The sequence below is a fragment of the Anomaloglossus baeobatrachus genome, chromosome 10 (assembly GCF_048569485.1).
Source record: "Anomaloglossus baeobatrachus isolate aAnoBae1 chromosome 10, aAnoBae1.hap1, whole genome shotgun sequence".
NCBI classification, from domain to species: Eukaryota; Metazoa; Chordata; class Amphibia; order Anura; family Aromobatidae; genus Anomaloglossus; species Anomaloglossus baeobatrachus.
In genome coordinates, this window is record NC_134362.1 from 6,806,510 (window position 1) to 6,878,598 (window position 72,089).

At 52.1% G+C, this 72,089-nt stretch overlaps 1 protein-coding gene across 1 annotated transcript; it reads right to left on the minus strand.

Moving 5' to 3' along the window:
- Positions 1-18,013: 18,013 nt before the first annotated feature.
- RIC3 (RIC3 acetylcholine receptor chaperone) lies at positions 18,014-31,866 on the minus strand. The gene is made up of 6 exons (XM_075326765.1): positions 31,695-31,866; positions 25,183-25,391; positions 23,918-23,996; positions 23,672-23,765; positions 23,131-23,276; positions 18,014-19,118 (listed from the first exon to the last, which is right to left on the minus strand). The coding sequence occupies exons 1-6, from the start codon at positions 31,810-31,812 to the stop codon at positions 18,655-18,657; spliced, it is 1,110 nt and encodes a 369-aa protein (XP_075182880.1). The 5' UTR covers positions 31,813-31,866; the 3' UTR covers positions 18,014-18,654.
- Positions 31,867-72,089: the final 40,223 nt, after the last annotated feature.

Genomic DNA, 72,089 nt, shown 5'->3' on the forward strand with positions numbered 1-72,089 from the left:
CACCCCAGTGGTGTATATCCCCAGTGCTATATGTCCCATGCACCCCAGTGCTGTATACCCCCAGTGCTATCTGTCCCATGCACCCCAGTGCTGTATACCCCCAGTACTATCTGTCCCATGCACCCCAGTGCTGTATACCCCCAGTGCTATCTGTCCCATGCACCCCAGTGGTGTATATCCCCAGTGCTATATGTCCCATGCACCCCAGTGCTGTATACCCCCAGTACTATCTGTCCCATGCACCCCAGTGGTGTATACCCCCAGTGCTATATGTCCCATGCACCCCAGAGCTGTATACCCCCAGTGCTATCTGTCCCATGCACCCCAGTGCTGTATACCCCCAGTACTATCTGTCCCATGCACCCCAGTGCTGTATACCCCCAGTGCTATCTGTCCCATGCACCCCAGTGGTGTATATCCCCAGTGCTATATGTCCCATGCACCCCAGTGGTGTATACCCCCAGTACTATCTGTCCCATGCACCCCAGTGGTGTATACCCCCAGTACTATCTGTCCCATGCACCCCAGTGCTGTATACCCCCAGTGCTATCTGTCCCATGCACCCCAGTGGTGTATACCCCCAGTGCTATCTGTCCCATGCAGCCCAGTGCTGTATACCCCCAGTGCTATCTGTCCCATGCACCCCAGTGCTGTATACCCCCAGTGCTATCTGTCCCATGCACCCCAGTGCTGTATACCCCCAGTACTATCTGTCCCATGCACCCCAGTGGTGTATACCCCCAGTGCTATCTGTCCCATGCACCCCAGTGGTGTATACCCCCAGTGCTATCTGTCCCATGCACCCCAGTGGTGTATACCCCCAGTGCTATCTGTCCCATGCACCCCAGTGCTGTATACCCCCAGTGCTATCTGTCCCATGCACCCCAGTGCTGTATACCCCCAGTGCTATCTGTCCCATGCACCCCAGTGCTGTATACCCCCAGTACTATCTGTCCCATGCACCCCAGTGGTGTATACCCCCAGTGCTATCTGTCCCATGCACCCCAGTGGTGTATACCCCCAGTGCTATCTGTCCCATGCACCCCAGTGGTGTATACCCCCAGTGCTATCTGTCCCATGCACCCCAGTGCTGTATACCCCCAGTACTATCTGTCCCATGCACCCCAGTGGTGTATACCCCCAGTGCTATCTGTCCCATGCACCCCAGTGGTGTATACCCCCAGTGCTATCTGTCCCATGCACCCCAGTGGTGTATACCCCCAGTGCTATCTGTCCCATGCACCCCAGTGCTGTATACCCCCAGTGCTATCTGTCCCATGCACCCCAGTGCTGTATACCCCCAGTGCTGTATGTCCCATGCACCCCAGTGGTGTATACCCCCAGTGCTATCTGTCCCATGCACCCCAGTGGTGTATACCCCCAGTGCTATCTGTCCCATGCACCCCAGTGCTGTATACCCCCAGTGCTATCTGTCCCATGCACCCCAGTGCTGTATACCCCCAGTACTATCTGTCCCATGCACCCCAGTGGTGTATACCCCCAGTGCTATCTGTCCCATGCACCCCAGTGGTGTATACCCCCAGTGCTATCTGTCCCATGCACCCCAGTGGTGTATACCCCCAGTGCTATCTGTCCCATGCACCCCAGTGGTGTATACCCCCAGTGCTATCTGTCCCATGCACCCCAGTGGTGTATACCCCCAGTGCTATCTGTCCCATGCACCCCAGTGGTGTATACCCCCAGTACTATCTGTCCCATGCACCCCAGTGGTGTATACCCCCAGTGCTATCTGTCCCATGCACCCCAGTGGTGTATACCCCCAGTGCTATCTGTCCCATGCACCCCAGTGGTGTATACCCCCAGTGCTATCTGTCCCATGCACCCCAGTGGTGTATACCCCCAGTGCTATCTGTCCCATGCACCCCAGTGGTGTATACCCCCAGTACTATCTGTCCCATGCACCCCAGTGGTGTATACCCCCAGTGCTATCTGTCCCATGCACCCCAGTGGTGTATACCCCCAGTGCTATCTGTCCCATGCACCCCAGTGGTGTATACCCCCAGTGCTATCTGTCCCATGCACCCCAGTGCTGTATACCCCCAGTGCTATCTGTCCCATGCAGCCCAGTGCTGTATACCCCCAGTGCTATCTGTCCCATGCACCCCAGTGCTGTATACCCCCAGTGCTGTATGTCCCATGCACCCCAGTGGTGTATACCCCCAGTGCTATCTGTCCCATGCACCCCAGTGGTGTATACCCCCAGTGCTATCTGTCCCATGCACCCCAGTGCTGTATACCCCCAGTGCTATCTGTCCCATGCACCCCAGTGCTGTATACCCCCAGTGCTATCTGTCCCATGCACCCCAGTGCTGTATACCCCCAGTACTATCTGTCCCATGCACCCCAGTGGTGTATACCCCCAGTACTATCTGTCCCATGCACCCCAGTGCTGTATACCCCCAGTGCTATCTGTCCCATGCACCCCAGTGCTGTATACCCCCAGTACTATCTTTCCCATGCACCCCAGTGCTGTATACCCCCAGTGCTATCTGTCCCATGCACGCCAGTGGTGTATACCCCCAGTGCTATCTGTCCCATGCACCCCAGAGCTGTATACCCCCAGTGCTATCTGTCCCATGCACCCCAGTGCTGTATACCCCCAGTGCTATCTGTCCCATGCACCCCAGTGCTGTATACCCCCAGTACTATCTGTCCCATGCACCCCAGTGGTGTATACCCCCAGTACTATCTGTCCCATGCACCCCAGTGCTGTATACCCCCAGTGCTATCTGTCCCATGCACCCCAGTGGTGTATACCCCCAGTACTATCTGTCCATGCACCCCAGTGGTGTATACCCCCAGTGCTATCTGTCCCATGCACCCCAGTGCTGTATACCCCCAGTGCTATCTGTCCCATGCACCCCAGAGCTGTATACCCCCAGTACTATCTGTCCCATGCACCCCAGTGCTGTATACCCCCAGTACTATCTGTCCCATGCACCCCAGAGCTGTATACCCCCAGTGCTATCTGTCCCATGCACCCCAGTGCTGTATACCCCCAGTACTATCTGTCCCATGCACCCCAGTGCTGTATACCCCCAGTACTATCTGTCCCATGCACCCCAGTGCTGTATACCCCCAGTACTATCTGTCCCATGCACCCCAGAGCTGTATACCCCCAGTGCTATCTGTCCCATGCACCCCAGTGCTGTGTACCCCCAGTGCTATCTGTCCCATGCACCCCAGTGCTGTATACCCCCAGTGCTATCTGTCCCATGCACCCCAGTGCTGTATACCCCCAGTACTATCTGTCCCATGCACTCCAGTGCTGTATACCCCCAGTACTATCTGTCCCATGCACCCCAGTGGTGTATACCCCCAGTGCTATCTGTCCCATGCACCCCAGTGCTGTATACCCCCAGTACTATCTGTCCCATGCACCCCAGTGCTGTATACCCCCAGTGCTATCTGTCCCATGCACCCCAGTGGTGTATATACCCCAGTACTATCTGTCCCATGCACGCCAGTGGTGTATACCCCCAGTGCTATCTGTCCCATGCACCCCAGTGCTGTATACCCCCAGTGCTATCTGTCCCATGCACGCCAGTGGTGTATACCCCCAGTATTATCTGTCCCATGCACCCCAGTGCTGTATACCCCCAGTGCTATCTGTCCCATGCACCCCAGTGCTGTATACCCCCAGTACTATCTGTCCCATGCACCCCAGTGCTGTATACCCCCAGTGCTATCTGTCCCATGCACGCCAGTGGTGTATACCCCCAGTGCTATCTGTCCCATGCACCCCAGTGCTGTATACCCCCAGTGCTATCTGTCCCATGCACCCCAGTGCTGTATACCCCCAGTGCTATCTGTCCCATGCACCCCAGTGCTGTATACCCCCAGTGCTATCTGTCCCATGCACGCCAGTGGTGTATACCCCCAGTACTATCTGTCCCATGCACCCCAGTGCTGTATACCCCCAGTACTATCTGTCCCATGCACCCCAGTGGTGTATACCCCCAGTACTATCTGTCCCATGCACCCCAGTAGTGTATACCCCCAGTGCTATCTGTCCCATGCACCCCAGTAGTGTATACCCCCAGTGCTATCTGTCCCATGCACCCCAGTAGTGTATACCCCAGTGCTATCTGTCCCATGCACCCCAATAGTGTATACCCCCAGTGCTATCTGTCCCATGCACCCCAGAGCTGTATACCCCCAGTACTATCTGTCCCATGCACCCCAGAGCTGTATACCCCCAGTGCTATCTGTCCCATGCACCCCAGTGCTGTATACCCCCAGTACTATCTGTCCCATGCACCCCAGTGCTGTATACCCCCAGTGCTATCTGTCCCATGCACCCCAGTGCTGTATACCCCCAGTACTATCTGTCCCATGCACCCCAGTGCTGTATACCCCCAGTACTATCTGTCCCATGCACCCCAGTGGTGTATACCCCCAGTACTATCTGTCCCATGCACCCCAGTGGTGTATACCCCCAGTGCTATCTGTCCCATGCACCCCAGTGCTGTATACCCCCAGTGCTATCTGTCCCATGCACGCCAGTGGTGTATACCCCAGTACTATCTGTCCCATGCACCCCAGTGGTGTATACCCCCAGTGCTATCTGTCCCATGCACCCCAGTGCTGTTTACCCCCAGTACTATCTGTCCCATGCACCCCAGTGGTGTATACCCCCAGTATTATCTGTCCCATGCACCCCAGTGCTGTATACCCCCAGTGCTATCTGTCCCATGCACGCCAGTGGTGTATACCCCAGTACTATCTGTCCCATGCACGCCAGTGGTGTATACCCCAGTACTATCTGTCCCATGCACCCCAGTGGTGTATACCCCCAGTGCTATCTGTCCCATGCACGCCAGTGGTGTATACCCCCAGTGCTATCTGTCCCATGCACCCCAGTGCTGTATACCCCCAGTGCTATCTGTCCCATGCACCCCAGTGCTGTATACCCCCAGTGCTATCTGTCCCATGCACCCCAGTGCTGTATACCCCCAGTGCTATCTGTCCCATGCACCCCAGTGCTGTATACCCCCAGTGCTATCTGTCCCATGCACGCCAGTGGTGTATACCCCCAGTGCTATCTGTCCCATGCACCCCAGTGCTGTATACCCCCAGTGCTGTCTGTCCCATGCACCCCAGTGCTGTATACCCCCAGTGCTGTCTGTCCCATGCACCCCAGTGCTGTATACCCCCAGTGCTATCTGTCCCATGCACCCCAGTGGTGTATACCCCCAGTGCTATCTGTCCCATGCACCCCAGTGGTGTATACCCCAGTACTATCTGTCCCATGCACCCCAGTGGTGTATACCCCCAGTGCTATCTGTCCCATGCACCCCAGTGCTGTATACCCCCAGTGCTGTCTGTCCCATGCACCCCAGTGCTGTATACCCCCAGTGCTATCTGTCCCATGCACCCCAGTGGTGTATACCCCCAGTGCTATCTGTCCCATGCACGCCAGTGGTGTATACCCCAGTACTATCTGTCCCATGCACCCCAGTGCTGTATACCCCCAGTGCTATCTGTCCCATGCACGCCAGTGGTGTATACCCCCAGTACTATCTGTCCCATGCACCCCAGTGCTGTATACCCCCAGTACTATCTGTCCCATGCACCCCAGTGGTGTATACCCCCAGTACTATCTGTCCCATGCACCCCAGTAGTGTATACCCCCAGTGCTATCTGTCCCATGCACCCCAGTAGTGTATACCCCCAGTGCTATCTGTCCCATGCACCCCAGTAGTGTATACCCCAGTGCTATCTGTCCCATGCACCCCAATAGTGTATACCCCCAGTGCTATCTGTCCCATGCACCCCAGAGCTGTATACCCCCAGTACTATCTGTCCCATGCACCCCAGAGCTGTATACCCCCAGTGCTATCTGTCCCATGCACCCCAGTGCTGTATACCCCCAGTACTATCTGTCCCATGCACCCCAGTGCTGTATACCCCCAGTGCTATCTGTCCCATGCACCCCAGTGCTGTATACCCCCAGTACTATCTGTCCCATGCACCCCAGTGCTGTATACCCCCAGTGCTATCTGTCCCATGCACGCCAGTGGTGTATACCCCCAGTACTATCTGTCCCATGCACCCCAGTGCTGTATACCCCCAGTACTATCTGTCCCATGCACCCCAGTGGTGTATACCCCCAGTACTATCTGTCCCATGCACCCCAGTAGTGTATACCCCCAGTGCTATCTGTCCCATGCACCCCAGTAGTGTATACCCCCAGTGCTATCTGTCCCATGCACCCCAGTAGTGTATACCCCAGTGCTATCTGTCCCATGCACCCCAATAGTGTATACCCCCAGTGCTATCTGTCCCATGCACCCCAGAGCTGTATACCCCCAGTACTATCTGTCCCATGCACCCCAGAGCTGTATACCCCCAGTGCTATCTGTCCCATGCACCCCAGTGCTGTATACCCCCAGTACTATCTTTCCCATGCACCCCAGTGCTGTATACCCCCAGTGCTATCTGTCCCATGCACCCCAGTGCTGTATACCCCCAGTACTATCTGTCCCATGCACCCCAGTGCTGTATACCCCCAGTACTATCTGTCCCATGCACCCCAGTGGTGTATACCCCCAGTACTATCTGTCCCATGCACCCCAGTGGTGTATACCCCCAGTGCTATCTGTCCCATGCACCCCAGTGCTGTATACCCCCAGTGCTATCTGTCCCATGCACGCCAGTGGTGTATACCCCAGTACTATCTGTCCCATGCACGCCAGTGGTGTATACCCCCAGTACTATCTGTCCCATGCACCCCAGTGCTGTTTACCCCCAGTACTATCTGTCCCATGCACCCCAGTGGTGTATACCCCCAGTATTATCTGTCCCATGCACCCCAGTGCTGTATACCCCCAGTGCTATCTGTCCCATGCACGCCAGTGGTGTATACCCCAGTACTATCTGTCCCATGCACGCCAGTGGTGTATACCCCAGTACTATCTGTCCCATGCACCCCAGTGGTGTATACCCCCAGTGCTATCTGTCCCATGCACGCCAGTGGTGTATACCCCCAGTGCTATCTGTCCCATGCACCCCAGTGCTGTATACCCCCAGTGCTATCTGTCCCATGCACCCCAGTGCTGTATACCCCCAGTGCTATCTGTCCCATGCACCCCAGTGCTGTATACCCCCAGTGCTATCTGTCCCATGCACGCCAGTGGTGTATACCCCAGTACTATCTGTCCCATGCACCCCAGTGCTGTATACCCCCAGTGCTATCTGTCCCATGCACCCCAGTGGTGTATACCCCCAGTGCTATCTGTCCCATGCACGCCAGTGGTGTATACCCCCAGTGCTATCTGTCCCATGCACCCCAGTGCTGTATACCCCCAGTGCTATCTGTCCCATGCACCCCAGTGCTGTATACCCCCAGTGCTATCTGTCCCATGCACCCCAGTGCTGTATACCCCCAGTGCTATCTGTCCCATGCACGCCAGTGGTGTATACCCCAGTACTATCTGTCCCATGCACCCCAGTGCTGTATACCCCCAGTGCTATCTGTCCCATGCACCCCAGTGCTGTATACCCCCAGTACTATCTGTCCCATGCACCCCAGTGCTGTATACCCCCAGTGCTATCTGTCCCATGCACCCCAGTGGTGTATACCCCCAGTACTGTCTGTCCCCCCCACTCCAGTGCTGTATACCCCCAGAACTGTCTGTCCCCCCACCCCAGTGCTGTATACCCCCAGAAGTGTCTGTCTCACCACTCCAGTGAGCTATAACCCCTAGAGCTGTATACCCTCACAGAGCTGTATCTCCCTCCCCCCCACCCCATTGCTGTATACCCCAAGAGCTGTATGTCCCCCCATCACAGTGCTGTATGCCACTTCAGAGCTGTATGCCCCCCCCCCTGGAGCTGTATGTGCCCCCATTGCTGTATGTCTCCAGTCTCTCCTGGGATAGATACAGCAGTGTCAGTGTGTTCTGTGTGCGGCCATGTCTGTTAGCCATGGCCACCAATAAGCGCGGCACAGCCCCATGCCCAGGAGGAGCTGGATGGAGACAAGCGGAGGAGGTGACTGCGGCTGCTGCCGGCTTCCCCTTATTAATACCTCTAATGTGTCTGTGTGTATGATGTGTATCTATGTATGTCTGTATATGACTGTGTACAGATTTGTCTATTTAGATGTGTTCTTGTGAATTTGTCTTTAAATATGTATATGTGCGTTTCTATGTGTGTATGGGGCCGACTGAGACTCTTTAGCCCGGGGCCCACAACAGCCTGGAGCCCGCCCTGGATGTACTGGAAGTTGTCAGTTCATACAATACAAATGTGTATGTATCTGACCTGACATTACTGTTGATGTACCATGTACTGCTTGTGGTTCTGATTATGTATTTCTGTACTGATGCAGGTGTTGATGCTGTGTTTCTGAACTGATGGGGTTATATGGATGTATTTCTGTGCTGCTGGTAGTTGTGATGATGAATTGCTGTACTGCTGGTGGTTCTGATGATGAATTTCTGTACTGCTGGTGGTTCTGATGATGAATTTCTGTACTGGTGGTTCTGATGATGAATTTCTGTACTGCTGGTGGTTCTGATGATGAACTTCTGTACTGGTGGTTCTGATGATGAATTTCTGTACTGCTGGTGGTTCTGATGATGAATTTCTGTACTGCTGGTGGTTCTGATGACGAATTTCTGTACTGCTGGTGGTTGTGATGCTGTGTTTCTGTACTGCTGGGGGTTCTGATGATGAATTTCTGTACTGCTAGTGGTTGTGATACTGTGTTTCTGTACTGCTGGGGGTTCTGATGATGAATTTCTGTACTGCTGGTGGTTGTGATGCTGTGTTTCTGTACTGCTGGGGGTTCTGATGATGAATTTCTGTACTGCTGGTGGTTGTGATGCTGTGTTTCTGTGCTGCTGGTAGTGAGACAAACACTGTAGACTCCGTCCCTCCTTCAGCTTTTGGGGAGGTTTCAGCTTTTGGGGAGGTTTCAGCTTTTGGGGAGGTTTTGATGTTTCAGAACTTCTGCACCGATTATGTAAATTTGGTTACTTGCATTGTTATCGGCTTTTGTCTCTTTTTGGTATCTGCTTTGTTTCGATACTTCCTGGTTTTCCACATCTAATACAAATCTATGGGGAAAATCTGCACAAAAAACTCTGGTCTGTTTAAAGGGAGTAAAAAATCATCGGAGCGGGCGCGAGATTTCCAGACTTCCATCCGCTCTGCCGGAAGCGTAAGATGCTGCGTTATTGACAGTGAAAATACGAAGCGTCAGAAACTCATTGTGGGCACAAAGCCTTAACCAGACTGATACATTGTAACAAATCCTCAGCTGTGTGACCAGGAACAGATCATGGCAGCCTCGAAATGTAAATAATATTCTACTTCACTGACAGCAAGCAGAGGTGAGCACCTGAGACCCCAGTATAAACGTTTCATCACACAATTACTGAGCTTTATATTTTGGCTTTCATAGTAACGAGGGCGAAGAGGACTTTTTTTTTGCATCAAAATTTTATTGTATCAGTGTATATGAGTATAAATAACACAATATTATAAATAGTGTTGAATAAAAATCTGCTACTTTTAGAATATACAGCTATATTTATGTGTCACCATGGTTACATGCAACAAGAATATATGTGCAGCATCCACCTGCAGACAGGATCTTATCATGTATCTCTGTATACAGGGAGCTCCCCCTAGTGGTGACTGCAGACAGGATCTTATCATGTATCTCTGTATACAGGGAGCTCCCCCTAGTGGTGGCTGCAGACAGGATCTTATCATGTATCTCTGTATACAGGGAGCTCCCCCTAGTGGTGGCTGCACACAGGAGCTTATCATGTATCTCTGTATACAGAGAGCTCCCCCTAGTGGTGGCTGCAGACAGGATCTTATCATGTATCTCTGTATACAGGGAGCTCCCCCTAGTGGTGGCTGCAGACAGGATCTTATCATGTATCTCTGTATACAGGGAGCTCCCCCTAGTGGTGACTGCAGACAGGATCTTATCATGTATCTCTGTATACAGGGAGCTCCCCCTAGTGGTGGCTGCAGACAGGATCTTATCATGTATCTCTGTATACAGGGAGCTCCCCCTAGTGGTGGCTGCAGACAGGATCTTATCATGTATCTCTGTATACAGGGAGCTCCCCCTAGTGGTGGCTACAGACAGGATCTTATCATGTATCTCTGTATACAGGGAGCTCCCCCTAGTGGTGGCTGCAGACAGGATCTTATCATGTATCTCTGTATACAGGGAGCTCCCCCTAGTGGTGGCTGCAGACAGGATCTTATCATGTATCTCTGTATACAGGGAGCTCCCCCTAGTGGTGACTGCAGACAGGATCTTATCATGTATCTCTGTATACAGGGAGCTCCCCCTAGTGGTGGCTGCAGACAGGATCTTATCATGTATCTCTGTATACAGGGAGCTCCCCCTAGTGGTGGCTGCAGACAGGATCTTATCATGTATCTCTGTATACAGGGAGCTCCCCCTAGTGGTGACTGCAGACAGGATCTTATCATGTATCTCTGTATACAGGGAGCTCCCCCTAGTGGTGACTGCAGACAGGATCGTATCATGTATCTCTGTATACAGGGAGCTCCCCCTAGTGGTGGCTGCAGACAGGATCTTATCATGTATCTCTGTATACAGGGAGCTCCCCCTAGTGGTGGCTGCCGACAGGATCTTATCATGTGTCTCTGTATACAGGGAGCTCCCCCTAGTGGTGACTGCAGACAGGATCTTATCATGTATCTCTGTATACAGGGAGCTCCCCCTAGTGGTGGCTGCAGACAGGATCTTATCATGTATCTCTGTATACAGGGAGCTCCCCCTAGTGGTGTCTGCAGACAGGATCTTATCATGTATCTCTGTATACAGGGAGCTCCCCCTAGTGGTGGCTGCAGACAGGATCTAATCCTGTATCTCTGTATACAGGGAGATTCCTCTAGTGGAGGCTGCAGACAGGATCTTATCATGTATCTCTGTATACAGGGAGCTCCCCCTAGTGGTGGCTGCAGACAGGATCTTATCATGTGTCTCTGTATACATGGAGCTCCCCCTAGTGGTGACTGCAGACAGGATCTTATCATGTATCTCTGTATACAGGGAGCTCCCCCTAGTGGTGGCTGCCGACAGGATCTTATCATGTATCTCTGTATACAGGGAGCTCCCCCTAGTGGTGGCTGCAGACAGGATCTTATCATGTATCTCTGTATACAGGGAGCTCCCCCTAGTGGTGGCTGCAGACAGGATCTTATCATGTATCTCTGTATACAGGGAGCTCCCCCTAGTGGTGACTGCAGAAAGGATCTTATCATGTATCTCTGTATACAGGGAGCTCCCCCTAGTGGTGACTGCAGACAGGATCGTATCATGTATCTCTGTATACAGGGAGCTCCCCCTAGTGGTGGCTGCAGACAGGATCTTATCATGTATCTCTGTATACAGGGAGCTCCCCCTAGTGGTGGCTGCCGACAGGATCTTATCATGTGTCTCTGTATACAGGGAGCTCCCCCTAGTGGTGGCTGCAGACAGGATCTTATCATGTATCTCTGTATACAAGGAGCTCCCCCTAGTGGTGACTGCAGACAGGATCTTATCATGTGTCTCTGTATACAGGGAGCTCCCCCTAGTGGTGGCTGCCGACAGGATCTTATCATGTGTCTCTGTATACAGGGAGCTCCCCCTAGTGGTGGCTGCAGACAGGATCTTATCATGTATCTCTGTATACAGGGAGCTCCCCCTAGTGGTGGCTGCAGACAGGATCTTATCATGTATCTCTGTATACAGGGAGCTCCCCCTAGTGGTGGCTGCAGACAGGATCTTATCATGTATCTCTGTATACAGGGAGCTCCCCCTAGTGGTGGCTACAGACAGGATCTTATCATGTATCTCTGTATACAGGGAGCTCCCCCTAGTGGTGGCTGTAGACAGGATCTTCTCATGTATCTCTGTATACAGGGAGCTCCCTCTAGTGGTGGCTGCAGACAGGATCTTATCATGTATCTCTGTATACAGGGAGCTCCCCCTAGTGGTGGCTGCAGACAGGATCTTATCATGTATCTCTGTATACAGGGAGCTCCCCCTAGTGGTGGCTGCAGACAGGATCTTATCATGTATCTCTGTATACAGGGAGCTCCCCCTAGTGGTGACTGCAGACAGGATCTTATCATGTATCTCTGTATACAGGGAGCTCCCCCTAGTGGTGGCTGCAGACAGGATCTTATCATGTATCTCTGTATACAGGGAGCTCCCCCTAGTGGTGGCTGCAGACAGGATCTTATCATGTATCTCTGTATACAGGGAGCTCCCCCTAGTGGTGACTGCAGACAGGATCTTATCATGTATCTCTGTATACAGGGAGCTCCCCCTAGTGGTGACTGCAGACAGGATCGTATCATGTATCTCTGTATACAGGGAGCTCCCCCTAGTGGTGGCTGCAGACAGGATCTTATCATGTATCTCTGTATACAGGGAGCTCCCCTTAGTGGTGGCTGCCGACAGGATCTTATCATGTGTCTCTGTATACAGGGAGCTCCCCCTAGTGGTGACTGCAGACAGGATCTTATCATGTATCTCTGTATACAGGGAGCTCCCCCTAGTGGTGGCTGCAGACAGGATCTTATCATGTATCTCTGTATACAGGGAGCTCCCCCTAGTGGTGTCTGCAGACAGGATCTTATCATGTATCTCTGTATACAGGGAGCTCCCCCTAGTGGTGGCTGCAGACAGGATCTAATCCTGTATCTCTGTATACAGGGAGATTCCTCTAGTGGAGGCTGCAGACAGGATCTTATCATGTATCTCTGTATACAGGGAGCTCCCCCTAGTGGTGGCTGCAGACAGGATCTTATCATGTGTCTCTGTATACATGGAGCTCCCCCTAGTGGTGACTGCAGACAGGATCTTATCATGTATCTCTGTATACAGGGAGCTCCCCCTAGTGGTGGCTGCCGACAGGATCTTATCATGTATCTCTGTATACAGGGAGCTCCCCCCTAGTGGTGGCTGCAGACAGGATCTTATCATGTATCTCTGTATACAGGGAGCTCCCCCTAGTGGTGGCTGCAGACAGGATCTTATCATGTATCTCTGTATACAGGGAGCTCCCCCTAGTGGTGACTGCAGACAGGATCTTATCATGTATCTCTGTATACAGGGAGCTCCCCCTAGTGGTGACTGCAGACAGGATCGTATCATGTATCTCTGTATACAGGGAGCTCCCCCTAGTGGTGGCTGCAGACAGGATCTTATCATGTATCTCTGTATACAGGGAGCTCCCCCTAGTGGTGGCTGCCGACAGGATCTTATCATGTGTCTCTGTATACAGGGAGCTCCCCCTAGTGGTGGCTGCAGACAGGATCTTATCATGTATCTCTGTATACAGGGAGCTCCCCCTAGTGGTGACTGCAGACAGGATCTTATCATGTGTCTCTGTATACAGGGAGCTCCCCCTAGTGGTGGCTGCCGACAGGATCTTATCATGTGTCTCTGTATACAGGGAGCTCCCCCTAGTGGTGGCTGCAGACAGGATCTTATCATGTGTCTCTGTATACAGGGAGCTCCCCCTAGTGGTGTCTGCAGACAGGATCTTATGTATCTCTGTATACAGGGAGCTCCCCCTAGTGGTGGCTGCAGACAGGATCTTATCATGTGTCTCTGTATACAGGGAGCTCCCCCTAGTGGTGGCTGCAGACAGGATCTTATCATGTGTCTCTGTATACAGGGAGCTCCCCCTAGTGGTGTCTGCAGACAGGATCTTATCATGTATCTCTGTGTACAGGGAGCTCCCCCTAGTGGTTGCTGCAGACAGGATCTTATCATGTGTCTCTGTATACAGGGAGCTCCCCCTAGTGGTGGCTGCCGACAGGATCTTATCATGTGTCTCTGTATACAGGGAGCTCCCCCTAGTGGTGACTGCAGACAGGATCTTATCATGTATTTCTGTATATAGGGAGCTCCCCCTAGTGGTGGCTGCAGACAGGATCTTATCATGTATCTCTGTATACAGGGAGCTCCCCCTAGTGGTGACTGCAGACAGGATCTTATCATGTATCTCTGTATACAGGGAGCTCCCCCTAGTGGTGGCTGCCGACAGGATCTTATCATGTGTCTCTGTATACAGGGAGCTCCCCCTAGTGGTGACTGCAGACAGGATCTTATCATGTATCTCTGTATACAGGGAGCTCCCCCTAGTGGTGACTGCAGACAGGAGCTTATCATGTATCTCTGTATACAGGGAGCTCCCCCTAGTGGTGGCTGCCGACAGGATCTTATCATGTATCTCTGTATACAGGGAGCTCCCCCTAGTGGTGACTGCAGACAGGAGCTTATCATGTATCTCTGTATACAGGGATCTCCCCCTAGTGGTGACTGCAGACAGGATCTTATCATGTATCTCTGTATACAGGGAGCTCCCCCTAGTGGTGACTGCCGACAGGATCTTATCATGTGTCTCTGTATACAGGGAGCTCCCCCTAGTGGTGGCTGCAGACAGGATCGTATCATGTATCTCTGTATACAGGGAGCTCCCCCTAGTGGTGGCTGCAGACAGGATCTTATCATGTATCTCTGTATACAGGGAGCTCCCCCTAGTGGTGGCTGCAGACAGGATCTTATCATGTGTCTCTGTATACAGGGAGCTCCCCCTAGTGGTGGCTGCAGACAGGATCTTATCATGTATCTCTGTATACAGGGAGCTCCCCCTAGTGGTGGCTGCAGACAGGATCTGATCATGTATCTCTGTATACAGGGAGCTCCCCCTAGTGGTGGCTGCAGACAGGATCTTATCATGTATTTCTGTATACAGGGAGCTCCCCCTAGTGGTGACTGCAGACAGGATCGTATCATGTATCTCTGTATACAGGGAGCTCCCCCTAGTGGTGTCTGCAGACAGGATCTTATCATGTATCTCTGTATACAGGGAACTCTCCCTAGTGGTGGCTGCAGACAGGATCTTATCATGTATTTCTGTATACAGGGAGCTCCCCCTAGTGGTAACTGCAGACAGGATCGTATCATGTATCTCTGTATACAGGGAGCTCCCCCTAGTGGTGGCTGCAGACAGGATCTTATCATGTATCTCTGTATACAGGGAGCTCCCCCTAGTGGTGACTGCAGACAGGATCTTATCATGTATCTCTGTGTACAGGGAGCTCCCCCTAGTGGTGTCTGCAGACAGGATCTTATCATGTATCTCTGTATACAGGGAGCTCCCCCTAGTGGTGTCTGCAGACAGGATCTTATCATGTATCTCTGTATACAGGGAGCTCCCCCTAGTGGTGACTGCAGACAGGATCGTATCATGTATCTCTGTATACAGGGAGCTCCCCCTAGTGGTGGCTGCAGACAGGATTTTATCATGTATCTGTGTATACAGGGAGCTCCCCCTAGTGGTGGCTGCAGACAGGATCGTATCATGTATCTCTGTATACAGGGAGCTCCCCCTAGTGGTGACTGCAGACAGGATCGTATCATGTATCTCTGTATACAGGGAGCTCCCCCTAGTGGTGGCTGCAGACAGGATTTTATCATGTATCTCTGTATACAGGGAGCTCCCCCTAGTGGTGGCTGCAGACAAGATCTTATCATGTATCTCTGTATACAGGGAGCTCCCCCTAGTGGTGACTGCAGACAGGATCTGATCATGTATCTCTGTATACAGGGAGCTCCCCCTAGTGGTGACTGCAGACAGGAGCTTATCATGTGTCTGTGTATACAGGGAGCTCCCCCTAGTGGTGACTGCAGACAGGATTCTTATCATGTATCTCTGTATACAGGGAGCTCCCCCTAGTGGTGGCTGCAGACAGGATCTTATCATGTATCTCTGTATACAGGGAGCGCCCCCTAGTGGTGGCTGCAGACAGGATCTTATCATGTATCTCTGTATACAGGGAGCTCCTCCTAGTGGTGGCTAAAGACAGGATCTTATCATGTATCTCTGTATACAGGGAGCTCCGTCTAGTGGTGGCTGCAGACAGGATCTTATCATGTATCTCTGTATAAAGGGAGCTCCCTCTAGTGGTGGCTGCAGACAGGATCTTATCATGTATCTCTGTATACAGGGAGCTCCCTCTAGTGGTGGCTGCAGACAGGATCTTATCATGTATCTCTGTATACAGGGAGCTCCTCCTAGTGGTGGCTAAAGACAGGATCTTATCATGTATCTCTGTATACAGGGAGCTCCCCCTAGTGGTGGCTGCAGACAGGATCTTATCATGTATCTCTGTATACAGGGAGCTCCCTCTAGTGGTGGCTGCAGACAGTATCTTATCATGTATCTCTGTATACAGGGAGCTCCCCCTAGTGGTGGCTAAAGACAGGATCTTATCATGTATCTCTGTATACAGGGAGCTCCCTCTAGTGGTGGCTGCAGACAGGATCTTATCATGTATCTCTGTATACAGGGAGCTCCTCCTAGTGGTGGCTAAAGACAGGATCTTATCATGTATCTCTGTATACAGGGAGCATCCTCTAGTGGTGGCTGCAGACAGGATCTTATCATGTATCTCTGTATACAGGGAGCTCCCCCTAGTGGAGGCTGCAGACAGGATCTTATCATGTATCTCTGTATACAGGGAGCTCCCCCTAGTGGTGGCTTCAGACCGGATCTTATCATGTATCTCTGTATACAGGGAGCTCCCTCTAGTGGTGGCTGCAGACAGGATCTTATCATGTATCTCTGTATACAGGGAGCTCCCCCTAGTGGTGGCTGCAGACAGGATCTTATCATGTGTCTCTGTATACAGGGAGCTCCCCCTAGTGGTGACTGCAGACAGGATCTTATCATGTATCTCTGTATACAGGGAGCTCCCCCTAGTGGTGGCTGCAGACAGGATCTTATCATGTATCTCTGTATACAGGGAGCTCCCCCTAGTGGTGGCTGCAGACAGGATCTTATCATGTATCTCTGTATACAGGGAGCTCCCTCTAGTGGTGACTACAGACAGGATCTTATCATGTATCTCTGTATACAGGGAGCTCCCCCTAGTGGTGGCTGCAGACAGTATCTTATCATGTATCTCTGTATACAGGGAGCTCCCCCTAGTGGTGACTGCAGACAGGATCTTATCATGTATCTCTGTATACAGGGAGCTCCCTCTAGTGGTGATTGCAGACAGAATCTTATCATGTATCTCTGTATACAGGGAGCTCCCCCTAATGGTGGCTGCAGACAGGATCTTATCATGTATCTCTGTATACAGGGAGCTCCCCCTAATGGTGGCTGCAGACAGGATCTTATCATGTATCTCTGTATACAGGGAGCTCCCTCTAGTGGTGGCTGCAGACAGGATCTTATCATGTGTCTCTGTATACAGGGAGCTCCCCCTAGTGGTGACTACAGACAGGATCTTATCATGTATCTCTGTATACAGGGAGCTCCCCCTAGTGGTGGCTGCAGACAGGATCTTATCATGTATCTCTGTATACAGGGAGCTCCCCCTAGTGGTGGCTGCAGACAGGATCTTATCATGTATCTCTGTATACAGGGAGCTCCCCCTAGTGGTGACTGCAGACAGGATCTTATCATGTATCTCTGTATACAGGGAGCTCCCCCTAGTGGTGGCTGCAGACAGGATCTTATCATGTATCTCTGTATACAGGGAGCTTCCCCTAGTGGTGGCTGCAGACAGGATCTTATCATGTATCTCTGTATACAGGGAGCTCCTCCTAGTGGTGGCTGCAGACAGGATCTTATCATGTATCTCTGTATACAGGGAACTCCCACTAGTGGTGGCTGCAGACAGGATCTTATCATGTATCTCTGTATACAGGGAGCTCCCCCTAGTGGTGACTGCAGACAGGAGCTTATCATGTATCTCTGTATACAGGGAGCTCCCTCTAGTGGTGGCTGCAGACAGGATCTTATCATGTATCTCTGTATACAGGGAGCTCCTCCTAGTGGTGGCTGCAGACAGGATCTTATCATGTATCTCTGTATACAGGGAGCTCCCTCTAGTGGTGGCTGCAGACAGGATCTTATCATGTATCTCTGTATACAGGGAGCTCCCCCTTGTGGTGACTGCAGACAGGATCTTATCATGTATCTCTGTATACAGGGAGCTCCCCCTAGTGGTGGCTGCAGACAGGATCTTATCATGTATTTCTGTATACAGGGAGCTCCCCCTAGTGGTGGCTGCAGACAGGATCTTATCCTGTATCTCTGTATACAGGGAGCTCCCCCTAGTGGTGGCTGCAGACAGGAGCTTATCATGTATCTCTGTATACAGGGAGCTCCCCCTAGTGGTGGCTGCAGACAGGATCTTATCATGTATCTCTGTATACAGGGAGCTCCCCCTAGTGGTGGCTGCAGACAGGATCTTACCATGTATCCCTGTACACAGGTCCCTGTAGTGGTGGCTGCAGAGCTGTGTCATGTGACTTGGTCTGTGCAGGGGGTTTGGCGCTGTGTGTCAGAATGCAGCTCTGATCTGTATTTATTGGATATGGAGGACAGTGATAATCACATACATCTGGCAGATCTCTTTGTCTGTGGTTCGGGATCCGGTGATTCCTCTGCAGCACTGTGTGATGATGACGTGAGCATGTTACACAGGTGTGAATACTTTTGCAGTGCTATATATTGCTGCCCTGCGCACAGTCATGTGTGTCCCTCTTCGGGGTTGGGGGGGTGTTGCGGCCCTTCTTGATGCCCCAGTTTCTCAGCCCCGGACATGTTCGGGTATTTAGCAGTCTGGGTTCTTTTTGCTCCTTTTCCGCAGGGACTGCGCCTCCTCACTGGCTGCATTGCTGACTGTTTCCAGTAAGTCTCCATTCCCGGCAGGATTTGTCCCCGGAGCCTCCGGCCCCTGCTCCTGGCCACTGTCTGTGTCGGTGCTGAAGCCGGCGTTCTCCGCTATAATGGCGGGGTCGTCATCGTCACTCTGGTCCTCGGTGCACAGCTCATCCTCCGGACTGAGGAGGGGGCCGTGTCGGGGGTCGTCACAAGGGTCGTACCTGCTGAGCTCAATGCTCCCATCCTCCGCTGGCTCCTCAGTGTAGTAACGGTTATAATCTTCCATGAATTCCATCTGCTCGGCTATCTCCTCCGCCGAGGGCTGGTCCAGCAGCGAGGGGTCCACCAGGATGGTGCTCGGCCTCCTCCTCCCCTCGGACGGGTCGTACACCGGATACGTCTCTTCTGGGTAACCTGTGCGAACAGAAAACATGACTGAATACTGTGACGACGTCCAGAGCAGCGCTCCGCAGGGGCGGGACTCTGCGCTCCACAGGGGGCGGGACTCTGCGCTCCACAGGGGGCGGGACTCTGCGCTCCACAGGGGGCGGGACTCTGCGCTCCACAGGGGGCGGGACTCTGCGCTCCACAGGGGGCGGGACTCTGCGCTCCACAGGGGGCGGGACTCTGCGCTCCACAGGGGGCGGGACTCTGCGCTCTACAAGGGAAGGACTCTGCTTCCCGAGAGCGGGACTCTGTTCTCCAAGGGGCGGGACTCTGTTCTCCAAGGGGCGGGACTCTGCTCTCCAAGGGGCGGGACTCTGCTCTCCAAGGGGCGGGACTCTGCTCTCCAAGGGGCGGGACTCTGCTCTCCAAGGGGCGGGACTCTGCTCTCCAAGCTGCAGATTAGCACCGGCCGCACGTTCCATGGAGAGGAAGACGTTGCTCCCATCAGCACCTGTGTCATGTCGTCACCTGGGGGCACCGCACAAAATAACCCTCCGCAATATTTCTGATTCTCTCATATCCAAACCTAGCACCACATCGAGGGAAACAGAACTGACTGATAACAGGGGAAAATAGCAACAAGTCAGCTCTTATACCCTTCACAGGACAAAGAAGGTGAGGAGGGAAAACAAGAGACTCAAGATCCTCCTGTCTCCTCCAGAGCTGCACTCACTATTCTGCTGTTACATCGTGTCTTATCCTCCAGTCACCTCCAGAGCTGCAGTCACTATTCTGCTGTTACATCGTGTCTTATCCTCCAGTCACCTCCAGAGCTGCAGTCACTATTCTGCTGTTACATCGTGTCTTATCCTCCAGTCACCTCCAGAGCTGCAGTCACTATTCTGCTGTTACATCGTGTCTTATCCTCCAGTCACCTCCAGAGCTGCAGTCACTATTCTGCTGTTACATCGTGTCTTATCCTCCAGTCACCTCCAGAGCTGCAGTCACTATTCTGCTGTTACATCGTGTCTTATCCTCCAGTCACCTCCAGAGCTGCAGTCACTATTCTGCTGTTACATCGTGTCTTATCCTCCAGTCACCTCCAGAGCTGCAGTCACTATTCTGCTGTTACATCGTGTCTTATCCTCCAGTCACCTCCAGAGCTGCAGTCACTATTCTGCTGTTACATCGTGTCTTATCCTCCAGTCACCTCCAGAGCTGCAGTCACTATTCTGCTGTTACATCGTGTCTTATCCTCCAGTTACCTCCAGAGCTGCATTCACTATTCTGCTGTTACATCGTGTCTTATCCTCCAGTCACCTCCAGAGCTGCACTCACTATTCTGCTGTTACATTGTGTCTTATCCTCCAGAGCTGCAGTCACTATTCTGCTGTTACATCGTGTCTTATCCTCCAGTCACCTCCAGAGCTGCAGTCACTATTCTGCTGTTACGTTGTGTCTTATCCTCCAGTCACCTCCAGAGCTGCAGTCACTATTCTGCTGTCACATTGTGTCTTATCCTCCAGTCTCTTCCAGAGCTGCAGTCACTATTCTGCTGTTACATCGTGTCTTATCCTCCAGTTACCTCCAGAGCTGCAGTCACTATTCTGCTGTTACATCGTGTCTTATCCTCCAGTTACCTCCAGAGCTGCAGTCACTATTCTGCTGTTACATCGTGTCTTATCCTCCAGTTACCTCCAGAGCTGCAGTCACTATTCTGCTGTTACGTTGTGTCTTATCATCCAGTCACCTCCAGAGCTGCAGTCACTATTCTGCTGTCACATCGTGTCTTATCCTCCAGTCTCTTCCAGAGCTGCAGTCACTATTCTGCTGTTACATCGTGTCTTATCCTCCAGTTACCTCCAGAGCTGTGCTCACTATTCTGCTGTTACATCGTGTCTTATCCTCCAGTTACCTCCAGAGCTGCACACTATTCTGCTGTTATATTGTGTCTTATCCTCCAGTTACCTCCAGAGCTGCAGTCACTATTCTGCTGTTACATCGTGTCTTATCCTCCAGTTACCTCCAGAGCTGCACTCACTATTCTGCTGTTACATCGTGTCTTATCCTCCAGAGCTGCACTCACTATTCTGCTGTTACATCGTGTCTTATCCTCCAGTCACCTCCAGAGCTGCACTCACTATTCTGCTGTTACATCGTGTCTTATCCTCCAGTCACCTCCAGAGCTGCAGTCACTATTCTGCTGTTACATCGTGTCTTATCCTCCAGTCTCTTCCAGAGCTGCAGTCACTATTCTGCTGTTACATCGTGTCTTATCCTCCAGTTACCTCCAGAGCTGTGCTCACTATTCTGCTGTTACATCGTGTCTTATCCTCCAGTTACCTCCAGAGCTGCACACTATTCTGCTGTTATATTGTGTCTTATCCTCCAGTTACCTCCAGAGCTGCAGTCACTATTCTGCTGTTACATCGTGTCTTATCCTCCAGTTACCTCCAGAGCTGCACTCACTATTCTGCTGTTACATCGTGTCTTATCCTCCAGAGCTGCACTCACTATTCTGCTGTTACATCGTGTCTTATCCTCCAGTCACCTCCAGAGCTGCAGTCACTATTCTGCTGTTACATCGTGTCTTATCCTCCAGTCACCTCCAGAGCTGCAGTCACTATTCTGCTGTTACATCGTGTCTTATCCTCCAGTCACCTCCAGAGCTGCAGTCACTATTCTGCTGTTACATCGTGTCTTATCCTCCAGTCACCTCCAGAGCTGCACTCACTATTCTGCTGTTACATTGTGTCTTATCCTCCAGAGCTGCAGCCACTATTCTGCTGTTACATCGTGTCTTATCCTCTAGTCACCTCCAGAGCTGCAGTCACTATTCTGCTGTTACGTTGTGTCTTATCCTCCAGTCACCTCCAGAGCTGCAGTCACTATTCTGCTGTCACATTGTGTCTTATCCTCCAGTCTCTTCCAGAGCTGCAGTCACTATTCTGCTGTTACATCGTGTCTTATCCTCCAGTTACCTCCAGAGCTGCAGTCACTATTCTGCTGTTACATCGTGTCTTATCCTCCAGTTACCTCCAGAGCTGCAGTCACTATTCTGCTGTTACGTTGTGTCTTATCATCCAGTCACCTCCAGAGCTGCAGTCACTATTCTGCTGTCACATTGTGTCTTATCCTCCAGTCTCTTCCAGAGCTGCAGTCACTATTCTGCTGTTACATCGTGTCTTATCCTCCAGTTACCTCCAGAGCTGCAGTCACTATTCTGCTGTTACATCGTGTCTTATCCTCCAGTTACCTCCAGAGCTGCAGTCACTATTCTGCTGTTACGTTGTGTCTTATCCTCCAGTCACCTCCAGAGCTGCAGTCACTATTCTGCTGTCACATTGTGTCTTATCCTCCAGTCTCTTCCAGAGCTGCAGTCACTATTCTGCTGTTACATCGTGTCTTATCCTCCAGTTACCTCCAGAGCTGCAGTCACTATTCTGCTGTTACATCGTGTCTTATCCTCCAGTCACCTCCAGAGCTGCAGTCACTATTCTGCTGTCACATCGTGTCTTATCCTCCAGTCTCTTCCAGAGCTGCAGTCACTATTCTGCTGTTACATCGTGTCTTATCCTCCAGTTACCTCCAGAGCTGTTCTCACTATTCTGCTGTTACATCGTGTCTTATCCTCCAGTTACCTCCAGAGCTGCACTCACTATTCTGCTGTTATATTGTGTCTTATCCTCCAGTTACCTCCAGAGCTGCAGTCACTATTCTGCTGTTACATCGTGTCTTATCCTCCAGTTACCTCCAGAGCTGCACTCACTATTCTGCTGTTACATCGTGTCTTATCCTCCAGTCACCTCCAGAGCTGCACTCACTATTCTGCTGTTATATTGTGTCTTATCCTCCAGAGCTGCACTCACTATTCTGCTGTTACATCGTGTCTTATCCTCCAGTCTCCTCTAGAGCTGTGCTCACTATTCTGCTGTTACATTGTGTCTCCGCCATAACCAAAGAATAAATCCCATTAACAAGTATGAATTGCAATGACGGCTTCTCCTGTTAGTGCTGACATGCTGACTGTTTCCCGCACCTTCCCACTCCTCCATGTACGGCGCCTCCTCAGCCTCTTGCTCGGGTGAGATGCCGTCCAGGATCTTCCCTTCCTTCATCACCCGGGTGATCTCCTTCAGTCTCTGCAGAAGTTGTTGCTCTTCGTCGTTACTGACATTATTTTCTCTGCAATAAATATCAGGTGTTACCCAATAAAGTCCACAGCAGTGATAAAGCCCCCCAACCCCCCGAATGCGGGGACACAAACCCCCCGAAGCTGCAACCAAAAGTGTCACATCTGAAGAGCAAAATGTAAATCCACAGTCTGCCTCCCTGCTGTCCGGCTGATAACAGAGAGTAATAGATTGCACTTACCTGTCCTACAGTCTCCTCCCCCAGTAATGGCTGATAACAGGGAGTAATAGATTGTACTCACCCGTCCTACAGTCTCCTCCCCAGTAATGGCTGATAACAGGGAGTAGTAAATTGTTTTCTGTTTCTGCCTGACCAGCAGACCACGGCTAGAAGAGCAGAATATCCCTGTGTCTGGGGGTCCGTGTTGTCAGCAGAGGGGCCCTCACCTGTCCTTGTTGGGCCCCAGGCGGTGGATGATTTTCTCCATGGCATCCTCGGTCTCCTTCAGTTTGTCTTGGAGCTGGTTGAGCTCGTAATCCGCTGAGAACAGAAAACTGTACATTCTAACAATAGAAAAGCTTCCATTCCAGCACCTCGGGGGCGGGGCTGGGTAATGAAGCCCCGCCCCTTTACAGGACAGGCTGATTCTACTGGATAATAGCTACACTGTAATCATCACACGCGGCACTCACTGATTTTCCTCTTCAGGTTCCCGTTGGCAATAGGGACACTTTTGGGTTCAGTCTTCACATTTCTGCCTTTAGACGAAAGCTGAAAATAACATACCAGAAAAGTGAGAACACACTGCACTGTACTCCACTGCACTCCGCTCCAATCCACTGCACTGCACTCCGCTCCAATCCACTGCACTGTACTCCACTGCACTCCGCTCCAATCCGCTGCACTCCGCTCCAATCCACTGCACACCGCTCCAATCCACTGCACTGCACTCCGCTCCAATTCACTGCAATGCACTGCACTCCGCTGCAATTCACTGCACTCCGCTCCAATTCACTGCAATCCACTGCGCTCCGCTCCAATCCACTGCACTCTGCTCCAATCCACTGCACTCCGCTCCAATCCACTGCAATTCACTGCACTCCGCTCCAATTCACTGCACTGCACTCCGCTCCAATTCACTGCAATTCACTGCACTCCGCTGCAATTCACTGCACTCCGCTCCAATTCACTGCAATCCACTGCGCTCCGCTCCAATCCACTGCACTCTGCTCCAATCCACTGCACTGCGCTCTGCTCCAATTCACTGCAATCCACTGCGCTCCGCTCCAATCCACTGCACTCTGCTCCAATCCACTGCACTCCGCTCCAATTCACTGCAATTCACTGCACTCCGCTCCAATTCACTGCAATCCACTGCACTCTGCTCCAATCCACTGCACTGCGCTCTGCTCCAATTCACTGCAATCCACTGCGCTCCGCTCCAATCCACTGCACTCTGCTCCAATCCACTGCACTGCGCTCTGCTCCAATTCACTGCAATTCACTGCACTCCGCTCCAATCCACCGCACTCAGCTCTAATCCACCGCAATTCACTGCACTCCATTGCACTCCACTCCAATCCACTGCTCTCCACTGCAATTCACTGCACTCCGCTCCAATCCACTGCAATTCACTGCAATCTACTACACTCCGATCCAATCCACTGCACTCCGATCCAATCCACTGCACTCCGATCCAATCCACTGCACTCCGATCCAATCCACTGCACTCCGATCCAATCCACTACACTCCGATCCAATCCACTACACTCCGATCCAATCCACTACACTCCGCTTCAATCCCCTGCACTGCGCTCCAATCCACTGTAATTCACTGCGCTCCACTCATATACTCATATCCACTGCACTGCACATACCTGATCTGCAAAAGTCCGTAGTAAGACCCTCTGCAGATTATTACACCACTGACCTCTGCACAACCAAAAATATATCTCACCTTGAAAAGTATATAGAGGATATATAATAATATGCCAAATCCATAGATGGGTATGATCTGCCCCACCAGACTCTGCCGGCTGCTACTGCCTCCACCACCGGCCTTCGCCTTAGACACAGCTTCAGATAGGTGGGATCGAGAAAAGCCCCCGCCCCTGCTGTCCACAGGCTTCCCATGAGGGACCGCGGAGGGAAAACGGCCAGCATTTCCTGCAGAAGCCAAGAAAGAATACTAGCTTAATTTCCCAGGTTATACCGGCCGTACATATATTATATACAGGAGATGCCCAGGTTATACCGGCTGTACATATATAATTATATACAGGAGATGCCCGGGTTATACCGGCTGTACATATATAATTATATACAGGAGATGCCCGGGTTATACCGGCTGTACATATATAATTATATACAGGAGATGCCCAGGTTATACCGGCTGTACATATATAATTATATACAGGAGATGCCCGGGTTATACCAGCTGTACATATATAATTATATACAGGAGATGCCCGGGTTATACCGGCTGTACATATATAATTATATACAGGAGATGCCCGGGTTATACCGGCTGTACATATATAATTATATACAGGAGATGCCCGGGTTATACCGGCTGTACATATATAATTATATACAGGAGATGCCCAGGTTATACCGGCTGTACATACATAATTATATACAGGAGATGCCCAGGTTATACCGGCCGTACATATATTATATACAGGAGATGCCCGGGCTATACCGGCTGTACATATATAATTATACACAGGAGATGCCCGGGTTATACCGGCCGTACATATATAATTATATACAGGAGATGCCCGGGTTATACCGGCCGTACATATATTATATACAGGAGATGCCCGGGCTATACCGGCTGTACATATATAATTATATACAGGAGATGCCCGGGTTATACCGGCTGTACATATATAATTATATACAGGAGATGCCCGGGTCATACCGGCCGTACATATATAATTATATACAGGAGATGCCCAGGTTATACCGGCCGTACATATATTATATACAGGAGATGCCCGGGCTATACCAGCTGTACATATATAATTATATACAGGAGATGCCCGGGTTATACCGGCTGTACATATATAATTATATACAGGAGATGCCCAGGTTATACCAGCTGTACATATATAATTATATACAGGAGATGCCCAGGTTATACCGGCTGTACATATATAATTATATACAGGAGATGCCCGGGTTATACCGGCTGTACATATATAATTATATACAGGAGATTCCCAGGTTATACCGGCTGTACATATATAATTATATACAGGAGATGCCCAGGTTATACCGGCTGTACATATATAATTATATACAGGAGATGCCCGGGTTATACCGGCTGTACATATATAATTATATACAGGAGATGCCCAGGTTATACCGGCTGTACATATATAATTATATACAGGAGATGCCCAAGTTATACCAGCTGTACATATATAATTATACACAGGAGATGCCAGGTTATACCGGCTGTACATATATAATTATATACAGGAGATGTCCAGGTTATAGCGGCTGTACATATATAATTATATACAGGAGATGTCCAGGTTATAGCGGCTGTACATATATAATTATATACAGGAGATGCCCGGGTTATATCGGCTGTACATATATAATTATATACAGGAGATGCCCAGGTTATAGCGGCTGTACATATATAATTATATACAGGAGATGCCCGGGTTATACCGGCTGTACATATATAATTATATACAGGAGATCCCCAGGTTATACCGGCTGTACATATATAATTATATACAGGAGATGCCCAGGTTATACCGGCTGTACATATATAATTATATACAGGAGATGCCCGGGTTATACCGGCTGTACATATATAATTATATACAGGAGATGTCCGGGTTATACCGGCTGTACATATATAATTATATACAGGAGATGCCCAGGTTATACCGGCTGTACATATATAATTATATACAGGAGATGCCCAGGTTATACCGGCTGTACATATATAATTATATACAGGAGATGTCCGGGTTATACCGGCTGTACATATATAATTATATACAGGAGATGTCCGGGTTATACCGGCTGTACATATATAATTATATACAGGAGATGCCCGGGTTATACCAGCTGTACATATATAATTATATACAGGAGATGTCCGGGTTATACCGGCTGTACATATATAATTATATACAGGAGATGCCCAGGTTATACCGGCTGTACATATATAATTATATACAGGAGATGCCCAGGTTATACCGGCTGTACATATATAATTATATACAGGAGATGTCCGGGTTATACCGGCTGTACATATATAATTATATACAGGAGATGTCCGGGTTATACCGGCTGTACATATATAATTATATACAGGAGATGCCCGGGTTATACCGGCTGTACATATATAATTATATACAGGAGATACCCAGGTTATACCAGCTGTACATATATAATTATATACAGGAGATGCCCAGGTTATACCGGCTATACATATATAATTATATACAGGAGATGCCCGGGTTATACCAGCTGTACATATATAATTATATACAGGAGATGCCCAGGTTATACCAGCTGTACATATATAATTATATACAGGAGATGCCCAGGTTATACCAGCTGTACATATATAATTATATACAGGAGATGCCCGGGTTATACCGGCTGTACATATATAATTATATACAGGAGATGCCCGGGTTATACCGGCTGTACATATATAATTATATACAGGAGATGCCAGGTTATACCGGCTGTACATATATAATTATATACAGGAGATGCCCGGGTTATACCGGCTGTACATATATAATTATATACAGGAGATGCCCGGGTTATACCGGCTGTACATATATAATTATATACAGGAGATGCCCGGGTTATACCAGCTGTACATATATAATTATATACAGGAGATGCCCAGTTATACCGGCTGTACATATATAATTATATACAGGAGATGCCCGGGTTATACCGGCTGTACATATATAATTATATACAGGAGATGCCCGGGTTATACCGGCTGTACATATATAATTATATATAGGAGATGCCCGGGTTATACCGGCTGTACATATATAATTATACACAGGAGATGCCCGGGTTATACCGGCTGTACATATATAATTATATACAGGAGATGCCCGGGTTATACCGGCTGTACATATATAATTATATACAGGAGATGCCCGGGTTATACCGGCTGTACATATATAATTATATACAGGAGATGCCCGGGTTATACCGGCTGTACATATATAATTATATACAGGAGATGCCCGGGTTATACCAGCTGTACATATATAATTATATACAGGAGATGCCCAGTTATACCGGCTGTACATATATAATTATATACAGGAGATGCCCGGGTTATACCGGCTGTACATATATAATTATATACAGGAGATGCCCGGGTTATACCGGCTGTACATATATAATTATATATAGGAGATGCCCGGGTTATACCGGCTGTACATATATAATTATACACAGGAGATGCCCGGGTTATACCGGCTGTACATATATAATTATATACAGGAGATGCCCGGGTTATACCGGCTGTACATATATAATTATACACAGGAGATGCCCGGGTTATACCAGCTGTACATATATAATTATATACAGGAGATGCCCAGTTATACCGGCTGTACATATATAATTATATACAGGAGATGCCCGGGTTATACCGGCTGTACATATATAATTATATACAGGAGATGCCCGGGTTATACCGGCTGTACATATATAATTATATATAGGAGATGCCCGGGTTATACCGGCTGTACATATATAATTATACACAGGAGATGCCCGGGTTATACCGGCTGTACATATATAATTATATACAGGAGATGCCCGGGTTATACCGGCTGTACATATATAATTATACACAGGAGATGCCCGGGTTATACCGGCTGTACATTACATATGATGCCCTGTCATTATATGTAGCAGTTGTGACTATATACATTGCGGGTTCTGGCAGTGATGGTCGCGGTTTTTCTGGTGTTAGTGATGATGAATGACATTGTTGGTGACTTTGTGTCGGAACGTTCTGGAATCACTCGTTAGTTCCGGTGGACGCTCAGTCCGGAGATTTGTTTGATGTTTAGTGGAAAGGAACAATCAATATTATTTCCGCGGTGACTGTGGCGCTAATCAGAACTGTGCACAGCAGCAATGAACTCTCAGTATAGTGGCCCCCACACAGCCCTCCAAACAGTATAGTGGCCCCCACACAGCCCTCCATACAGTATAGTGGCCCCCACATAGCCCTCCATACAGTATAGTGGCCCCTACACAGCCCTCCATACAGTATAGTGACTCCCACACAGCCCTCCGTACAGTATAGTGGCCCCCACACAGCCCTCCATACAGTATAGTGGCCCCCACACAGCCCTCCATACAGTATAGTGACTCCCACACAGCCCTCCATACAGTATAGTGGCCCTCAGACAGCCCTCCATACAGTATAGTGGCCCCCACACAGCCCTCCATACAGTAGAGTGGCCCCACACAGCCCTCCATACAGCATAGTGGCCCCACACATCCCTCCATACAGTATAGTGGCCCCACAGAGCCCTCCATACAGTATAGTGACCCCACACAGCCCTCCATACAGTATAGTGGCCCCACACAGCCCTCCATACAGTATAGTGACTCCCACACAGCCCTCCATACAGTATAGTGGCCCCACACAGTATAGTGGCCCCACACAGCCCTCCATACAGTATAGTGACTCCCACACAGCCCTCCATACAGTAGAGTGGCCCCACACAGCCCTCCATACAGTAGAGTGGCCCCACACAGCCCTCCATACAGTATAGTGACTCCCACACAGCCCTCCATACAGTAGAGTGGCCCCACACAGCCCTCCATACAGTATAGTGACTCCCACACAGCCCTCCATACAGTATAGTGACTCCCACACAGCCCTCCATACAGTATAGTGACCCCACACAGCCCTCCATACAGTATAGTAACTCCCACACAGCCCTCCATACAGTATAGTGACTCCCACACAGCCCTCCATACAGTATAGTGGCCCCCACACAGCCCTCCATAAAGTATAGTCGCCCCCACACAGCCCTCCATACAGTATAGTGGCCCCCACACAACCCTCCATACAGTATAGTGGCCCCCACACAACCCTCCATACAGTATAGTGCCCCCACACAGCCCTCCATACAGTATAGTGGTCCGCCACACAGCCCTCCATACAGTATAGTGGTCCGCCACACAGCCCTCCATACAGTATAGTGGTCCGCCACACAGCCCTCCATACAGTATAGTGGCCCCCACACAGCCCTCCATAAAGTATAGTCGCCCCCACACAGCCCTCCATACAGTATAGTGGTCCGCCACACAGCCCTCCATACAGTATAGTGGTCCGCCACACAGCCCTCCATACAGTATAGTGGCCCCCACACAGCCCTCCATAAAGTATAGTCGCCCCCACACAGCCCTCCATACAGTATAGTGGCCCCCACACAACCCTCCATACAGTATAGTGGCCCCCACACAACCCTCCATACAGTATAGTGCCCCCACACAGCCCTCCATACAGTATAGTGGTCCGCCACACAGCCCTCCATACAGTATAGTGCCCCCACACAGCCCTCCATACAGTATAGTGGTCCGCCACACAGCCCTCCATACAGTATAGTGGCCCCCACACAGCCCTCCATACAGTATAGTGCCCCCACATAGCCCTCCATACAGTATAGTGGTCCGCCACACAGCCCTCCATACAGTATAGTGACTCTCACACAGCCCTCCATACAGTATAGTGACTCTCACACAGCCCTCCATACAGTATAGTGACTCCCACACAACCCTCCATACAGTATAGTGGTCCGCCACACAGCCCTCCATACAGTATAGTGCCCCCACACAGCCCTCCATACAGTATAGTGGTCCGCCACACAGCCCTCCATACAGTATAGTGACTCTCACACAGCCCTCCATACAGTATAGTGACTCTCACACAGCCCTCTATACAGTATAGTCGCGGGGATGTGCCCATAAAGCCTTGCAGCTGTCACTGGATATAATGCACCCATTTGCAGCCTGTATAAAAGCCGAGGCAGGAAACGCAGAGGACATGATGTAGTGAATCTGGATTGGGAACAGTGGAGGAAAATGAGGGAACAAAGCCGTGCATAGACATTAGGGAGCAGTCAGATATCTGGGGGTCACCTGGACATTACTAAGCCGCCGTCTGTGTCCGGAGCTGCAGTCCTAGGAGACCCCCGAGTGTTGCACACACGATTTCTGGGCTTTGATTCTCTTGCAATTATTATTACTATTTGCTCATCTCTATATTTAGCTCCAGTAATAAATGAGCTTGGGATAGACTGCGGCACTGGAGAAGAGGGGTTAAATTAAAGGTGCAGGCGCTCTCACTCATCCCTCTGCATTCTGTGACCATTATAGGAGGAGGCTGGGGATGTTTCTCCTCTCGCCCCCCCAGGGCATGCAGAGCTGGCAGCTTACCCTCTGGCTGCTGCAGGGACTGCTTCCCCCTGCTCAGGAAGGTTTTGGGCAGGAGCAGGGACACACACAGCACCAGGCCGGAGAACATCACCACCTTCTGGATGGTGGATAAAGCCATTCTGCATCACAATGTCCTGGTGATCGCAGGAAGCAGCATCTCCAGTGTCACAATGAACTGCTGCACCAATGGCTGCGCCTCTGCATCCAGAGGACCATGCAACACACAATCCGATTGGCCTCCGATACCAGCGCCCTATTGGTTCATACTCAGACCTGGATCCCCAGCATCCCTCCCTACTTCCTCCATGTGCGCAGTCACAGGACACAATGTTGCATGATACAAGCGGAGGATACAATGTTGCATGATACAAGAGGAGGATACAATGTTACATGATACAAGCGGAGGATACAATGTTACATGGTAGAGGCGGAGGATACAATGTTACATGACACAGGTGGAGAATACAATGTTTCATGATACAAGCGGAGGATACAATGTTACATGATACAAGCGGAGGATGCAATGTTACATGATACAAGCGGAGGATACAATGTTACATGATACAAGCGGAGGATACAATGTTACATGGTAGAGGCGGAGGATACAATGTTACATGACACAGGTGGAGAATACAATGTTTCATGATACAAGCGGAGGATACAATGTTACATGGTAGAGGCGGAGGATACAATGTTACATGATACAAGCGGAGGATACAATGTTACATGGTAGAGGCGGAGGATACAATGTTACATGACACAGGCGGAGGATACAATGTTACATGGTAGAGGCGGAGGATACAATGTTACATGACACAGGCGGAGGATACAATGTTACATGACACAGGTGGAGAATACAATGTTACATGATACAAGCAGAGGATACAATGTTACATGGTAGAGGCGGAGGATACAATGTTACATGACACAGGTGGAGAATACAATGTTACATGATACAAGCGGAGGATACAATGTTACATGGTAGAGGCGGAGGATACAATGTTACATGGTAGAGGCGGAGGATACAATGTTACATGACACAGGTGGAGAATACAATGTTACATGATACAAGCGGAGGATACAATGTTACATGGTAGAGGCGGAGGATACAATGTTACATGATACAAGCGGAGGATACAATGTTACATGATACAAGCGGAGGATACAATGTTACATGATACAAGCGGAGGATACAATGTTAGATGGTAGAGGCGGAGGATACAATGTTAGATGACACAGGTGGAGAATACAATGTTACATGATAAAGGCGGAGGATACAATGTTACATGACACAGATGGAGAATACAATGTTACATGATACAAGCGGAGGATACAATGTTACATGGTAGAGGCGGAGGATACAATGTTACATGATACAGGTGGAGAATACAATGTTACATGACACAGGTGGAGGATACAATGTTACATGATACAAGCGGAGGATACAATGTTACATGATACAAGCGGAGGATGCAATGTTACATGATACAAGCGGAGGATACAATGTTACATGATAAAGGCAGAGGATACAATGTTACATGATAAAGGCAGAGGATGCAATGTTACATGACACAGGTGGAGGATACAATGTTACATGATACAAGCGGAGGATACAATGTTACATGATAAAGGCAGAGGATACAATGTTACATGACACAGGTGGAGGATACAATGTTACATGATACAAGTGGAGGATACAATGTTACATGATACAGGCGCAGGATACAATGTTACATGATAAAGGCGGAGGATACAATGTTACATGATAAAGGCAGAGGATGCAATGTTACATGATACAGGCGCAGGATACAATGTTACATGATACAAGCGGAGGATACAATGTTACATGGTAGAGGCGGAGGATACAATGTTACATGACACAGGTGGAGAATACAATGTTACATGATACAAGCGGAGGATACAATGTTACATGGTAGAGGCGGAGGATACAATGTTACATGATACAAGGGGAGGATACAATGTTACATGATACAAGCGGAGGATACAATGTTACATGATACAAGCGGAGGATACAATGTTACATGATACAAGCAGAGGATACAATGTTACATGATACAAGCAGAGGATACAATGTTACATGATAAAGGCAGAGGATACAATGTTACATGATAAAGGCAGAGGATGCAATGTTACATGATACAAGCAGAGGATGCAATGTTACATGATACAAGCAGAGGATACAATGTTACATGATAAAGGCAGAGGATGCAATGTTACATGATAAAGGCAGAGGATGCAATGTTACATGATACAGGCGCAGGATACAATGTTACATGATAAAGGCGGAGGATACAATGTTACATGATACAGGCGGAGGATACAATGTTACATGATACAGGTGGAGGATACAATGTTACATGACACAGGTGGAGGATACAATGTTACATGATAACGGCGGAGGATACAATGTTACATAACACAGGTGGAGGATACAATGTTACATGACACAGGCGGAGGATACAATGTTACATGACACAGGCAGAGGATACAATGTTACATGATAAAGGCAGAGGATACAATGTTACATGATAAAGGCAGAGGATACAATGTTACATGATAAAGGCGGAGGATGCAATGTTACATGATAAAGGCGGACACAATGTTGCATGATACAAGCGGAGGATGCAATGTTACATGATAAAGGCAGAGGATACAATGTTACATGATACAGGCGGAGGATACAATGTTACATGATAAAGGCGGAGGTACAATGTTACATGATACAGTCACAGGACACAATGTTACATGATGCAGTCACAGGATACAATGTTACATGTTACAGGCGGAGGATACAATGTTACATGTTACAGGTGGAGGATACAATGTTACATGTTACAGGCGGAGGATACAATGTTACATGTTACAGGCGGAGGATACAATGTTACATGTTACAGGTGGAGGATACAATGTTGCATGATACAAGCAGAGGATACAATGTTACATGATAAAGGCAGAGGATACAATCTTACATGATAAAGGCGGAGGATACAATGTTACATGATACAGGCAGAAGATACAATGTTACACTGATGCAGATACAATGTTGCATGGATGCAGACAGCACAATGTTACATGATATAGATGAACGATACAATGTTACATGGATGCAGACAAGGGCAACAATGCTACATAGTACAGGCGGAGAATACAATGTCTGTGCTTTGTTTGAACAGTCATTCTGTGCTGGCAGATGCCCTTTCACAGCAACCAAATCCTGTAACAATGTATCGACTTACATGGATGAAGTAAGTGATGTAGACAAAGACCATTACATTGTGTATATCTTTAGGCTCAGGGCTGTGCACATGTAGCATTGTGACCTCAGCCTGTATCCACGTAACATTATATCCTCCGCCTGTGTCCATATAACATTGTATCCTCCGCCTGTACCATGTAACACTGTGACCTCTGCCTGTATCCAGGTAACATTGTGACTTTCACCTGTACCATGTAACATTGTATCCTCTAGAAAAAAAACAAGGAGAAAATTGTAGAAAAAATACCCTGATTATAAATAAATAAATTGCAAGTGCTTAATAAACAGGGTACTTAAGCCTGCTTTACACGGTACGACCGATTGTGCGATTTCACAATCGATCGTACCCGCCCCCGTCCTTTTTGCGTCACGGGCAAATCGCTGCCCGTGTCGCACAAAGTTTGTAAACCCCGTCACACATACTTACCTCTCGTGCGACCTCGCTGTGGGCGGCGAACGTCCACTTCCTGGAGTGGGAGGGACGTTCGGCGTCACAGCGACGTCACACGGGCGCCGGCCAATAGAAGCGGAGGGGCGGAGATGAGCGGGACGTAAACATCCCGCCCACCTCCTTCCTTCCACATAGAGCCGGCGGCGGCCGCGGGAGGCAGGTGAGCTGCTCATCGTTCCCGTGGTGTCACACGGAGCGACGTGTGCTACCACGGAAACGATGGTCAACTAAAGTAAACGATATTATGGAACCTAACGAGCAGTACCCGACTCACGATTTGTGAGCGATACTGCGTCGCTAGGAGGTGTCACACAGGCCGGCATCGCCAGCGATGCCGGATGTGCGTCACAAAAACCGTGACCCCGACGATCTATCGCACGATAGATTGCCTGGTGTAAAGCAGCCTTTAGTATATACATTTTTGCAAAAAGGTAAGAAGCTGTCTCACCTCGTCACGGTGCACCCATCTGAGACAGTCCCTAACCTACTGAAGTTAAAAACATATTCTGTACCTGACTTGTGTCATGTCAAAACTTCAATATGGATGGTAAAGTGGTCAGCTGGGTCCCAGATTACATACACAGCAAAAAGTGAGAAGCAGGTAATCGTTCAGCCTCAGTATCAGGAGGGCTGCACCCCCAACTTGCATTAAAGCAAGATAACAGACAAAAAACACCAACAAACTGAGCTGTAACAAATGTTCAATAAACATGCAACATTACAAGCATGTGAATTGCAGCCTCAAGACTAGAAAAAAACCAAGGAGAAAATTGTAGGAAAAATACCCTGACTATAAATAAATAAATTGCAAGTGCTTAATAAACAGGGTACTTAGTATATACATTTTTGCAAAAAGGTAAGAAGCTGTCTCACCTCCTCTGCCTGTATCCAGGTAACATTGCGACTTCCACCTGTAATATGCAACATTGTATCCTCTACCTGTACAATTTATCATTGTATCCTCCGCCTGTATCCAAGTAATATTGTATCCTCCACCTGTACCATGTTGCATTGTATCCTCTTCCTGTATCCAAGTAACATTGCAACATCCACCTATACCATGTAACATTATATCCTCCACCTATACCATATAACATTGTAACCTCCGCCTGTACTATGTAACATTATATCCTCCACCTGTTTCATGTAACATTGTGACCATTGCCTGTATCCAAGTAACATTGCAACTTCTCCCTGTATCCACGTAATATTGTATCCTCCACCTGAACCATTTAACATTATGACCTCTGCCTGTATCTAGGTAACATTGCAACCTCCGCCTGTATCCAAGTAACATTGCAACCTCCGCCTGTACCATGCAACATTGTATCCTCCCCCTGTATCCAAGTAACATTGCGACATCCACCTATACCATGTAACATTGTATCCTTTGCCTGTACCATGTAACATTGCGACCTCCGCCTGTACCATTGTATCATCCGACTGTACCCTACCATATAACATTGTATCCTCTGCCTGGATCCAAGTAACATTACGACCTCCGCCTGTACCATTTTACCATCCGACTGTACCCTACCATGTAACATTGTATCCTCTGCCTGGATCCAAGTAACATTACGACCTCCGCCTGTACCATTCGACTGTACCCTACCATGTAACATTGTATCCTCTGCCTGGATCCAACTAACATTACGACCTCCGCCTGTACCATTGTACCATCCAACTGTACCCTACCATGTAACATTGTATCCTCTGCCTGGATCCAAGTAACATTACGACCTCCGCCTGTACCATTGTACCATCCGACTGTACCCTACCATGTAACATTGTATCCTCTGCCTGGATCCAAGTAACATTACGACCTCCGCCTGTACCATTGTACCATCCGACTGTACCCTACCATGTAACATTGTATCCTCTGCCTGGATCCAAGTAACATTGCGACCTCCGCCGGTACCATATAACATAGTATCCTCTGACTGTAGCCAAGTATGAAGTACAGGTGGATTTAGTGTGACAGGGCCCCATTTAAGGAATCAGTGCGTTAATAAATTAATGGCGTACAGATGTTAAAAGCAAACATCCACGCGCTCCTCTGACTCCGCCCTCAGGACCACATCATAATCTAATTCTATAGATACAGAGAATTCCCCTCAATTCTGATCCAACTGAATGTGTCACTTAGGATTCATCTCATCTGGAGCGACTGCAAGACGTCATCCAGCACATTCCACAGGGAACGCCAATCTATTACTCCCTGTTATCAGCCATTACTGAGGGAGGAGGCTGTAGGATAGGTGAGTACAATCTATTACTCCCTGTTATCAGCCATTACTGGGGGAGGAGACTGTAGGACAGGTGAGTACAACTATTACTCCCTGTTATCAGCCATTACTGGGGGAGGAGACTGTAGGACAGGTGACTACAATCTATTACTCTCTGTTATCAGCCACTACTGGGGGAGGAGACTGTAGGACAGGTGAGTACAATCTATTACTCTCTGTTATCAGCCATTACTGGGGGAGGAGACCGTAGGACAGGTGAGTGCAGTGTATTACTCCCTGTTATCAGCCATTACTGGGGTAGGAGACTGTAGGACAGGTGACTACAATCTATTACGCTCTGTTATCAGCCATTACTGGGAGAGAAGACTGTAGGACAGGTGACTACAATCTATTACTCTCTGTTATCAGCCACTACTGGGGGAAGAGACTGTAGGACAGGTGAGTGCAGTGTATTACTCCCTGTTATCAGCCATTACTGGGGTAGGAGACTGTAGGACAGGTGACTACAATCTATTACGCTCTGTTATCAGCCATTACTGGGAGAGGAGACTGTAGGACAGGTGACTACAATCTATTACTCTCTGTTATCAGCCACTACTGGGGGAAGAGACTGTAGGACAGGTGAGTACAATCTATTACTCCCTGTTATCAGCCATTACTGGGGAAGGAGACTGTAGGACAGGTGAGTGCAATCTATTACTCCCTGTTATCAGCCATTACTGGGGGAGGAGACTGTAGGACAGGTGAGTACAATCTATTACTCCCTGTTATCAGCCATTACTGAGGGAGGAGGCTGTAGGACAGGTGAGTACAATCTATTACTCCCTGTTATCAGCCATTACTGGGGGAGGAGACTGTAGGACAGGTGAGTACAACTATTACTCCCTGTTATCAGCCATTACTGGGGGAGGATATTGTAGGACAGGTGAGTACAATCTTTTACTCCCTGTTATCATTCATTACTGGGGGAGGAGACTGTAGGACAGGTGACTACAATCTATTACTCTCTGTTATCAGCCACTACTGGGGGAGGAGACTGTAGGACAGGTGAGTACAATCTGCTACTCCCTGTTATCAGCCATTACTGGGGAAGGACACTATAGGACAGGTGTCTACAATCTATTACTCCCTGTTATCAGCCATTACTGGAGGAGGAGACTGTAGGACAGGTGAGTACAACTATTACTCCCTGTTATCAGCCATTACTGGGGGAGGAGACTATAGGACAGGTGAGTACAATCTATCACTCCCTGTTATTCATTACTGCGGGAGGAGACTGTAGGATAGGTGAGTACAATCTATTACTCCCTTTTATCAGCCATTACTGGGGGAGGAGACTGTAGGACAGGTGACTACAATCTATTACTCCCTGGTATCAGCCATTACTGGGGGAGGAGACTGTGGAACAGGTGAGTGCAGTGTATTACTCCCTGTTATCAGCCATTACTGGGGGAGGAGACTGTGGAACAGGTGAGTGCAGTGTATTACTCCCTGTTATCAGCCATTACTGGGGGAGGAGACTGTAGGACAGGTAAGTACAATCTATTACTCCCTGTTATCAGCCATTACTGGGGGGAGGAGACTGTAGGACAGGTGAGTACAATCTATTACTCCCTGTTATCAGTCATTACAGGGGGAGGAGACTGTAGGACAGGTGAGTACAATCTATTACTCCCTGTTATCAGCCAATACTGGGGGAGGAGACTGTAGTACAGGTGAGTGCAGTGTATTACTCCCTGTTATCAGCCATTACTGGGGAAGGACACTGTAGGACAGGTGAGTACAATCTATTACTCCCTGTTATCAGCCATTACTGGGGGAGGAGACTGTAGGACAGGTAAGTACAATCTATTACTCCCTGTTATCAGCCATTACTGGGGGGAGGAGACTGTAGGACAGGTGAGTACAATCTATTACTCCCTGTTATCAGTCATTACTGGGGGAGGAGACTGTAGGACAGGTGAGTACAATCTATTACTCCCTGTTATCAGCCATTACTGGGGGAAGAGACTGTAGGACAGGTGAGTACAATCTATTACTCCCTGTTATCAGCCATTACTGAGGGAGGAGACTGTAGGACAGGTGAGTACAATCTATTACTCCCTGTTATCAGCCATTACTGGGGGAGGAGACTGTAGGACAGGTGAGTGCAGTGTATTACTCCCTGTTATCAGGCATTACTGGGGGAGGAGACTGTAGGACAGGTGAGTACAATCTATTACTCCCTGTTATCAGCCATTACTGGGGGAGGAGACTGTAGGACAGGTGAGTGCAGTGTATTACTCCCTGTTATCAGCCATTACTGGGGGAGGAGACTGTAGGACAGGTGAGTACAATCTATTACTCCCTGTTATCAGCCATTACTGGGGGGAGGAGACTGTAGGACAGGTGAGTACAATCTATTACTCCCTGTTATCAGCCATTACTGGGGGGAGGAGACTGTAGGACAGGTGAGTACAATCTATTACTCCCTGTTATCAGCCATTATTGGGGGAGGAGACTGTAGGACAGGTGACTACAATCTATTACTCCCTGTTATCAGCCATTACTGGGGGGAGGAGACTGTAGGACAGGTGAGTACAATCTATTACTCCCTGTTATCAGCCATTACTGGGGGGAGGAGACTGTAGGACAGGTGAGTACAATCTATTACTCCCTGTTATCAGCCATTACTGGGGGAGGAGACTGTAGGACAGGTGACTACAATCTATTACTCCCTGTTATCAGCCATTACTGGGGGAGGAGACTGTAGGACAGGTGAGTACAATCTATTACTCCCTGTTATCAGCCATTACTGGGGGAGGAGACTGTAGGACAGGTGAGTACAATCTATTACTCCCTGTTATCAGCCATTACTGGGGGAGGAGACTGTAGGACAGGTGAGTACAATCTATTACTCCCTGTTATCAGCCATTACTGGGGGAGGAGACTGTAGGACAGGTGAGTACAATCTATTACTCCCTGTTATCAGCCATTACTGGGGGAGGAGACTGTAGGACAGGTGAGTACAATCTATTACTCCCTGTTATCGGCCATTACTGGGGGAGGAGACTGTAGGACAGGTGACTACAATCTATTACTCCCTGTTATCAGCCATTACGGGGGAGGAGACTGTAGGACAGGTGACTACAATCTATTACTCCCTGTTATCAGCCATTACGGGGGGAGGAGACTGTAGGACAGGTGAGTACAATCTGTTACTCCCTGTTATCAGCCATTACTGGGGGAGGAGACTGTAGGACAGGTGACTACAATCTATTACTCCCTGTTATCAGCCAATACTGTGTGAGGAGACTGTAGGACAGGTGAGTACAATCTATTACTCCCTGGTATCAGCCATTACTGGGGGAGGAGACTGTGGAACAGGTGAGTGCAGTGTATTACTCCCTGTTATCAGCCATTACTGGGGGAGGAGACTGTAGGACAGGTAAGTACAATCTATTACTCCCTGTTATCAGCCATTACTGGGGGGAGGAGACTGTAGGACAGGTGAGTACAATCTATTACTCCCTGTTATCAGTCATTACTGGGGGAGGAGACTGTAGGACAGGTGAGTACAATCTATTACTCCCTGTTATCAGCCAATACTGGGGGAGGAGACTGTAGTACAGGTGAGTGCAGTGTATTACTCCCTGTTATCAGCCATTACTGGGGAAGGACACTGTAGGACAGGTGAGTACAATCTATTACTCCCTGTTATCAGCCATTACTGGGGGAGGAGACTGTAGGACAGGTAAGTACAATCTATTACTCCCTGTTATCAGCCATTACTGGGGGGAGGAGACTGTAGGACAGGTGAGTACAATCTATTACTCCCTGTTATCAGCCATTACTGGGGGGAGGAGACTGTAGGACAGGTGAGTACAATCTATTACTCCCTGTTATCAGGCATTACTGGGGGAGGAGACTGTAGGACAGGTGAGTACAATCTATTACTCCCTGTTATCAGCCATTACTGAGGGAGGAGACTGTAGGACAGGTGAGTACAATCTATTACTCCCTGTTATCAGCCATTACTGGGGGAGGAGACTGTAGGACAGGTGAGTGCAGTGTATTACTCCCTGTTATCAGGCATTACTGGGGGAGGAGACTGTAGGACAGGTGAGTGCAGTGTATTACTCCCTGTTATCAGCCATTACTGGGGGAGGAGACTGTAGGACAGGTGAGTACAATCTATTACTCCCTGTTATCAGCCATTACTGGGGGGAGGAGACTGTAGGACAGGTGAGTACAATCTATTACTCCCTGTTATCAGCCATTACTGGGGGAGGAGACTGTAGGACAGGTGAGTGCAGTGTATTACTCCCTGTTATCAGCCATTACTGGGGGAGGAGACTGTAGGACAGGTGAGTACAATCTATTACTCCCTGTTATCAGCCATTACTGGGGGGAGGAGACTGTAGGACAGGTGAGTGCAGTGTATTACTCCCTGTTATCAGCCATTACTGGGGGAGGAGACTGTAGGACAGGTGAGTACAATCTATTACTCCCTGTTATCAGCCATTACTGGGGGAGGAGACTGTAGGACAGGTGAGTACAATCTATTACTCCCTGTTATCAGCCATTACTGGGGGAGGAGACTGTAGGACAGGTGAGTACAATCTATTACTCCCTGTTATCAGCCATTACTGGGGGAGGAGACTGTAGGACAGGTGAGTACAATCTATTTCTCTGTATAGAAGGCTTTATCTGCAGTAAATCAATGCTGTTCTGCCATTGCTGAGGGTTCCACCATTGGGTTTCTCAGTAGAGCTGGAGCTGGAGCTGTGGACGTCTCGCTCCTCGCTCTTTTTCTCGGCTTCTTCTATATTTCCTCTGCCAGGTCACCTGTAATATTCAGCAATGTTAGATTTAGATTGTCAGCTCCTGTGCACGGCGCCCGGCTGATACAGGAGACCGGTTTTCACCTTGTCCTCAGACCATGCAGGAGATTACAGAGGAGAGCCATGTTCTGGAGAATTTCTGGTCATCTTTGTAACCCTAGAAATGAATGTCCCTTCTGCAGAGACAATCCGCTGCAGTTCCGCCTTCTGCCATCAGGTGTCCCCACAGCGCTAATCTTGTCCTTGGGGCCGGAGTCTTCGCTTTTGTCACCGGGTTCAAGTTGTTTGAAATTTCAAAAAATATTTGTACAATTCAAAAAAAAAAGCTGTGGCTCCATTTCTACCACAAAGTGTAACTGACCGCAGAAAAGTGCTGCAATACCGCCTGTGCAGACGGCGCAGAGACCGCAGCAAAAAGCGCCCCCAACGGACGACGTGGGGCGCAGCGGAACCTACCGGAACCTACCGGACACGGAACGAGAGGACAGACGCTGCTGACCTCTGCGCCTCGTCATCGCTTGCTCCTCTATTGCAGCGGTGGTGGTTTTATGGTCACTTTTATGTTTCCAGATTATTCATTATTGGAAGAAACAGCAAAAAAAATAAAGAAAAAGTCACAAAGCAGAAAAGTAACGATGAACCCCACCGCAGCTAAAAGGAACGCTCCATAATACGACAATTCACAGAGCATCATATCCCTGTGTAACAAAAGCAGCCTGCACTCTGCACCATCATAACAGCAGGACAGCAGCCTGCACTCTGCACCATCATAACAGCAGGACAGCAGCCTGCACTCTGCACCATCATAACAGCAGGAGAGCAGCCTGCACTCCGCACCATCATAACAGCAGGAGAGCAGCCTGCACTCCGCACCATCATAACAGCAGGAGAGCAGCCTGCACTCCGCACCATCATAACAGCAGGAGAGCAGCCTGCACTCCGTACCATCATAACAGCAGGAGAGCAGCCTGCACTCCGCACCATCATAACAGCAGGAGAGCAGCCTGCACTCCGCACCATCATAACAGCAGGAGAGCAGCCTGCACTCCGTACCATCATAACAGCAGGAGAGCAGCCTGCACTCCGCACCATCATAACAGCACGAGAGCAGCCTGCACTCCGTACCATCATAACAGCAGGAGAGCAGCCTGCACTCCGCACAATCATAACAGCAGGAGAGCAGCCTGCACTTCGCACCATCATAACAGCAGGAGAGCAGCCTGCACTCCGCACCATCATAACAGCAGGAGAGCAGCCTGCACTCCGCACCATCATAACGCCAGGAGAGCAGCCTGCACTCCGCACCATCATAACGCCAGGAGAGCAGCCTGCACTCCGCACCATCATAACAGCAGGAGAGCAGCCTGCACTCCGCACCATCATAACAGCAGGAGAGCAGCCTGCACTCCGCACCATCATAACAGCAGGACAGCAGCCTGCACTCCGCACCATCATAACAGCAGGAGAGCAGCCTGCACTCCGCACCATCATAACAGCAGGAGAGCAGCCTGCACTCCGCACCATCATAACAGCAGGAGAGCAGCCTGCACTCCGTACCATCATAACAGCAGGAGAGCAGCCTGCACTCCGCACCATCATAACAGCAGGAGAGCAGCCTGCACTCCGCACCATCATAACAGCAGGAGAGCAGCCTGCACTCCGCACCATCATAACAGCAGGAGAGCAGCCTGCACTCTGCACTATCATAACAGCAGGAGAGCAGCCTGCACTCTGCACCATCATAACAGCAGGAGAGCAGCCTGCACTCCGCACCATCATAACAGCAGGAGAGCAGCCTGCACTCTGCACCATCATAACAGCAGGAGAGCAGCCTGCACTCTGCACCATCATAACAGCAGGAGAGCAGCCTGCACTCCGCACCATCATAACAGCAGGACAGCAGCCTGCACTCTGCACCATCATAACAGCAGGACAGCAGCCTGCACTCCGCACCATCATAACAGCAGGAGAGCAGCCTGCACTCTGCACCATCATAACAGCACGAGAGCAGCCTGCACTCCGCACCAAGTAGACGTCACCGAGCTCCGCAGATCCTGGCACACAGACACCACTGATCCGCAAATGATGGGAAGATGAAAACAGCAGTTACACGACCTCCGGACTTGTCTCCTCTGGCTGCAGAGTCTCTGGATTGTATCAAGCACATCGGGGACATCTGATTACACAAGATCTGTCAGCAGCGGATCCTGAATGTGCAACTGCAATCACAGGCAGAACCGTCCCCACACCACAAGTAATATTACCCTCAGTGCTATACAGCCGGTATAACCCGGGCATCTCCTGTGTATAATTATATATGTACAGCCGGTATAACCCGGGCATCTCCTGTGTATAATTATATATGTACAGCCGGTATAACCCGGGCATCTCCTGTATATAATTATATATGTACAGCCGGTATAACCTGGGCATCTCCTGTGTATAATTATATATGTACAGCCGGTATAACCCGGGCATCTCCTGTATATAATTATATATGTACAGCCGGTATAACCTGGGCATCTCCTGTATATAATTATATATGTACAGCCGGTATAACCCGGGCATCTCCTGTATATAATTATATATGTACAGCCGGTATAACCTGGGCATCTCCTGTATATAATTATATATGTACAGCCGGTATAACCCGGGCATCTCCTGTGTATAATTATATATGCACAGCCGGTATAACCTGGGCATCTCCTGTATATAATTATATATGTACAGCCGGTATAACCCGGGCACCTCCTGTATATAATTATATATGTACAGCCGGTATAACCCGGGCATCTACTGTATATAATTATATATGTACAGCCGGTATAACCCGGGCATCTCCTGTATATAATTATATATGTACAGCCGGTATAACCCGGGCACCTCCTGTATATAATTATATATGTACAGCCGGTATAACCCGGGCATCTACTGTATATAATTATATATGTACAGCCGGTATAACCCGGGCATCTCCTGTATATAATTATATATGTACAGCCGGTATAACCCGGGCATCTCCTGTATATAATTATATATGTACAGCCGGTATAACCTGGGCATCTCCTGTATATAATTATATATGTACAGCCGGTATAACCTGGGCATCTCCTGTATATTATTATATATGTACAGCCGGTATAACCCCTGCACATACAGAATATATGTCTATTATATATGATTCCGATAGTTCGGCGTCTGATTATCCAGCACTGTGGATGGCGGACTATATCCAGTAGTGGCGGTCGTCACCTTCTATTGAGCTAAGCGTCATCTGTGGGGAATCCGATAAATCTCTAATCTGAGTCCTACCTGTCCATAATCTCCCATTTTACATACATGTCACCCCTGGGTAGCCTCTGCTCCCCCATAATCTCCCATGTTACATACACGTCATCCCTGGGTAGCCTCTGCTCCCCCATAATCTCCCATGTTACATACATGTCACCTCTGGGTAGCCTCTGCTCCCCCATAATCTCCCATGTTACATACACGACACCCCTGGGTAGCCTCTGCTTCCCCCATAATCTCCCATGTTACATACACGTCACCCCTGGGTAGCCTCTGCTTCCCCCATAATCTCCCATGTTACATACACGTCACCCCTGGGTAGCCTCTGCTCCCCCCATAATCTCCCATGTTACATACACGTCACCCCTGGGTAGCCTCTGCTCCCCCATAATCTCCCATGTTACATACCCGTCACCCCTGGGTAGCCTCTGCTCCCCCATAATCTCCCATGTTACATACCCGTCACCCCTGGGTAGCCTCTGCTCCCCCATAATCTCCCATGTTACATACACGTCACCCCTGGGTAGCCTTTGCTCCCCCCATAATCTCCCATGTTACATACACGTCACCCCTGGGTAGCCTCTGCTCCCCCATAATCTCCCATGTTACATACCCGTCACCCCTGGGTAGCCTCTGCTCCCCCTAATCTCAGCAGAGCTCGCGCTCGCTCATACATATTCATTGCACAGACATCGCTTTCTCAGACTCCCAGAAGTGAGAGGAGCCTCGTTCGCGCCCCCCGGGTACAGACGTTCTGCAGTGGACGGGCTTCATATGAAGACACTAATTATTGGTGTAACCCTTCTGGTCGGGGCGGCTCCATGATGGGAATATTTATACATTGTAATTACAGTAATTGGATCCTTCATCTAATTAAAACCCGCCGTTATCTTTAATGGAATTATTTCTAAAGAGGTCGAATGACAATTGACTTTTGATAATCGCTGGATTTTTCTTTCACCGCTCGGGTGCAGGATGCGTGAGGAGCACGGGGGACGCGGGGAGTGTAGGGAGCGCGGGGGACGCGGGGAGTGTAGGGAGCGCGGGGGAAGCGGGGAGTGTAGGGAGCGCGGGGGACGCGGGGAGTGTAGGGAGCGCGGGGGACGCGGGGAGTGTAGGGAGCGCGGGGGACGCGGGGAGTGTAGGGAAAGCGGGGAATGTAGGGAGCGCGGGGGACGCGGGGAGTGTAGGGAGCGCGGGGGACGCGGGGAGTGTAGGGAGCGCGGGGGACGCGGGGAGTGTAGGGAGCGCGGGGGACGCGGGGAGTGTAGGGAGCGCGGGGGACGCGGGGAGTGTAGGGAGCGCGGGGGACGCGGGGAGTGTAGGGAGCGCGGGGGACGCGGGGAGTGTAGGGAGCGCGGGGGACGCGGGGAGTGTAGGGAGCGCGGGGGACGCGGGGAGTGTAGGGAGCGCGGGGGAAGCGGGGAGTGTAGGGAGCGCGGGGGAAGCGGGGAGTGTAGGGAGCGCGGGGGACGCGGGGAGTGTAGGGAGCGCGGGGGACGCGGAAGTGTAGGGAGCGCGGGGGACGCGGGGAGTGTAGGGAGCGCGGGGGACGCGGGGAGTGTAGGGAGCGCGGGGGAAGCGGGGAGTGTAGGGAGCGCGGGGGACGTGGGGAGTGTAGGGAGCGCGGGGGACGCGGGGAGTGTAGGGAGCGCGGGGGACGCGGGGAGTGTAGGGAGCGCGGGGGAAGCGGGGAGTGTAGGGGACGTGGGGACATTGGCTGTCTGACATCCTGTGCGGGAAGGAAGGGGTGAAATGTAATATAATAATAACAACAAAATACAAATAATAATAACAATTAAAACAATAACAAAATAACAGCAGCATTATTACAAATAATCGCATCACTGAATGCTGTAACAGTAATGATAAGGCAATCGCAGGTTACGGCCCCGAAGTAGGAAACAAAATAAAGTGAAAAGAAATGTTCAAACTCTATTTGGTGACGCGGCGCCCGGAGAAGTCTATACTATTAACAATACAATGACCCTGTGCAGTAACCAGCTGTAAAGACAAATCTATATATATAATTGCCTTATTCTGTCTGTCTGTCTGTCTGTCTTGCTCCAAAATCGTGTCACCGTGACAGTGTCGTTAGAGTGACAACTGTCGGATTGGCCGCTGGGCTCGGCCTGGCCCCGCCCCCCCACGGATTGGCCGCTTGCCTCGGCCTGGCCCCGCCCCCCGCATGCATTAGCCGCTCACCCCGGCCCTCCGCACGCATCGCCCGCTCCAGCGTACACCGGCTCCCGGTACACATGTGCAGGGAGCCGGCATACGCTGACGCCTCGCCCGCTCAGCCCCGCCCCTGGCACACGTTGCCATGCTCGGACCCGCCCCCGGCGGCCCCAGCATGGGGAATGGAGCACAATGGGGGGTGTGCAGCATGGAGGATGGAGCACGATGGGGGTGCACACCTCCCCCCAAAACACACACACACTGCCACACGCGCACCGCACAACACACCACACACACACTGGGAACCACAAACACCGCCCTACACAGACACCCACACACACACACAGACAACGCCGCACACACACAACACCCAACACACAAACACCGCGGCACACACAAATATACGCACAACACACACATTCCACAAAACATACCTCCCCAAAACACACACGCACCCCACACCGACAACACTGCAGACACACAGCGCTCCACAAACAACGCAACACACACAACGCAACACACATACAACACCGCTCTCACCCCCCGCCACACCCAGACAACACCCAGAACATGTACAGCGCCTACACAAACACTTGGTAACTACACACAACAACATCTATATATATATATAACAAAAATCATACATTAACTACACAATAAATTCTAGAATACCCGATGCGTAGAATCCGGCCACCTTCTAGTAATACATAAACCTGTAGATCAGGGTCCCCAACTCCAGTCCTCAAGGCCCCCCAACAGCGCATGTTTTCAGGATTTCCTTAGCATTGCACTGCTGCTGGAACCAGCACCTGATTACATTAACACCTGTGCAATACTAAGGAAATCCCAAAAACCTGCACTGTTGGTGGGCCTGGAGGACTGGAGCTGGGGACCTCTGCTGCAGATGACGCTCCTCGCACAGGGATCGGGGCTGCGGCTCCCCTCATGGCGCTGATATCGCAGAAGCGCAGGAGTTTGGGATCTCACAGCAAAGGGCACATGAAATATCAGTGACACCAGCAGGGGTTAACTGTGGGGAATTGTCAGTGTTTGCCTTTCACCAGTGTCTGTGCAGACCGAGGGTTTGGGTGAGTTTTTTGCATGATCTGTTCTCCAGGACACCGAGCTTGTAAAGTTTATAATGGGGGAGGGGGAGTGAGAGAGGCAGTCGGCAGTGTGTGTGTGTGTGTGTGTGTATGTGTGTGTGTATATATATATATATATATATATTATACATACACAGTGATCTGCACTGGTGCTGGCCTGTATTGGGGGCAGGAGTGTGAAGACCCCGCTGCTCCTGGAGACCAACAGACTTCAGCAAAGGTAAGTAGCTCTAATAGTCTGTATATAACATATGTGTGTGTATATATATAGGCCCCATTACACGCGTCGATTTATCGTGTGATCGCACCCGCCCCCGTCACGCGCACTTACCTCCCGGACGACCTCGCTGTGGGTGGTGAACATCCTCTTCACCACGTGTTCGGCGTCACACGGCAGGCGGCCAATAGAAGTGGAGGGGCGGAGCTGAGCGGGACGTAACACCCCGCCCACCTCCGTCCTTCCTCATAGCCGTGGGACGCAGGTAAGCGGTGTTCATCGTTCCCGGGGTGTCACACGGAGCACTGTGCGCTGCCGCAGGGACGATGAACAACCGGCGCGCAGAAGGAGGAGCAACTTTATGAAAATGAGCGACGAGTCAACGAGCAACGATAAGGTGAGTATTTTTGCTCGTTCAGTCGCTCATTTGTGTCACACGCTACGATATGTCTAACAATGCCGGATATGCGTCACTATGACGTATCGCCCGATATATCATAGAGTGTAACGGGCCCTTAAGGGGGCTTTACACGCTACGATATCGTTAATGAATTATCGTCGGGGTCACGGTGTTTGTGACGCACATCCGGCGGAATATCTTACCTGCGGCCGCCGGCAATGCGGAAGGAAGGAGGGGGCGGGATGTTACGTCCCGCTCATCTCTGCCCCTCCGCTTCTATTGGCCGCCTGCCGTGTGACGCCGCAAGACCCGCCTCCTTAGAAAGGAGGCGGATCACCAGCCAGAGCGACGTTGCAGTGAAGGAATGTGCGTGTGACTGGGGTAAGCGAGGTTGTGTGCCATGCGCAACGATTTGCCCGTATCGCACAACAGACGGGGGCGGGTACGATCGCAGCGTGTAAAGCCCGCTTTAGTGTATGTGACAGTGTGTATTACGTATATATTAGTATGTATATACAGTATATATATATACACACACGAGTGCACGTGGATATACTCCGCATTGGACTGGCCATAGAGGGGTCCACCGGCAGGGGCATTGCTAGGTTCCAAGACTTGGGGCTCCGGCCCTGAATTTCTTGCCTGGATCCTCGGATCTCCAGTGACCCCCACATTGGACGCTGTTGACGTCACGTTGCCCCCGACACAGTTCAATCCAGTGATGGAGCAGAGAGCAAAAGCTCCGATCTCCATCACTGCCCGTCCCAAAGCCACTGACTGCTGGCCTGCCTCCTAAGAGACTTCAGGGAGCTCACGAGGGCAGCGGGGTGACGACACTGCACATCGTGCCATAAAAGGGGGACGGAGGTTGCGGTGCCGGTAATCAGGATATTAGAGGGCATATATATATATATCTCATGTCCCCACCGGAGTCCGATCCTGTGACTTTTGCTCCAATCGGCAGGCGACGCCGTGTTCCTGCCATGGATGGTGCTGGTGATGGGAGAGGAGTCGGTGCCCGTGGCTCTGGAACCTGCAGTACCGCTCGCTGACTGTAGGTGGCGTGTGTCTTCCAGCTGAAGTTGCCATCATTCACCTGCAGCCAATGGGAAGACACCACACCCTTCTTATTCCCCCTCCTGTCATGTGACCACTGCCAGAGATAGTTCTGTACTGCTGGCTCATGTGCTGTTTGGTGATTCCTGTGTGCTGACCTCTGCTTGTTTCCTGACTCCCCTCCTGCCTGTCGTTTTTGTACCTTGCTGCCAGTTCCGGATTTGACCTCTGCTTTGTCTCCTCACTACGCCCTTGCCTGATGATTCTGTTCCTGTTTAGCATCTCCTGGTTTTTGACCCGGCCTGACCACCATGGACTACCACAGGTAGTGATCTCTGGGGCTCTGTGTAATTCCAAATCCCTGTAAAGGGGTTAAAGGGTTGCAGAGTTCTGGGGGTCCTGCATTGTGAGCGGCTTTTCTCTAGACTCCCCTTACAGCCAGTCTGAGTCTGTAGCTCCAGGCAGGCATTACAATATATTGTGCTTTGGGATGTGTGGGGGCTCCTGCTGTATATAGGAGGCTATATGCAGGCTCCAGGGGTATATTGGGAGGGTATATGGGGGTTCCTGTTCTATATAGGGGATATGTGGGGGCTCCTGCTGTGTATATAGGAGGCTATATGCAGGCTCCAGGGGTATATTGGGAGGGTATATGGGGGTTCCTGTTCTATATAGGGGCTATGTGGGGGCTCCTGCTGTATATAGGAGGCTATGTGGGGCTCCTGCTGTATAGAGGGGGCTATGTGGGGCTCCTGCTGTATAGAGGGGGCTATGTGGGTCCTCTGCTGTATAGAGGAGGCTATGTGGGGGCTCCTGCTGTATATAGGAGGCTATGTGGGGCTCCTGCTGTATAGAGGGGGCTATGTGGGGCTCCTGCTGTATAGAGGGGGCTATGTGGGTCCTCTGCTGTATAGAGGAGGCTATGTGGGTCCTCTGCTGTATATAGGAGGCTATGTGGGGGCTCCTGCTGTATATAGGAGGCTATGTGGGGCTCCTGCTGTATAGAGGGGGCTATGTGGGGCTCCTGCTGTATAGAGGGGGCTATGTGGGTCCTCTGCTGTATATAGGGGCTATGTGGGGGCTCCTGCTGTATATAGGAGGCTATGTGGGGCTCCTGCTGTATAGAGGGGGCTATGTGGGGCTCCTGCTGTATAGAGGGGGCTATGTGGGTCCTCTGCTGTATAGAGGAGGCTATGTGGGGGCTCCTGCTGTATATAGGAGGCTATGTGGGGCCTCTGCTGTATAGAGGGGGCTATGTGGGGCCTCTGCTGTATAGAGGAGGCTATGTGGGGCCTCTGCTGTATAGAGGAGGCTATGTGGGTCCTCTGCTGTATATAGGAGGCTATGTGGGGGCTCCTGCTGTATATAGGAGGCTATGTGGGGCTCCTGCTGTATAGAGGGGGCTATGTGGGGCTCCTGCTGTATAGAGGGGGCTATGTGGGTGCTCCTGCTGTATAGAGGGGGCTATGTGGGGCTCCTGCTGTATAGAGGGGGCTATGTGGGTCCTCTGCTGTATAGAGGAGGCTATGTGGGTCCTCTGCTGTATAGAGGAGGCTATGTGGGTCCTCTGCTGTATAGAGGAGGCTATGTGGGTCCTCTGCTGTATAGAGGAGGCTATGTGGGGCTCCTGCTGTATAGAGGGGGCTATGTGGGGCTCCTGCTGTATAGAGGGGGCTATGTGGGTCCTCTGCTGTATAGAGGAGGCTATGTGGGTCCTCTGCTGTATAGAGGAGGCTATGTGGGTCCTCTGCTGTATAGAGGAGGCTATGTGGGTCCTCTGCTGTATAGAGGGGGCTATGTGGGGCTCCTGCTGTATAGAGGGGGCTATGTGGGTCCTCTGCTGTATAGAGGAGGCTATGTGGGTCCTCTGCTGTATAGAGGAGGCTATGTGGGTCCTCTGCTGTATAGAGGAGGCTATGTGGGTCCTCTGCTGTATAGAGGAGGCTATGTGGGTCCTCTGCTGTATAGAGGAGGCTATGTGGGTCCTCTGCTGTATAGAGGAGGCTATGTGGGTCCTCTGCTGTATAGAGGAGGCTATGTGGGTCCTCTGCTGTATACAGGGGATAAACGTCGTCATAAGTTATTAAATATGGAAGTTTATAATTTATTATTGATCCTTGTGTTTTCAGCGACTAACAACATGTAAAATATGTTTAGATAACAGTACTGCTGTTCCCTGCACAGGGGCCCGGCCGCGTTTCCTTGCCCAGGGGCCCGGCCGCGTTTCCTTGCACGGGGGCCCGGCCGCGTTTCCTTGCACGGGGGCCCGGCCGCGTTTCCTTGCACGGGGGCCCGGCCGCGTTTCCTTGCACGGGGGCCCGGCCGCGTTTCCTTGCACGGGGGCCCGGCCGCGTTTCCTTGCACGGGGGCCCGGCCGCGTTTCCTTGCACGGGGGCCCGGCCGCGTTTCCTTGCACGGGGGCCCGGCCGCGTTTCCTTGCACGGGGGCCCGGCCGCGTTTCCTTGCACGGGGGCCCGGCCGCGTTTCCTTGCACGGGGGCCCGGCCGCGTTTCCTTGCACGGGGGCCCGGCCGCGTTTCCTTGCACGGGGGCCCGGCCACGTTTCCTTGCACGGGGGCCCTCCGCAGTCTATGTACAGAATGTGCAATATTAAATATTACCTCTAGGTGGCGCCATTACAGCAAGGACAATGGCCACTATGTGCAATGTATAATGATCACTGGGTCTTGTTTAGAGGATGATGAGATGTAATGATTGAGCGCTGGTCCCCATTGTGATACCTCACTCCTCACTTTCTGCGCCCCGGCCTCAGGCCTTCCATCCTCGCTCATCTAGGTGGCTCTGCTACCTCTGCCTCTTGCACTGTGCAGCTCCGGGCTGAGGGATGAGGATCTCGTTGGAGCACAGCAGTGAATGGACTTAAAGGGATTGTCCACTGTGGATAATGTCCTGCAGCATTAATGCATGGAGATGAGGTGCTGCAGATAGAAAGCTGCTCCGCTCCTACTAATGTGGGGGGTCCCTGTGCCCCCACAATATGATGCAATGTGGCGGTCATGGGTACAAACACCTCCCATCAGCCACTGTATAACGCAGCAGTGCTGCCGCTACAACATGAGCACATAAAAGACGCAGAAGCACAAACGAGGGGAAATAGACTGAAAGCTAGACTGAAAGCTATACTCCTATGTGACCTCATTAGAGCTGTCCCTGCAAGATATGACTGCGTCCTCCCATCTATACAACATGTCTATACAGCTGCCTATCAGTGCCCTGCTGAGACGGCTGTCTATCAGTGCCCCTCTGAGCTGTCTATCAGTGCCCCTCTGAGCTGTCTATCAGTGCGCCGCTGAGCTGTCTATCAGTGCGCCGCTGAGCTGTCTATCAGTGCCCCTCTGAGCTGTCTATCAGTGCGCCGCTGAGCTGTCTATCAGTGCGCCGCTGAGCTGTCTATCAGTGCGCCGCTGAGCTGTCTATCAGTGCCCCGCTGAGCTGTCTATCAGTGCGCCGCTGAGCTGTCTATCAGTGCGCCGCTGAGCTGTCTATCAGTGCGCCGCTGAGCTGTCTATCAGTGCCCCGCTGAGCTGTCTATCAGTGCCCCGCTGAGCTGTCTATCAGTGCGCCGCTGAGCTGTCTATCAGTGCCCCGCTGAGCTGTCTATCAGTGCCCCGCTGAGCTGTCTATCAGTGCCCCGCTGAGCTGTCTATCAGTGCGCCGCTGAGCTGTCTATCAGTGCGCCGCTGAGCTGTCTATCAGTGCGCCGCTGAGCTGTCTATCAGTGCCCCTCTGAGCTGTCTATCAGTGCCCCTCTGAGCTGTCTATCAGTGCGCCGCTGAGCTGTCTATCAGTGCCCCGCTGAGCTGTCTATCAGTGCCCCGCTGAGCTGTCTATCAGTGCCCCGCTGAGCTGTCTATCAGTGCCCCGCTGAGCTGTCTATCAGTGCCCCGCTGAGCCGGCTGCCTATCAGTGCCCTGCTGAGCTTGCTGTCAGTGCCGGGGCGGGCATAACACCGTTGCTTAGTGCTGGCAGTGGTGATTGTATTTGCTCTGAGCTGGCGGCTCACGGGAGAAATAACATTCATTTTCTTCCAGGTGCCGCACTTGTGTATCTAGGCCTGGCATCTCCATAAAACTATCAGCGGGAAGATTAACCCGATATCTGAAGATTAATAGCGTTATCCAACCCGACAGGTTCACTTTAAGAGCGAGGAGACTGGGGGTGCTGATCCCACAGAGCCCCGATCTCCCATCATCCGCACAAGAGTCATACACAGAAGATCGGGGGTCAGGTCTCCAAGATGTTTGGAGCAATCTCCTGCTGAGCTCCTTCATAACCAGTGTACAAGTGACGGGACGAAGTGATGGAGGCAACGGGCGGTCACCGAATGCTGAGGACGGAGGAGACGGGCGGTCACCGAATGCTGAGGACGGAGGAGACGGGCGGTCACCGAATGCTGAGGACGGAGGAGACGGGCGGTCACCGAATGCTGAGGACGGAGGAGACGGGCGGTCACCGAATGCTGAGGACGGAGGAGACGGGCGGTCACCGAATGCTGAGGACGGAGGAGACGGGCGGTCACCGAATGCTGAGGACGGAGGAGACGGGCGGTCACCGAATGCTGAGGACGGAGGAGACGGGCGGTCACCGAATGCTGAGGACGGAGGAGACGGGCGGTCACCGAATGCTGAGGACGGAGGAGACGGGCGGTCACCGAATGCTGAGGACGGAGGAGACGGGCGGTCACCGAATGCTGAGGACGGAGGAGACGGGCGGTCACCGAATGCTGAGGACGGAGGAGACGGGCGGTCACCGAATGCTGAGGACGGAGGAGACGGGCGGTCACCGAATGCTGAGGACGGAGGAGACGGGCGGTCACCGAATGCTGAGGACGGAGGAGACGGGCGGTCACCGAATGCTGAGGACGGAGGAGACGGGCGGTCACCGAATGCTGAGGACGGAGGAGACGGGCGGTCACCGAATGCTGAGGACGGAGGAGACGGGCGGTCACCGAATGCTGAGGACGGAGGAGACGGGCGGTCACCGAATGCTGAGGACGGAGGAGACGGGCGGTCACCGAATGCTGAGGACGGAGGAGACGGGCGGTCACCGAATGCTGAGGACGGAGGAGACGGGCGGTCACCGAATGCTGAGGACGGAGGAGACGGGCGGTCACCGAATGCTGAGGACGGAGGAGACGGGCGGTCACCGAATGCTGAGGACGGAGGAGACGGGCGGTCACCGAATGCTGAGGACGGAGGAGACGGGCGGTCACCGAATGCTGAGGACGGAGGAGACGGGCGGTCACCGAATGCTGAGGACGGAGGAGACGGGCGGTCACCGAATGCTGAGGACGGAGGAGACGGGCGGTCACCGAATGCTGAGGACGGAGGAGACGGGCGGTCACCGAATGCTGAGGACGGAGGAGACGGGCGGTCACCGAATGCTGAGGACGGAGGAGACGGGCGGTCACCGAATGCTGAGGACGGAGGAGACGGGCGGTCACCGAATGCTGAGGACGGAGGAGACGGGCGGTCACCGAATGCTGAGGACGGAGGAGACGGGCGGTCACCGAATGCTGAGGACGGAGGAGACGGGCGGTCACCGAATGCTGAGGACGGAGGAGACGGGCGGTCACCGAATGCTGAGGACGGAGGAGACGGGCGGTCACCGAATGCTGAGGACGGAGGAGACGGGCGGTCACCGAATGCTGAGGACGGAGGAGACGGGCGGTCACCGAATACTGAGGACGGAGGAGACGGGCGGTCACCAAATACTGAGAACGGAGGAGACGGGCGGTCACCGAATACTGAGGACGGAGGTGACGGGCGGTCACCAAATACTGAGGACGGAGGAGACGGGCGGTCACCGAATACTGAGAATGGAGGAGACGGGCGGTCACCGAATACTGAGAATGGAGGAGACGGGCGGTCACCGAATACTGAGAATGGAGGAGACGGGCGGTCACCGAATACTGAGGACGGAGGTGACGGGCGGTCACCAAATACTGAGGACGGAGGAGACGGGCGGTCACCGAATACTGAGAATGGAGGAGACGGGCGGTCACCGAATACTGAGAATGGAGGAGACGGGCGGTCACCGAATACTGAGAATGGAGGAGACGGGCGGTCACCGAATACTGAGGACGGAGGTGACGGGCGGTCACCGAATACTGAGGACGGAGGCGACGGGCGGTCACCGAATACTGAGGACGGAGGCGACGGGCGGTCACCGAATACTGAGGACGGAGGCGACGGGCGGTCACCGAATACTGAGCACGGAGGTGACGGGCGGTCACCGAATACTGAGCACGGAGGAGACGGGCGGTCACCGAATACTGAGCACGGAGGAGACGGGCGGTCACCGAATACTGAGCACGGAGGAGACGGGCGGTCACCGAATACTGAGGACGGAGGAGACGGGCGGTCACCAAATACTGAGAATGGAGGAGACGGGCGGTCACCGAATACTGAGGACGGAGGTGACGGGCGGTCACCAAATACTGAGGACGGAGGAGACGGGCGGTCACCAAATACTGAGAATGGAGGAGACGGGCGGTCACCGAATACTGAGAATGGAGGAGACGGGCGGTCACCGAATACTGAGGACGGAGGTGACGGGCGGTCACCGAATACTGAGGACGGAGGCGACGGGCGGTCACCGAATACTGAGGACGGAGGCGACGGGCGGTCACCGAATACTGAGGACGGAGGCGACGGGCGGTCACCGAATACTGAGCACGGAGGTGACGGGCGGTCACCGAATACTGAGCACGGAGGAGACGGGCGGTCACCGAATACTGAGCACGGAGGAGACGGGCGGTCACCGAATACTGAGCACGGAGGAGACGGGCGGTCACCGAATACTGAGGACGGAGGAGACGGGCGGTCACCGAATACTGAGGACGGAGGAGACGGGATTTCTCTTTTCGTCATTCACTTTCTATTTTCTTTCTCATTTTCAAAGCATTTTTTTCCGCACCTGCCTAAACGTTTTGTACAATAGTGTATATTATATAGGAGTATACACAGTTTGTGACGGCACTTGTTGTGTCCTCTATGACGGCACTCGTTGTGTCCTCTATGACGGCACTCGTTGTGTCCTCTATGACGGCACTCGTTGTGTCCTCTATGACGGCACTCGTTGTGTCCTCTATGACGGCACTCGTTGTGCCCTCTATGACGTCACTCGTTGTGCCCTCTATGACGTCACTCGTTGTGCCCTCTATGACGGCACTCGTTGTGCCCTCTATGACGGCACTCGTTGTGTCCTCTATGACGTCACTCGTTGTGTCCTCCTATGACTGCACTCGTTGTGACCTCCTATGACGGCACTCGTTGTGCCCTCTATGACGGCACTCGTTGTGCCCTCTATGACGGCACTCGTTGTGTCCTCTATGACGTCACTCGTTGTGTCCTCTATGACGTCACTCGTTGTGTCCTCTATGACGTCACTCGTTGTGCCCTCTATGACGTCACTCGTTGTGCCCTCTATGACGTCACTCGTTGTGCCCTCTATGACGTCACTCGTTGTGCCCTCTATGACGTCACTCGTTGTGTCCTCCCATGACGGTACTCGTTGTGTCCTCCCATGACGGTACTCGTTGTGTCCTCCCATGACGGCACTCGTTGTATCCTCCCATGACGTCACTCGTTGTGCCCTCTATGACGTCATTCGTTGTGCCCTCTATGACGTCATTCGTTGTGCCCTCTATGACGTCACTCGTTGTGCCCTCTATGACGTCACTCGTTGTGCCCTCTATGACGTCACTCGTTGTGCCCTCTATGACGGCACTCGTTGTGCCCTCTATGACGGCACTCGTTGTGCCCTCTATGACGGCACTCGTTGTGCCCTCTATGACGTCACTCGTTGTGCCCTCTATGACGTCACTCGTTGTGCCCTCTATGACGTCACTCGTTGTGCCCTCTATGACGGCACTCGTTGTGCCCTCTATGACGGCACTCGTTGTGTCCTCCTATGACGGCACTCGTTGTGTCCTCCTATGACGGCACTCGTTGTGTCCTCCTATGACGTCACTCGTTGTGCCCTCTATGACGGCACTCGTTGTGCCCTCTATGACGGCACTCGTTGTGCCCTCTATGACGGCACTCGTTGTGCCCTCTATGACGGCACTCGTTGTGCCCTCTATGACGGCACTCGTTGTGTCCTCTATGACGTCACTCGTTGTGCCCTCTATGACGGCACTCGTTGTGTCCTGTTCACACCCGCTCCCTCGTGCAGCTCTCGGCTTTGTTTCCTCCGGTGACTGATCTGTTTCTTCTCTTATTTTCTGACTTTAGATGTTTCTTTCTCACTTGTTGTGTCTCAAGGTCACATATACAGAGTTATTGTTCCCAGAGATAAGCGGCGCCTCCTCCTGTGCCTCCTCCTGTGCCTCCTCCTGTGCCGCCGCCGCTCATTACTCTGAGGCTTCTGTGGAGCAGATTCAAGGACAAGGTGATGATATCTTCTCAGGAACAAGTCAAGGACGAGCAGCAGGAATCCAGAGAAGCCCAGAAATGACACAATGGTGGCAATCACCAGCAGCAGTGCTGAGCTCCAGAGACCACAGGGGGCGCTGTACACCAGGAGGGTGCATAGTGCGAGTGCTGAGCTCCGGAGACCACAGGGGGCGCTGTACACCAGGAGGGTGCATAGTGCGAGTGCTGAGCTCCCGAGACCACAGGGGGCGCTGTACACCAGGAGGGTGCATAGTGCGAGTGCTGAGCTCCAGAGATCACAGGGGGCGCTGTACACCAGGAGGGTGCATAGTGCGAGTGCTGAGCTCCAGAGACCACAGGGGGCGCTGTACACCAGGAGGGTGCATAGTGCGAGTGCTGAGCTCCAGAGACCACAGGGGGCGCTGTACACCAGGAGGGTGCATAGTGCAAGTGCTGAGCTCCAGAGACCACAGGGGGCGCTGTACACCAGGAGGGTGCATAGTGCGAGTGCTGAGCTCCAGAGACCACAGGGGGCGCTGTACACCAGGAGGGTGCATAGTGCGAGTGCTGAGCTCCAGAGACCACAGGGGGCGCTGTACACCAGGAGGGTGCATAGTGCGAGTGCTGAGCTCCAGAGACCACAGGGGGCGCTGTACACCAGGAGGGTGCATAGTGCGAGTGCTGAGCTCCGGAGACCACAGGGGGCGCTGTACACCAGGAGGGTGCATAGTGCGAGTGCTGAGCTCAAGAGACCACAGGGGGCGCTGTACACCAGGAGGGTGCATAGTGCGAGTGCTGAGCTCCAGAGACCACAGGGGGCGCTGTACACCAGGAGGGTGCATAGTGCGAGTGCTGAGCTCCGGAGACCACAGGGGGCGCTGTACACCAGGAGGGTGCATAGTGCGAGTGCTGAGCTCCGGAGACCACAGGGGGCGCTGTACACCAGGAGGGTGCATAGTGCGAGTGCTGAGCTCAAGAGACCACAGGGGGCGCTGTACACCAGGAGGGTGCATAGTGCGAGTGCTGAGCTCAAGAGACCACAGGGGGCGCTGTACACCAGGAGGGTGCATAGTGCGAGTGCTGAGCTCCAGAGACCACAGGGGGCGCTGTACACCAGGAGGGTGCATAGTGCGAGTGCTGAGCTCCAGAGATCACAGGGGGCGCTGTACACCAGGAGGGTGCATAGTGCGAGTGCTGAGCTCCAGAGACCACAGGGGGCGCTGTACACCAGGAGGGTGCATAGTGCGAGTGCTGAGCTCCAGAGACCACAGGGGGCGCTGTACACCAGGAGGGTGCATAGTGCGAGTGCTGAGCTCCGGAGACCACAGGGGGCGCTGTACACCAGGAGGGTGCATAGTGCGAGTGCTGAGCTCCAGAGACCACAGGGGGCGCTGTACACCAGGAGGGTGCATAGTGCGAGTGCTGAGCTCCCGAGACCACAGGGGGCGCTGTACACCAGGAGGGTGCATAGTGCGAGTGCTGAGCTCCAGAGACCACAGGGGGCGCTGTACACCAGGAGGGTGCATAGTGCGAGTGCTGAGCTCCAGAGACCACAGGGGGCGCTGTACACCAGGAGGGTGCATAGTGCGAGTGCTGAGCTCCGGAGACCACAGGGGGCGCTGTACACCAGGAGGGTGCATAGTGCGAGTGCTGAGCTCAAGAGACCACAGGGGGCGCTGTACACCAGGAGGGTGCATAGTGCGAGTGCTGAGCTCAAGAGACCACAGGGGGCGCTGTACACCAGGAGGGTGCATAGTGCGAGTGCTGAGCTCCAGAGACCACAGGGGGCGCTGTACACCAGGAGGGTGCATAGTGCGAGTGCTGAGCTCCGGAGACCACAGGGGGCGCTGTACACCAGGAGGGTGCATAGTGCGAGTGCTGAGCTCCGGAGACCACAGGGGGCGCTGTACACCAGGAGGGTGCATAGTGCGAGTGCTGAGCTCCAGAGACCACAGGGGGCGCTGTACACCAAGAGGGTGCATAGTGCGAGTGCTGAGCTCCGGAGACCACAGGGGGCGCTGTACACCAGGAGGGTGCATAGTGCGAGTGCTGAGCTCCAGAGACCACAGGGGGCGCTGTACACCAGGAGGGTGCATAGTGCGAGAAGACGTGTACCCAGAGACCCGGGGCGGCCAACTGACCAGCAACACGACAGGAGAAGGAATACAGCCCCGGCGTCCTCCTGCCTTCCTCCATCCTCCCTGCCTTCCTCCGTCCTCCTGCCCCTCTCCGTCCTCCTGCCCCTCTCCGTCCTCCTGCCCTTCTCCGTACTCCTGCCCTCCTCCTGCCTTCCTCCGTCCTCGTCCGTCCCCCTGCACTCGTCCATCCTCTTGCCCTCCTCCATCCTCCTGCCCTCGTTCATCCTCCTGCCTTCCTCCATCCTCCTTCGTCCTCCTGCCCTCCTCCCTTCCTCCTCCATCCTCCTGCCCTCGATCGTCCTCCTACCCCCCTCCTGCCTTACTCTGTCCTCCTGCCTTACTCTGTCCTCCTGCCCTCGTCCGTCCTCCTGCCCTCGTCCGTCCTCCTGCCCTCGTTCTTCCTCCTGCCCTCGTTCTTCCTCCTGCCCTCGTCCGTCCTCCTGCCCTCGTCCGTCCTCCTGCCCTCGTCCGTCCTCCTGCCCTCGTCCGTCCTCCTGCCCTCGTCCGTCCTCCTGCCCTCGTCCGTCCTCCTGCCCTCGTCCGTCCTCCTGCCCTCGTCCGTCCTCCTGCCCTCCTCCTATCGCCCTCCTCCTATCACTATGGTTTTATATTAGGCATAAAATAAAATGAAACTAAAAACTTTACAGTTATTATAATGAAAAAAATCCCCAAATTGTACGTACACAGCTCCTATGCTAAGCAATGCGCCCCCATAATAAATCAGCAAGCTTATGGAGCTGTCACTGCTGCAGTCCTGTCCCAGAAAATGAAGACTTTCCCCAGATAATTATCACAATTCCTCGTGTTGTTATACACAGGAAAATTGGACAGAATTCAAACAAAAATCCAAAAATGTTCCGTTTCAGAATTGTTGTCCCCTCATTTTAATATTTGGCTGCGCCCTCTGAAATGAATCCCTTCCATCAGTCGCCTCCTGTCCCCGTCCACAGCTTCTTCCTCCTCTCATCTGGAGTCTCAGACTCTTCTGTATAAAGGTCGCCAGGGCTCTCATATCTGAAGGTGTAGCACCCCTGAGGTACCAGGTGCCACAAATGTAACCCGTGGAAATCCAAACCCTGGAATATCCGTGCCAGAGCAAACACAACAGCACCTTCAGGCCACACACAACCCCAACACCAACCTGGGAGACTGCCTAGTAACAGGTAAAAGGGGAGGGCACTGATTGGATAGTACCACCTGTAGGGAGAGACCCAGCGACGGGGAGGGGCCAGTGGTCAGTTGGAAAAGGCGGGAGGAAGTGGTGTGCAGTCTGTCAGGGGGGGAGAGTCTGTCAGGGGGGGAGAGTCTGTCAGGAGAGAGAGTCTGTCAGGGGGGAGAGTCTGTCAGGGGGGAGAGTCTGTCAGGGGGGAGAGTCTGTCAGAGGGGGGAGTCTGTCAGGGGGGGAGAGTCTGTCAGGAGAGAGAGTCTGTCAGGGGGGAGAGTCTGTCAGGGGGGAGAGTCTGTCAGGGGGGAGAGTCTGTCAGAGGGGGGAGTCTGTCAGGGGGGGAGAGTCTGTCAGGGGGGGAGAGTCTGTCAGGGGGGGAGAGTCTGTCAGGGGGGGAGAGTCTGTCAGAGGGGGGAGTCTGTCAGAGGGGGGAGTCTGTCAGGGGGGGAGAGTCTGTCAGGGGGGGAGAGTCTGTCAGGGGGGAGAGTCTGTCAGAGGGGGGAGTCTGTCAGGGGGGGAGAGTCTGTCAGGGGGGGAGAGTCTGTCAGGGGGGGAGAGTCTGTCAGGGGGGAGAGTCTGTCAGAGGGGGGAGTCTGTCAGGGGGGGAGAGTCTGTCAGGGGGGAGAGTCTGTCAGGGGGGGAGAGTCTGTCAGGGGGGGAGTCTGTCAGGGGGGGAGTCTGTCAGGGGGGGGAGTCTGTCAGGGGGGGGAGTCTGTCAGGGGGGGGGGAGTCTGTCAGGGGGGGGGAGTCTGTCAGGGGGGGGAGAGTCTGTCAGGGGGGGGAGAGTCTGTCAGGGGGGGGAGAGTCTGTCAGGGGGGGAGAGTCTGTCAGGGGGGGAGAGTCTGTCAGGGGGGGAGAGTCTGTCAGGGGGGGGAGTCTGTCAGGGGGGGGAGTCTGTCAGGGGGGGCAGTCTGTCAGGAGAGAGTGTCTGTCAGGGGGGGTAGTCTGTCAGGGGGGGGAGAGTCTGTCAGGGGGGGGAGAGTCTGTCAGGGGGGGAGAGTCTGTCAGGGGGGGAGAGTCTGTCAGGGGGGGAGAGTCTGTCAGGGGGGGAGAGTCTGTCAGGGGGGGAGAGTCTGTCAGGGGGGGGGAGTCTGTCAGGGGGGGGGGGTCTGTCAGGGGGGGGGGAGTCTGTCAGGGGGGGGAGTCTGTCAGGGGGGGGAGTCTGTCAGGGGGGGCAGTCTGTCAGGAGAGAGTGTCTGTCAGGGGGGGTAGTCTGTCAGGGGGGGTAGTCTGTCAGGGGGGGTAGTCTGTCAGGGGGGGTAGTCTGTCAGGGGGGGGGAGAGTCTGTCAGGGGGGGAGAGTCTGTCAGGGGGGGAGAGTCTGTCAGGGGGGGAGAGTCTGTCAGGGGGGGAGAGTCTGTCAGGGGGGGAGAGTCTGTCAGGGGGGGAGAGTCTGTCAGGGGGGGAGCCTGTTGGGGGGGGGGGGGGAGTCTGTCGAGGGGGGGGAGTCTGTCGAGGGGGGAGAGTCTGTCAGAGGGGGCAGTCTGTCAGGAGAGAGAGTCTGTCGGGGGGGGGAGTCTGTCAGGGGGGGGCGAGTCTGTCAGGGGGGGCGAGTCTGTCAGGGGGGGGCGAGTCTGTCAGGGGGGGGCGAGTCTGTCAGGGGGGGCGAGTCTGTCAGGGGCGTTTGTCAGTGAAGGAGTAGTAGTCTGAAATAGTAGAAAGTGAAAAGTACTGAAGGACGTGCAGAGACACCGGAGTGCTGTAACAGGAGTGAGAACTGTGGAGTATGGAACGTGACTCCGGGCACCGTGGGTTACCTGTGGAAGCAGCAGACTCCAGGCACCGTGGGTTACCTGTGGAAGCAGCAGACTCCAGGCACCGTGGGTTACCTGTGGAAGCTGCAGACTCCAGGCACTGTGAGTTACCTGTGGAAGCTGCAGACTCCAGGAACCACGGAGGGCTTGTGGAAGTCTGGAACCAAGGCTCACGGGACTCCGCACAAGGCCGGGTGCAGACCCTAGGACAGTGGGACACTTTATAGTCAGCTGTTAACTCTGCCGGGCGAGAAGATCTCCAGGGTCTACCAACCCAAAAAGTCTGAAGCACAAGCCGCAAAGAGGGGACCAGGGACTGAACCCCTTAAATAGTCCAGGCTGCCTGCAAAAGGACCAAGAGAAACAGAGGGGTTCCCAAGTAGCTCTAGGCCACGGGAGCCCATCAACAAGTGTGCACGGAGGACAGCCAACCCAGGTCACAGCTGGCACGGAGAACAAGGGGAGCGGGTACACCGGGGACAGGCACCCGCGGGTTCAGGTACCACCACAGCAAAGTAAACAAGGCAAGTTACACTGCAACACTGGTGTGAACTGTTTCCTTAACGGAGTGCACTCACATAGACTGTTTCCTACTACAACCCCCATCATCCACTGCTGGGGCCTGTCCCTGCTTGTGGAGGGCTCTAACCATCCAGGCTGCATCACTCCATCATCCCCAGCAGAAACCTGCAGCGGTGGCCACAAATAACCTGGCCACACACCGCAAGTGGCGTAGTCGACAAAAACTTTTATTTTTATTTTTATATTACTTTAAAACCCCTTTTATTTACTCCAAAGACACCACCAGGGTCACGGAACCGGACCCCGCCATGGCTGACGTCCCCGGACTAGTCCAGCCCGGTTCTGAGTCCCCCGGCCTTGGGGCGGGCGTGTCAAAGGCGTCTCCTCTTCTCTTCTCGTCTCCCAATCTTCAGATCTCTCTCCAGGTGTGAATGGGGATTAGATCCGATCTCATTGCGGCCTCTTCAGATCTCTCCCTCCAGCGCTTTGTTTCCATCCATTTCTGGGGCTTCTTGAGGTGTTTGGGGTTGTTGTCCTGCTGGAGACCCCTGACCTAGGACTATACCCGACTTTCTGACACTGGGCTCTAAATTGCCATCCAGAATCCTTTGGTAATCTTCAGATTCCATGTCTTGCACACAGTCAAGACCCCCAGTGCCAGAGGCAGCAGAACACCCCCAAACCATCTCTGACCTCCACCATATTTGCCTGTAGGTGCTGTGTCCTTTATTTTGTAGGCCTCATTCCATTTTCAGTAAACAGTAAAATGATGGTTTTACCATAAAGCTCTATCTTGGTCTCATCTGTCCACAAAACACTGTCCCAGTATTTTGGTTACTCACATACATTTTAGCTTTTTTCTGTCTCTGTGTCAGCAGTGGGGTCCTCCAGGGTCTCCTCCATATCGTTTCATGTCAGTCAGATGTGGATGGATAGTTCTCGCTGACACTGATGCCCCTGAGCTGCAGCTTGGATTTCTCTGGATCTTGATTGTGGCTTATCCATCATCCGGACTCTCATCTGTTACAACCTTTCATCAGTTTTTCTCTGCCGTCCACATCCAGTTAGATTAGCTGCAGTGCCATGGGTTGATTGTTGCGCACCGTGGACAAAGGAACATCAAGACCTCTGGAGATGGACTTTTTACCTTGAGATTGTTGATATTTTTCAGCAATTTTTGTTCTCCAGACCTCAGACATTTCTCTTCTTCTCTTTCTGTTCTCCGCGCTTAGTGCGGCACACACAGACACACAATGCAAAGAATGAGGCAACTTCTCCCTTTTGTATCTGGTTTCAGGTGTGATTTTCATATTGCCCACACCTGTTACTCGCCGCCGGTGAGCCTGAACAAGCAGCACATGCTGGAAAGGTTTTTCTTCTCTATTTTTTTGTGTTGATCCAATACACAAAGGAAATAAACATGAGTATGAACAACTTGTAATTGCAATAATTTTCTGAGAGAAATACTTCATTTTCTGGAACAATGTCAAGGCGCCACCACTTTTGGCCATGTCTCTATCAGTATGGGACATTCGAGGTCAGATTTGCCCTCCGGGGTCTCGTAGATGGGGTATCAGACCGGCGCCTCTCTTGTGTGTGGATGACACGTCGGTAACATTGTATCACATTTTCCATAATGTGTCCATTGTTTAGAAGACCATTTATTAGCCTTTATTCATTTTATATAATGTGGTAGACTCCAGCTTCATCCAGAGCTGTGCTCCTTTTAGTTCTCAGGGTGCAGACCTCCCACCTCCATGCTGCACCCTGCAGGTTCACTCTCTGCACAGATCCAGAGGTCAGCCCATTCGACTGACCCAGGGGAACTATTCAGGGTGTTTATCATCATAGATACCAAGAAACAAGCAGCAGAAACTCACAGATGTATATTTTTCCCAAAAGCACGGATCAAAAATGTCAGCAGAGTTGTATGGATCCATGAAAAACCCGTCCATCACTCGGAGGGCAGCGAGGGATAATCAGCGTGCAAAACTGCAAGGATCAGAGAAGATTTGTCATTTATTTATCCAGCGAGGACACACAGACTAAACCCTGATGACACACGGACCGGACAGCAAGGGCACCGGGACTGGACAGTGAGGGCACCGGGACTGGACAGTGAGGGCACCGGGACCGGGCAGTGATGGCCCCAGGACCGAAGAGCGAGGGAGCACGGACCAAACAGCAAGGGCACCAGGACCAAACAGCGAGGGAGCACGGACCAAACAGCGAGGGAGCACGGACCAAACAGCGAGGGCCCCCGGACCAAACAGCGAGGGCCCCCGGACCAAACAGCGAGGGAGCCCGGACCAAACAGCGAGGGAGCCCGGACCAAACAGCGAGGGAGCCCGGACCAAACAGCGAGGGAGCACGGACCAAACAGCAAGGACATGCCGACAGGACAGGGAAGTTGAACAGACCGGACAGCGAGGGCCTATCTTATAGCTGCAAACTATATACTGACAAAATATAGGAAAGGGTTAACAAACTTCTTAAAAATTAGAAATCCCCCTAAAACTTGGAGGATGTTTGTGGGGTGGGGGTGTTTGTTGTAGGATGTGTGCAGATTAATTATCCTCCTTCATCCCCATCAACATCAAACGCTGCGGAGAACAAGTGGGTGTTTGTGCGGCAGAATTCAGCGGAGGCCCCTTTAAATGTCACTGCAGCTGCTGCCATGTTTTAAATTGTTATGCATCAACAGAATGTGAGGCGATGGCGGCGTCCGCTCCTGCCTGCCTGCGATAAGCCACAAATACTGCTCACTGCTTTAATAGATTGCCAAAATAAAGCATTTTGTATGCAAATTATTCATGAAGTGGCGTCGCTAATATTGTGCCAAAAACCGCCCACCGCTCCTCTGCAATTAGCAGTTAATGCTAAGTATCTGGAAGTCGCAGGATTCTGTGTTTTCAAACCAAAAAAAGAGACGACAGCGGCGGCGGATTCCAAGATGGAAGAAGTCACAATTAATCACGCTCTTTAGACGGGAAATTCATTTCCTTCTTTATTTTATGTCCCGTAAACGACTTCACTTCTAACAATCGCTCTGAAGATAAAACAATCGCTGCTGCTTTTATCATTTACTTTGAAAAAAAAAAAAAAACTTAGAAAAAAAACAACTTTCCAAACTGAAATGCATGGTGGCTGTGAGAGGCATGGCGGCTGTGAGAGGCATGGTGGCTGTGAGAGGCATGGCGGCACGGCCAAAAATACCGTCTATAGTCGCAATCACCATTTATTCATTACTCCCATACAAAGATGCAGAACAAAGGCAATGGCGCTGGCAACAATCATCACTGGTGCCGGGTGCACATGGTGGAGATGATCCTCACTGATGACTGGTGCCGGGTGCACATGGTGGAGATGATCCTCACTGATGACTGGTGCCGGGTGCACATGGTGGAGATCAGCCTCACTGATGACTGGTGCCGGGTGCACATGGTGAGATCATCCTCACTGATGACTGGTGCCGGGTGCACATGGTGGAGATGATCCTCACTGATGACTGGTGCCGGGTGCACATGGTGGAGATGATCCTCACTGATGACTGGTGCCGGGTGCACATGGTGGAGATGATCCTCACTGGTGCCGGCTGCACATGGTGGAGATGATCTTCACTGGTGCCGGCTGCACATGGTGGAGATGATCTTCACTGGTGCCGGCTGCACATGGTGGAGATGATCTTCACTGGTGCCGGGTGCACATGGTGGAGATGATCCTCACTGATGACTGGTGCCGGCTGCACATGGTGGAGATGATCTTCACTGGTGCCGGCTGCACATGGTGGAGATGATCCTCACTGATGACTGGTGCCGGCTGCACATGGTGGAGATGATCCTCACTGATGACTGGTGCCGGCTGCACATGGTGGAGATGATCCTCTCTGGTGCCGGCTGCACATGGTGGAGATGATCCTCACTGATGACTGGTGCCGGGTGCACATGGTGGAGATGATCCTCACTGATGATTGGTGCCGGGTGCACATGGTGGAGCTGATCCTCACTGATGACTGGTGCCGGGTGCACATGGTGGAGATGATCCTCACTGATGACTGGTGCCGGCTGCACATGGTGGAGATGATCCTCACTGATGACTGGTGCCGGGTGCACATGGTGGAGATGATCCTCACTGATGACTGGTGCCGGCTGCACATGGTGGAGATGATCCTCACTGATGACTGGTGCTGGGCTGCACATGGTGGAGATGATCCTCACTGATGACTGGTGCCGGGCTGCACATGGTGGAGATGATCCTCACTGATGACTGGTGCCGGGTGCACATGGTGGAGATGATCCTCATTGATGACTGGTGCCAGGTGCACATGGTGGAGATGATCCTCATTGATGACTGGTGCTGGGCTGCACATGGTGGAGATGATCCTCACTGATGACTGGTGCCGGGCTGCACATGGTGGAGATGATCCTCACTGATGACTGGTGCCGGGTGCACATGGTGGAGATGATCCTCACTGATGACTGGTGCCGGCTGCACATGGTGGAGATGATCCTCACTGATGACTGCTGCCGGCTGCACATGGTGGAGATGATCCTCACTGGTGCCGGGTGCACATGGTGGAGATGATCCTCACTGATGACTGGTGCCGGGTGCACATGGTGGAGATGATCTTCACTGGTGCCGGCAGCACATGGTGGAGATGATCTTCACTGATGATTGGTGCCGGGTGCACATGGTGGAGATGATCCTCACTGATGACTGGTGCCGGCTGCACATGGTGGAGATGATCCTCACTGATGACTGGTGCCGGCTGCACATGGTGGAGATGATCCTCACTGACAACTGGTGCCGGGTGCACATGGTGGAGATGATCCTCACTGATGACTGGTGCCGGCTGCACATGGTGGAGATGATCTTCACTGATGACTGGTGCCGGGTGCACATGGTGGAGATGATCTTCACTGATGACTGGTGCCAGCTGCACATGGTGGAGATGATCCTCACTGATGATTGGTGCCGGGTGCACATGGTGGAGATGATCCTCACTGATGACTGGTGCCAGCTGCACATGGTGGAGATGATCCTCACTGATGACTGGTGCCGGGCTGCACATGGTGGAGATCAGCCTCACTGATGACTGGTGCCGGGTGCACATGGTGGAGATGATCCTCACTGATGACTGGTGCCAGGTGCACATGGTGGAGATGATCCTCACTGATGACTGGTGCCGGCTGCACATGGTGGAGATGATCCTCACTGATGACTGGTGCCAGGTGCACATGGTGGAGATGATCCTCACTGATGACTGGTGCCAGGTGCACATGGTGGAGATGATCCTCACTGATGACTGGTGCCGGCTGCACATGGTGGAGATGATCTTCACTGATGACTGGTGCCGGCTGCACATGGTGGAGATGATCTTCACTGATGACTGGTGCACATGGTGGAGATGATCTTCACTGATGACTGGTGCCAGCTGCACATGGTGGAGATGATCCTCACTGATGATTGGTGCCGGGTGCACATGGTGGAGATGATCCTCACTGATGATTGGTGCCGGGTGCACATGGTGGAGATGATCCTCACTGATGACTGGTGCCGGGTGCACATGGTGGAGATGATCCTCACTGATGACTGGTGCCGGGTGCACATGGTGGAGATGATCCTCACTGATGACTGGTGCCGGCTGCACATGGTGGAGATGATCATCACTGATGACTGGTGCCGGCTGCACATGGTGGAGATGATCCTCACTGATGACTGGTGCCGGGTGCACATGGTGGAGATGATCCTCACTGGTGCCATGTGCACATGGTGGAGATGATCCTCACTGATGACTGGTGCCGGCTGCACATGGTGGAGATGATCCTCACTGATGACTGGTGCCGGGTGCACATGGTGGAGATGATCTTCACTGGTGCCGGCTGCACATGGTGGAGATGATCTTCACTGATGATTGGTGCCGGGTGCACATGGTGGAGATGATCCTCACTGATGACTGGTGCCGGGTGCACATGGTGGAGATGATCTTCACTGGTGCCGGCTGCACATGGTGGAGATGATCTTCACTGATGATTGGTGCCGGGTGCACATGGTGGAGATGATCCTCACTGATGACTGGTGCCGGCTGCACATGGTGGAGATGATCCTCACTGATGACTGGTGCCGGGTGCACATGGTGGAGATGATCCTCACTGATGACTGGTGCCGGCTGCACATGGTGGAGATGATCCTCACTGATGACTGGTGCCGGCTGCACATGGTGGAGATGATCCTCACTGATGATTGGTGCCGGGTGCACATGGTGGAGATGATCCTCACTGATGACTGGTGCCGGGTGCACATGGTGGAGATGATCCTCACTGATGACTGGTGCCGGCTGCACATGGTGGAGATGATCCTCACTGACGACTGGTGCCGGGTGCACATGGTGGAGATGATCCTCACTGATGACTGGTGCCGGCTGCACATGGTGGAGATGATCCTCACTGACGACTGGTGCCGGGTGCACATGGTGGAGATGATCCTCACTGATGACTGGTGCCGGGTGCACATGGTGGAGATGATCCTCACTGATGACTGGTGCCGGCTGCACATGGTGGAGATGATCCTCACTGACGACTGGTGCCGGGTGCACATGGTGGAGATGATCCTCACTGATGACTGGTGCCGGCTGCACATGGTGGAGATGATCCTCACTGACGACTGGTGCCGGGTGCACATGGTGGAGATGATCCTCACTGATGACTGGTGCCGGCTGCACATGGTGGAGATGATCCTCACTGACGACTGGTGCCGGGTGCACATGGTGGAGATGATCCTCACTGATGACTGGTGCCGGCTGCACATGGTGGAGATGATCCTCACTGACGACTGGTGCCGGGTGCACATGGTGGAGATGATCCTCACTGATGACTGGTGCCGGCTGCACATGGTGGAGATGATCCTCACTGACGACTGGTGCCAGGTGCACATGGTGGAGATGATCCTCACTGATGACTGGTGCCGGCTGCACATGGTGGAGATGATCCTCACTGATGACTGGTGCCAGGTGCACATGGTGGAGATGATCCTCACTGATGACTGGTGCCGGCTGCACATGGTGGAGATAATCTTCACTGGGGACTGGTGCCGGGTGCACATGGTGGAGATGATCTTCACTGATGACTGGTGCCGGGTGCACATGGTGGAGATGATCTTCACTGATGATTGGTGCCGGGTGCACATGGCGGAGATGATCCTCACTGATGATTGGTGCCAGCTGCACATGGTGGAGATGATCCTCACTGATGATTGGTGCCGGCTGCACATGGTGGAGAGGATCCTCACTGATGATTGGTGCCGGCTGCACATGGTGGAGATGATCCTCACTGATGATTGGTGCCGGCTGCACATGGTGGAGATGATCCTCACTGA

Coding starts and splice junctions, on each gene's coding strand:
- RIC3 (XM_075326765.1), bottom strand. CDS start 31,812: ATGGCTTTATCCACCATCCAGAAGGTGGTGATGTTCTCCGGCCTGGTG. Junction 25,392..31,694: donor GTCCCTGCAGCAGCCAGAGG/GTAAGCTGCCAG, acceptor TGGCTTCTGCAG/GAAATGCTGGCCGTTTTCCC. Junction 19,119..23,130: donor GTACATGGAGGAGTGGGAAG/GTGCGGGAAACA, acceptor CTGTTCGCACAG/GTTACCCAGAAGAGACGTAT.